Source organism: Sminthopsis crassicaudata, chromosome 4 (genome assembly GCF_048593235.1).
Source record: "Sminthopsis crassicaudata isolate SCR6 chromosome 4, ASM4859323v1, whole genome shotgun sequence".
Taxonomy (NCBI): Eukaryota; Metazoa; Chordata; class Mammalia; order Dasyuromorphia; family Dasyuridae; genus Sminthopsis; species Sminthopsis crassicaudata.
The window spans coordinates 296,866,223-296,936,542 of NC_133620.1; the positions used below are offsets into that span (position 1 = coordinate 296,866,223).

General features: G+C 41.1%; 3 protein-coding genes, 1 long non-coding RNA gene and 5 other non-coding genes across 19 annotated transcripts in view; 4 read left to right on the top strand and 5 right to left on the bottom strand.

The window, feature by feature from the left end:
* Positions 1-4,410: 4,410 nt before the first annotated feature.
* On the bottom strand, positions 4,411-27,507 carry ALOXE3 (arachidonate epidermal lipoxygenase 3). Its single transcript, XM_074311886.1, is given in 18 exon segments — positions 4,411-4,724; positions 4,726-4,740; positions 5,027-5,143; positions 5,146-5,193; positions 5,195-5,200; positions 5,798-5,898; positions 10,575-10,696; positions 11,142-11,311; positions 11,798-11,884; positions 11,988-12,191; positions 12,416-12,559; positions 15,394-15,566; positions 15,956-16,059; positions 22,719-22,844; positions 23,392-23,511; positions 24,008-24,089; positions 26,686-26,890; positions 27,217-27,507. Coding segments are annotated over 18 exon segments (2,136 nt in total). The 5' UTR covers positions 27,364-27,507; the 3' UTR covers positions 4,411-4,559.
* A 1,217-nt stretch (positions 27,508-28,724) lies between these two features.
* Positions 28,725-28,797, top strand: TRNAK-UUU (transfer RNA lysine (anticodon UUU)). The gene has a single exon. It is a non-coding gene; the product is annotated as a tRNA-Lys (tRNA).
* Positions 28,798-29,275: 478 nt separating this feature from the next.
* On the top strand, positions 29,276-29,347 carry TRNAQ-CUG (transfer RNA glutamine (anticodon CUG)). Its single transcript has one exon. It is a non-coding gene; the product is annotated as a tRNA-Gln (tRNA).
* Positions 29,348-33,552: 4,205 nt separating this feature from the next.
* On the bottom strand, positions 33,553-33,634 carry TRNAL-UAG (transfer RNA leucine (anticodon UAG)). The gene has a single exon. It is a non-coding gene; the product is annotated as a tRNA-Leu (tRNA).
* A 1,000-nt stretch (positions 33,635-34,634) lies between these two features.
* TRNAR-UCU (transfer RNA arginine (anticodon UCU)) lies at positions 34,635-34,721 on the top strand. Its single transcript is given in 2 exon segments — positions 34,635-34,671; positions 34,686-34,721. It is a non-coding gene; the product is annotated as a tRNA-Arg (tRNA).
* A 543-nt stretch (positions 34,722-35,264) lies between these two features.
* On the bottom strand, positions 35,265-38,594 carry HES7 (hes family bHLH transcription factor 7). Its single transcript, XM_074311873.1, is given in 4 exon segments — positions 35,265-35,815; positions 36,546-36,642; positions 37,279-37,388; positions 37,391-38,594. Coding segments are annotated over 4 exon segments (681 nt in total). The 5' UTR covers positions 37,410-38,594; the 3' UTR covers positions 35,265-35,360.
* Positions 38,595-46,937: 8,343 nt separating this feature from the next.
* Positions 46,938-47,019, bottom strand: TRNAS-CGA (transfer RNA serine (anticodon CGA)). Its single transcript has one exon. It is a non-coding gene; the product is annotated as a tRNA-Ser (tRNA).
* Positions 47,020-47,927: 908 nt separating this feature from the next.
* Positions 47,928-70,320, bottom strand: part of PER1 (period circadian regulator 1) — a 23,295-nt gene continuing 902 nt past the window's right edge. For 3 of the 11 annotated variants that reach the window (XM_074311876.1, XM_074311875.1, XM_074311877.1), the window contains 22 exons: positions 62,099-62,552; positions 61,759-61,857; positions 61,443-61,597; positions 61,011-61,132; positions 60,349-60,550; positions 60,094-60,145; positions 59,719-59,861; positions 59,113-59,191; positions 58,666-58,772; positions 58,293-58,446; positions 57,007-57,121; positions 56,752-56,883; positions 56,192-56,294; positions 55,920-56,085; positions 55,616-55,743; positions 54,962-55,138; positions 53,508-53,741; positions 51,207-51,820; positions 50,598-50,763; positions 50,240-50,441; positions 49,838-49,988; positions 48,776-49,703 (listed from right to left, as the gene is read on the bottom strand). In XM_074311876.1, the coding sequence (XP_074167977.1) occupies positions 49,506-49,703; positions 49,838-49,988; positions 50,240-50,441; positions 50,598-50,763; positions 51,207-51,820; positions 53,508-53,741; positions 54,962-55,138; positions 55,616-55,743; positions 55,920-56,085; positions 56,192-56,294; positions 56,752-56,883; positions 57,007-57,121; positions 58,293-58,446; positions 58,666-58,772; positions 59,113-59,191; positions 59,719-59,861; positions 60,094-60,145; positions 60,349-60,550; positions 61,011-61,132; positions 61,443-61,597; positions 61,759-61,857; positions 62,099-62,379 (3,780 nt within the window). In that variant the 5' untranslated portion in view covers positions 62,380-62,552 and the 3' untranslated portion in view covers positions 48,776-49,505. Of the gene's footprint in view, positions 48,568-48,775; positions 49,704-49,837; positions 49,989-50,239; positions 50,442-50,597; positions 50,764-51,206; positions 51,821-53,507; positions 53,742-54,961; positions 55,139-55,615; positions 55,744-55,919; positions 56,086-56,191; positions 56,295-56,751; positions 56,884-57,006; positions 57,122-58,292; positions 58,447-58,665; positions 58,773-59,112; positions 59,192-59,718; positions 59,862-60,093; positions 60,146-60,348; positions 60,551-61,010; positions 61,133-61,442; positions 61,598-61,758; positions 61,858-62,098; positions 62,553-63,311; positions 64,713-66,014; positions 70,249-70,320 lie in introns of those variants that run through there. The other 8 variants (XM_074311882.1, XM_074311879.1, XM_074311880.1 and 5 more) reach the window with 7 other exon arrangements.
* The window catches only part of LOC141566800 (uncharacterized), a 4,998-nt gene continuing 252 nt past the window's right edge, over positions 65,575-70,320 (top strand). The window contains exon 1 of the long non-coding RNA XR_012489387.1: positions 65,575-65,668. This is a non-coding gene — a long non-coding RNA (uncharacterized LOC141566800). The remainder of the gene's footprint in view (positions 65,669-70,320) is intronic.

Genomic DNA, 70,320 nt, shown 5'->3' on the forward strand with positions numbered 1-70,320 from the left:
CAAAAGCTTCGTGGAGACTTGGAGAACTGGGTAAATTCATGAGGAACTTTGCAAAGGTCTTCGTCAATATCTCTAGGCATAAAGTTCTATATCAATTTGTAAGAGAAGGGTTGAGACTATGGAATTAGGAGTCTCACCTTCATCATCATCTGGTAGGAGTTATCCAGGAATTTCCACATTCCAGCCTAGTTTGCCTTTCTCTCCATACCTACATGCCCTCATCTTTTGGCTGATCTGTCAGGACTTTTCTCCATGATTCATCTAAAATGTTGGCACCATAATTCCTGAAAAAGGCCTAATTGTACTCTGGAACAGGTTCTCATGTGTCATGGAAGTGGAGTTCAGAGAAAAGGGCAGGAAAAAAGTTTAAAGGGATCTAATTCAGCATGAAAGGATCTAAAAAATTTACTCTCAGGTCAATGGATTCCATTTGTGCCACCAGAAGGGGGTACCTACAATCATAAGGATCCTAATGATGAGATTAAATTCAGGGAACCAAAATGATGAGATTAGGGAATTAAATGATGAGGTTAGTGGCAGGTTTGGGGTTCAGGGAACCAAATGAAGAGGTTTTACTCCCCTAAACCCCTTCAGTATTGGTGCAAGGTAGGGAGTTATAGGAACCCCCATCTGGTGGTAAATTCCTTTGTAAAGGAATTTATGAACCCAAAAAGCTAGGCTGATAAAAAGAGGTTTATTATTGGTATTGGGAAGTCAGCCTTTGCTATGCATGAATAGAAGGCTGAATTCCTTAGTGGCAAGGTCCCGACAGGAAAGAAAAGTTTCTAGTAGGTATAAAATCTTGTTAGGGAAATAGGTGAAGATAAAGAGAGGGCAGCACTGAAAGAGAATATCATGCCAGCGGGCAGAGGTTTCCTTGGCATGGCATAGCATGGCATGGCATGGTATGGCATGTTAGGTCCTCTGCAAAGAGTGAGTTCAAAGTTGGCTCTTTTTATCTACAAGCTGGGGGCAGTTCTTGATGGGGCTGGGTACAGCTTGAGCTGAATTGAATAGAAAATCTTTCATTCAATAGGGTTGGAATTCTCCAGCTCAGGACTCAACCAGCTCCACCTAGATAACAGAATGAAGCTGTTTATTTTCTTTCCCTTGGGTGGGGTTCCACAGACCCAGGGTTCAAGGAGAATCTTTCCTTCAAGGAGTTTTAGAGAGTTTCCAGGGTCCCTTCATCACTTCCAACTGGAACAATCTAAAATCTATCATGAGAGAAAAAAATGATTCTCTGCTTCTCAGATCATCAGATCCCAACAACCATAGTTATAACTATTCCTTTATCAAATCCAGCTGATATTGAACACGATCATTAATGCTAAAAACTTGCACATTAACCATTACAGGCATTTTGTATAACGGTATGTTCACCTGTCAACTCCTTCTAAACAACAGCTTTGTGGCTAATGAGGGCTCAAAGTTGCTTTCCATTAGGCTGCATGAACTCAGTGGTGCAGACACAAAACTACTCAAAGCAGTTTCTTTGGGGTCCCTTGGTAGTCAGCTTTAGCAGTAGGGCCATACTGACTTCATGACTTTTCCCTAGCAGTCCCTCATACTTGGAGTGCTTCCCCTCCTCACTTCCACTTTATAATAATTTCCTTCAAGATTCAGTGCTAAACCCACCTTCTGCAAATGTCCTTAGCTGGTTCATCCTCTCCATTCACTGCCCCTCCTTCTACCCAGTGTCTTCCTTCTGAGATTAGGTCCTATTTGTACTCTGTATATTTTGCATTAAGAGCATTGCTCATTGCCTTTTCCATTAGAATGTTAACTCCCTGAGGGTAGTGACCCTGTTTTTACTTTCATTTGTTTCTTGAGCATTTAACACAATGCCTGCCCATTATAATAAATACTTCATCAGTGTTTATGGAATTACTGATTAGTTTGTGCTTTTAAAATTTCATTCCTCTTCTACTTTTTCCATATAAATATTTCTGAATTTAGAACACTATCAATGGTCAGAGAAGCTCAATGTTATAAGATAAAGATGTCTAAGATGCAGCTGATACAACATGACTAGTATGGAAATATGTTTAACACGATTGTATATGTATAACCTATATCAACTTGCTGTCTTGGGGAGAAGAGAAAGATGGGAGGGAAAAAATTTTAGAATTCAAAATCTTACAGAAATGAATATTGAAAACTATCTTTACAGGAGGCAGCTAGGTGGCGTAGTGGATAGAGCACCACCCTTGGATTCAGGAGAACCCAAGTTCAAATCTGGTCTCAGACACTTAACACTTCCTAGCTGTGTGACCCTGGGCAAATCACTTAACCCCAGTCTCGGGGGGTGTGGGGGGGGAATGTAATTGGGAAGCATTTAAGAAAGTAAATAAAAATACAATAGATCATAGATAATATTACATTTTTTAATTAAGTCAATATTAATTCCAAAATGTGAATAGCATTTTTCATTGTGAGCCCTTTGGAATTAATATTGACTTAGTTTATTATTAATATTGACTTAGTTCTCTCTTTGGAGAGAAATGATGAACTCATGGCGCAAACTGATACATACTTTTTTCACTTACTTTATTTTTCTTGTGTGTGTGTATGTTTGTGGTTTGTTTTTTTGTTTGTTTTTTGCAATATAGCTAATATGGAAATGTATTTTCCATGATTTCACATGTATAACTGAAATCATATTGCTTGTCTTCCCAATGAGTAGGGAAACTAACCAATGATAGAACAGACAAAAACAGAGATCTCACTCACACATACATGTGTGTATATATGTGCATATGTACTCTCCTTAAACATTTTGTGTGCTATAAAATAATTCCTAGTTTTCCTGAGAAAAAAATAATTCTAATGCAACCACAATTATTTTATAATTCAAATAAAAATTTGAGAGTGAAAGATAACCCCAATAAATAGAAAGAGCAAAAAGATCACAGAGAGACTCTAAGACAGGAAATATGGACTTAAGACAAAGGCATGAGAAAGAATTGGACATCAAGGAAGAGAGCAGAATGGAATTTGATCCAAGAAGGAAGAGTGATGGGTAGGCAATAAAGTATCAGAAGGCTATTAAAATAAAATGGAACTAAACATTATAATTATAATAATCAAGTTTGATCACAAAATTTTAATTAGAAAATGCATCTTCCCTCTTTCATTGAAAAGATAGGGGACTCTAGATATGGAATGTTGCAAGTGCTGTTAGGTATGACTGATGCATTGACCAGCTTTTTTTTTTTTATTGTCATTTTTTATTACTTTTTATAATTATAACATTTCTTTGACAGTACATATGCATAGGTAGCATTGACCAGTTTTGCTGAACTTTAAAAATCTTTGTTATAAAGGAAGACAAGCTGAGTAGGGCAGAAGGAAGGGAGGAGCATAACTAGAAATAGATATAAAAACAAAAGATATAAATAAATGAATTTTTTAAAAATCACTTTTATTTTTAAAATAAGGAAGTTAAGACTTGAATTTAACAACTGAAACTTGAACCCAAATAAAAAGTACCTCAATTTCCTTGAAGTCTATCTGGCTAAAGGAATTAATCTTTGGAGTGTAAAGCATATTCTGAAAAAAATGTGAAGCCAGATTCCTGAGTTCAGTTGTGTTATGCTGGATTCTGATTCTGAGTAGCATTCCTATATTTTCCTTACCAAGGAATTGCTTGTCCCCTGAAATCTTCACATTGTATTAAATTAGATTTAGCACTAAAGACAAAAACTAAGAAATTATAACACATACTTTCTGTCAAAGCAACATGTCAAACCTCAAAGTCCAAATGGAAGCTGATCACATTAGAATTTATTAAATCACTTTGGCTCAAAGGCTGATGGATGGGAAATTTGAGAGGATGTGGATAATGAAGAGACTCTGGCTGATGAGATCTCCAGAGTCCAAATATTGTGGCCTTCCAAGAACCCTAGAAACCAGACAAGTCAAGAAACTGTGATGATATGAGCCATCTAGTCCCTGATCTTCTCTAAATATCCAAGAATCAAAATGGACAACTTAATAAAATTCCATAGAAAGACAATCCCTTTTCTATCTCTTAGTGATAGTGATGTTGAATATTGTCAAGTACTGATCTGAGCTTCACTTGAGGAGGTCAGAACTATGAGTGGAGGACTATATAGGGAAAATATTGCAGGAAAAGGAGATAAAGTGGGGGAAGAGGCACAGAGAACTAAGTTGGGAGAGAGAACATTTCAGGGCCAGGAAAGAGGAAGAATCCAAGTTAGGAGATCCATTGTTCATATTTACTTCATAGGAGTGATGATGAGGCTTTCTGAGCAGTATAGAAATCTGTGTGTGTGTGTGTGTGGTGTGTGTGTGTGTGTGTGTGTGTGTGTGTGTGTGTGTGTGTGTGTGTAAGGGTGTTTGATGGGAAGAGACTTAGTACTGAATGGCTTAGAGGCAAAGGGCTAGACGAAATGACCTTTAGAGATTGGCTAGACCTGGGGTTGGGAGATAACTCTTGCAATACTCAAGTCTTTCTCTCAAGGACTAGAGAAGGATGGAGAGACCATCATTCAGAGATCCTGTTTGCTAATAGAAGCATAGAAAGGTAGGATCCTCTATATGGAAACACTGTTCTCAATGAGGGGAGGGTCTAAGTAACAGTAAGGTAGTGCCAGGGTCTTGTTCCGATTCTGGATGTCCCGGGAGATCTGGGTCAGGCGATTTTGGAAGGCAGCAATACTTTGTCTGGGGACCTCTTCTGTGAAATGTTCATCTGGATATGTGCCCAAAGGGCCTCTGGAAGAAAAAGAAACAGTTAGGAAAATAGACAAAGAGGGATACCAACAAGAATAGGAGACAAGAATAGGAGAGATGGGAACAGGGGAGGAAAAACCAGGAAATGTTAAGGCAAGAATCAGAAAGGAAGAACAAGGACAAGAATTGGTAAGGAAAAAATTAGGGGACAGAAGAAGAAAGGGGAGACAAGGGTAGAGTTGTTGATACAAAACATGGGAAACCCATGCCTCATCAAAACATACATTTCACAAAAACAGACCCACATAATCACAACCAAAGCATGTACCTGGTCCTTGGGTTCTTGGCTGACCAGCCAGAAGAGAAGGAGATTATTACAAGTTATGTTGACTTCTGGGATGGTGTCTAAAAAAGTCTTAAGAGTGGTTGTCCCCTTTGGTTTGGAGTGGAGGGTTTCCTCATAGATGATGGAGCATTGGGCATCCATGCTCCAAAAATCATGCTGTAGAGAAATGGATATTCCCTGGGTAAGATGAAATCAGCAAAAAAAAGGTGGAGGAGGATAAGTAGTAGGAGGAAGAGAAGAAGAGGAAGAGAAAGAAGAACAAGAACAAGAACAAGAAGAACAAGGAGAAGGAGAAGAAAAAGATTGTTCTCTAATCATATTGAAAGAGTAGGTCAAGAAAAAGGGTTAGGGAGGAGAAAGGATAGGTAAGTGGGAGTAGTGGGTCAGGGGGCCCAGTTTCATACCTCCCCACACTTCTTACCTAGCATCTACAGCTGAGTGAAGTGAGTCATTAAGGTAATGAGGAGTCATCCTGACAGGAGATGTTATTGGGAAAGGTCCCAGGAATGGTCTGTCATGCAGAGGAACCAGAAGCCCCACCCAAGGACTCTTGTCCCTCCCCTGATGCTTAGCAATAAATCTCTCAATGCAGCCTCAGCCCCAGGCATCGCCCAATTCTGACCCCCAGCCCCAAACCTAACCCCACCCAAATCACCACCCAGCCTCAATCTCCACCCCAGGCTTGACACCCCCAGAGTCTCATCTCTCCAAAACTCTGACCATAAACCCTTGATTTTTCTCCAAGTCTCTTACCTGTCCACTATTGACTGCTGCATGCTGAGCAGAGCAGTTGAAAATGATGGCAGTGAGGAATTTCACCAATTCTTCAGTGGTACTCAGGCAGCTTGGAAATCCTGGGGTTGGGATTGAAAAGGAAACAAATGAGAAAAGAACACTATATTGAAGTGGAAGGGGAAGGGATTTACTCATGGTCACACATTATAAATTAGAAATAGGATTAATCTCAGGATTTTCCAGCACTCCAGCCTCTTAAAAAAATCACCTGATCTGATTTTTACAAATATGAAGACTAAGTCCATGAGAGAATAAGTGACTTACATGACATCTTTCCACAATTAGGAAAAAGCAAAGACACAATTAGAGCCCGTCATCAGGCTCTATACTGGAATAATATTAATATAATAATATATGATTACATAAGGTCTCTAGTGTCATGAAGACTTCAGAGGACGCAGAGAGCATAATGGACTAGAGTAGTCAAGAGAAACTTCATGGAAAAGTCCTAAACTCTAAAGGGTAATTGGGCAGCAAGAAGAGAAAAGGAAGGGCACTTAGGTTTCAGGAAAGACAATGGGACTAGAAAAGAGTATGAGCCAAAAAAAAAAAAAAAAGTAAAGAAGGGAGAACAAACATGGTATGTCTCTGGAAGAGTGGGGGAAAAGTGAGTAGATAAGCCTAAATGGAATGAAAAGGTTGAGGGGTACAGCGAGGGATAAGGTTGGGGAGGAAAAGTAGACTCTGAGTATAGGGAACCTTAAATGTCTCGTTCCTAGGTTGATTCCATCAGGATTGGGACATGCTAGAAGAATAAAACTTAAGAGTGGGAGGGAATCTTAGAAATACTCCTTTTATTTTATCAAGGAGAAAATTAGTTCTGAAGCAACTAAGTGATTTGTCCAGGGTGTTACAGGTAATAAATATTATATTTCTGCTCAAATCATGTCTGACTTTTCCTAACCTCAATTAGGGTTTTCTTGACTAAGATACTAGGGTGGTTTGCCATTTCTTTCTTCAACTCATTTTACAGAAGAGGAAAGTATCCAGGGTCACACAGCTAATATGTATACGAGGCAAAGTTGAACCTCAGGTCAGTCTTTCAGTCACCAAATTTGGTGCTCTATCCACTGCACCATCCAGTGACCAGTAGTCCAGACTTGAGGCCAAATTCTCTAATTACACTTCAACATGCTGCCTGAAAAATGATAAGATAGGGAAATAATTTGGAATTTAGAACAACACTAAGATATCACTTCCTACCCATCTAATTGATAAAAGTGATAAAAGCTGTCAACAGACAATTCTAGAAAGGCTATGAAAAGATGGGCTGTTCTTGACAGACATAAGCTATAAACTGGAAAACAATTTGTAATTATGTGAGAAAAGTCAATAATCTTTTTATACTTGATCTAGCAATCCCATAATTGGGATTATATAACTTATATATTACATAACTTTGGGGATACCAAAGGAAGTCAATGAGAAAAAGAAAAGTTTTACATATACCAAAATATTCCCAATAGCAAAAGGTGCCCCCCCAGATTGAAATCAATGATATGCCCATTGATAAGGGAAAAACTAACAAATTATATGAAAATAATGGAATATTATTGTGCCATGAGGAATGACAATCATGAAGAATTTTTTTTAAAATCTGAGAAGGTTTATATGACCTGATACTATACAACAAAGCAAGTGGGGAGAAAGGGCAGTATATACAACAACCCCAGTAATATAAATAAAGACAACCCTAAAAGACAAACAAATTTGGATCAAATAAAGTAGTCAATATTGATTTCAAATGACTTAGGTCAAAATACACTTCTTTCATTTCTGTTAAGAAATTGAAAATGATGAAAACTGAGTTATGTGTGCTCTCATTACATATCTTTTCTTAACTTTTTTTAGAGGAAGATTTTATGAGGACTTGAGGGGAGAGGTTGCTAACTGAGAAGTAATTGCTATGTCAAAATAAAATGTATCTATTTGTTAAAAAGAGTATCTAGCTATGGTATGAAACCTCTTGCAACAACCTTAATTCCAAGATGATGTAATGAGGGCCTGGACTAACACGGTGACAGTGATAATAAAAAGGGAAGGGAAGGAGGGACATTTTAAAGGAAGAATTAATAGGGTTTGGTAACTAGTTGGAAATGATGCTCAAGGGAGAGGGAGAAAAATGAATCATAGATGACTTGAAATGTCAAACATCGCCTAAAAGAATAGTGGTGCCATTATGGTGACAAGGAAGTCTGGAAAAAGCTAGTTTGGCAGATTAGTTAGCTTGCTTTCAAACATGTTGAGTTGAAGATAATGGAATATGAAGTTTGGTAAATATCAAGTAAATATTTGGTAAATATAAAATTCCAAGGGCTAGACTTCAAGTGCTTTAAGTCCAGTGCTCTTTTTACTACACTTTCTGATACAGAACTGATTTTATGGTGGTTGAATGACAGTTGAGTGGATCAACTATAAAGATCAGAAGAGGAGAAAGCCATAGGCAAGTGTCTCAATTAACAACCACAACTTTGAGGAAGGAGGAGGAAAAAGAAGCAATGGAGACAATGGGAGAACAAGAAAAGTACTTGAAAAGTCAAGGAAGGAACATTTAAAAGGAGAGGGTAGTTGATATTAAGCTGAAAAGCATCTGAGAGATAGCCACTGGATTTTGGATTGAGAGGTCATTGGTGATTTTTGAAAAAGGTTCCACTGACCCCACCCAGATAAAAAGGATGACCCCACCCAGATAAAAAGGATGAAGCTGTTTGTCCTTGGGATGGGATCCCTCTCTCAGGCAGAATTGAAGGGGATTTTCTCCTTTAAGGATTTTCAGAATTTCGGGCTCCCCTTTTCATTAGTAGCTTTGGATCTTGTAATTTATTAACTATAAAACCATTACAGGATTTTTTTTTTAAATCTGATAAACAGATTTGCTCAATTCAGTTGAAATGTAGATTTTTTTTTTTCTACTAATGGAAGATATTTGGTTTTTTATGCTAACTGAAAACATTTTTATCTATTATTATACAGAAGAGGTTTTCCATCTGAATTGATACAAGTTTTTGGCCTCAGTGATACTATCCTTTTTCTCTAAGCAAGAAAACCTATAACTTGTATCCTCTTAGCCTATATTCCTCAAGGGTCCCTAGTTCCTGTATTCATCTTCAGCAGTGGGTAGTACTTAGGCCAGAGAGAGGCAGAGGGACTGGGAAAGAGAGAGGGAGGAGGGGACAGAAGGAGGGGGGGGAGGGAGAGAGGGTGTGGCGCATGTGCAAGTATACTCCATCTCCTGGGAGTTTGCAATATAATTGAAATGATATGCCCTCAAATTATTTGCATTTTGTATTGTTTGTATATAATTGTATAATGTTAAGTCCACTATTCTGAAATATAATTTAAATTTCACTTGGACATTCGTTTTATGCCCTTTTCCAATTATATTATAATTATGCATTATTTAATATTAAATATTTTCTCATTCAAATATAACTCACAAATTTCGAAATTTAAAAAAAAAAAAAAAAAAAAAAAAGAAAAAGGTTCCACTGAATATTATAGGTATAAATCAGCTTACAAGGGATTAAGAAGTAGATCAAAGGATTTTAGAGTTGAAAAGGATGAAAAGGATGTTAGAAATTGTCCATTTCAAACTCTTCATTTTATAGAGAAGGACACTAAGGCTCAGAGAAGTAAAATAATGCAAAAAGCTAAGATTTGATTCCATATCGTCTTATTCAAAATTTGGGACTCTTTCCATTATGCCATATTGCTAGTAAATAATGACAAAATATAGAGGCAATAAGTATAGACTTTTTATGTAAAAGGGTGTGGTCATAGAGGCAGTCAAGTATCCTAGAAAAAATATTGGACAAAGATTCAGGATTCAGGATTCAAAGATTCAGCAACTGCATTTCTGTTAGCTATGTGACAAAGGAGGGGATCTTGTTTTGTTTTGTTTTGTTTTGTTTTGTTTTAGGATAGAAAGATCTTGGAGCATTTGAAGGCAAGAAAAAAAACTGGCAATGGAAAAGATTGCAGATGAGAAAAAAGGGATAATCAATGGACCAAACTCTCTCCTGGAGAAAGGAAAGAATTGGGTTCAGGGAGAGAAGTATGGCTACATCATTCTCTTAAGAAGAGAAGAGACTAGATAGAAATATAGATTAAAATAGATTAAGAGTTCACACTGGCAAGTCTCAACCTTAATAATGTAAGTGACAAGATTTGCAGACTGGGAAAGGAACAATGAGATTCAGACTGGAGGAAAGAAGAGAAAACCTGAAACAAATATTCAGAGATGTATGCCAAGGAATCAAAAAAGGATGGAAAAAAGAACTGACAGGAGCAAAGTCAACTCTACCTTACATATTTTTTTCTTGTTTTGTATGGGGTTCCTTCTCTCTGCAATCAGGCTGTAAGTTCCCTAAAGGTAGAACCCTGTCTTATACTTCTGTTTCCCCTATATCCTATAACTGGTGAAATGAACTGAAATAAAGGAACAATGATACAATCAGTATTAGGGACATGAATAGGTCATAGATTAAGGACAAGAATAAGATATAGAGAGAGATATATAGAAAGAGTATATAAGTATAATAAGTATAAGGACAGGAAAAGGGTCAGAGTTAAAAATATTAATGAGTCAGGGATAAAAATAGACAGGAATAGGATCAAGTTTAGAGAGAAAAATAGGGTTAGGGATAGATATGTCACCAGGATCAAGTTTGGGATTATATTTAGGTGTTGCATAAAGCCTCTATAGATGTGAATGGAAATTATCCATTAGTAATACCTGAACTTTTTCTCTCCAGGAATGCTTGGGTAAAAATTTCGCCCACCCAGGCCTGGAGTTCTGAATCACGTTGTACAAAGATATCACTGGGATAATAGTAATTCACAATTTCATTGACAAAGCTAAGAGGGAAAATAATAATAAGATATAGTTAACAAATAGTAAATACTTAACAAATGTTATCTCATTTATCTTTACAACAATCCAGGGAGATAGGTGCTATATTTATGCCCATTTTACAAATGAGGAAACAAAGGCAGGCAAATGTAAATAGCTTGCCTATGGTGACCTATCTAATCAGTATTTGAGGCTCAGGTTTTCTGACTCAGCATTCTATCCACTGCAATGCCCACCTACCTAGAAGGCACAGTTGGATTCCCCATCTTTAGTTTTAAAATCCTTCCCTTTGAAACCTCTTCTTGTTGATTTTCCTACATTCAAGGATCATTCTCCTCCCCCAGGACAGAGGAACTATCTGACTCTTAGTTCATCTCAACACAAAAGAAAGACTTAAAAGATATTCCATCCTAATGGTCAAGACCTCTTGAGATCTGGCTGTTCCCTTACATCTCAATGGCTTCCCATATCTTCATGCCATCATCTCGGTAGTAGTAGTTGGGGATACACTGGACCCCCCGGGCCTTCAGGTTGTCTGGGAGGCAGAACATGGTGTAGGTAAAATGTGCTAGGCCTGTACTCATCAGGTATAGGAGGCCTCGCCTCCCAATGGATGTGACCTAAGAATAATCACAGGTTATTTTTCTGAAGTATCCAGTCCCTTCTAATTCTGAGGAAAAGCATCATCCTCAGACCCCCTGGATTTAGGAATAGGGTTAGGAAAAGATAAGTAAAAGCTTAAGATTAGAAATGTTAATAAAGAAAAATTAGGACTAAGGATAGGGATAAGGGAACGTGTAAAAAAAATTAACATTGAGTTTACAGTCAATATCACACAATAGATAAATGTTTGATATTTTACTGATCTTTAAAAGGTCAAAAATGGGATTATCTGGAGAATTACTGCCTGGAAAGGAGCTATGATTTAATAGAGGGATACTCTGGGCATTAGTGAATAAATATAGTTTCACATTTTGTTGTTAGTAACTAGATGAGTTTAGGATTCTGTGATAGAGCTCCTGTAATTGTGACAAGAGCATGTAATTGGTGAGTTCAACAGGACTATACAAGCGAGGTCCTAGTCCTCAGGAAACCCAAACCCATACCTTGTCCACCAGACCATCAGGATTCAGCAGGGTGGCCCTGGCAATGGTATTCACTTGGAGTGTGTATCTTGTGTGAGGGAGCAGGAGCTAGGCAGGGGCACAATTTTATAAGTGAGACAAGTAGGATTCAGATTCACCAATCCCCTAACCCAACCCTGATTCCAGTCAAGCTTGCCTCCCCCAGGCCCACCTTGTAAATGGGATGGCAGAGGGGAAGCTGGCGCAAAGTAGCCATGGCAAAAGCCTCACAGAGAAGATGAGTGCAGAGAAAATGAGTATTGTTCTCATGGATGAGGAACTCTGAGTTTCGCACCCAGGTCTTAGCCAACAACCAGTCCCATTCTGAGTCGCTGGGCAGGAATATGGGACTGTCTGGACCAGGAGTCTGGCTGAGCTGGGAAGAGGAATTGGAGGGAGGGTATTAAATATGAATCAGAAACAGAGATGAGGATACATCTCTTAACTTCTGTTTCCATTCTTCTCCCATACCTTTAGTTTCCTTTAAGCTTTCTTGCTTTTCCTTCACCCATTCTTTCATGTCCCCAATTTCTCCTTCCTTTTAGTCAGCCCCTCCAGGAACTAGACTCTCCCCATGGATCAAACCCAAAGAATATTCACCTGGATAGCCAAGGGCAAAAGAGCACCCTGAGGGTTGAGCCAAAGCAGGCAGAGTGGGGCAGCCACATATTGGGGCTTGCCATTCAGATGACCCACAGGAGCTTCTCTGAGGATCCAATAATCGGCCAGGAAAATTGATCCTTTCTGGTTAACACAATATATATAGAGAATTAGAGCAAGAGCTTTCCCTCATCTCCCATCACTTCCCCTTCTCCCCTCTCCAACTCACTTCCTCCAAACTCCTGCCTCTAAATGCCTCCAGTCTATAAACACTAATTCAATCTGGTCTACCTCTTTATTACCTTAGTCTTACCCATCCCATACCCATGCAAAACTTTCTTTTTCTATCAGTCTCCAATTTCTTTATGTCCCTGAAAGTCTCCTGAATACCTTCCCCTGCTTGGGACCTCAAAGATTAATCCCCTGCAAGAAAGGTTTACATTCTGATGATTTCATTCTTCTGCAATGCTAGGAATGTGACCTCATGGATTCCCAAATTCTATGATTAAACCACATAACTATCCCAAAGGCTCTTGGATGTGTCATGGCTTCCATACTTGCTTCCACACTGATCCACTTATCACTATCTTCTAATAAGGGACATGGCCCACTAACCTCCTTGCTACCTTATGGTGTCCTCCCTAGATCTTATCTCAAACTTTCCAGTAACTCTAACCCTAACTCTGACTTCATCTTTACCCCTTAACTAAATCTAACCTAAATCTATTCCTACCCCCTAAACTCAATACCAGTCCTTCCCTCACCCTAATTCCCTGTCTCTTATCAGATTCCAAAACCTACACTTTTCCCTTTATCACATCTTAATAATAGTAATAATAATAATAGCTAGTTTTTATATAGCATTTTAAAGTCTACAAAGTGATTTATATATGTTATCTCATTTAACCTCTTGGGAGGTAGGGGTTATTATAAACTCCATTTTAGAGGTTAACTTGCCCAGGGTCATAGAGTTAGTAAATGTCTGAGGTAAGATTTGAACTTCTTCACTCCAGCGCTCATCCATATAATTCTAAATCACATTTATATAGCCCCTTTAAGGTTTACTAAAACTTTTTCCTCAGAGTCAGCTTTTAATTTGGATAATATGATTATTATTTATCCTATTTTATAAATTAAGAATAGCTAATAAGACAGAGATTTAGGGCTAAGTGCCAACCCACATCTCCTCACTCTCTTATCCAGAAAGTTACAAACCATTTAGACTGAATCAACCTGTCTTGTCCAAAGACTATTTTAAAACAAAACAAAAAACCTTTCACATTGATATTTTAGGATTTACAAAGTACATTCTTTAAGGCAGATATTGCATATAATATCCTCATTTTAAAGGTGAGAAAACTGGAGGGTTGGAAGGTGATCTGTCAAAGCTCCCACAGTAGTTAAGTGTCAGAAGTGTCAAACTGAGGCTAGCTGGGCACATTGGGACAGGCTACAAATGCACCTTAAAATATAATTGGGGAATATTTTTTAAAATAAATAAGAATATAGTGGAACATGGATAATGTTAATACGTGTTTTTTCTAAGTCAATATGCAGCCAGGTATCCTTATGTAAGATGTAATAATTTCCTTCTATTTAAGTTTGATACTACTTCTCTATACCCCATTGCACTCCAAATGGCATGGTATGAAAGCTCAAGGGAATATAACATAGAATTTAACATACTGTCTTTAAAAAGAAAGGTGAAAGCCTCAAACATTCCCCAAATTTTCCTTTACAAATGAATGCATCCAGATCCTTCTGGAATCTATTAAAGTGAATGGTCTGTGCCATCTCTTGGAATAAAGAATTCTGTAATTATATGCTGGATAAAGGAAATCTTCCTTATTTCTAGCTTAAGTACTATCAACTGCAAGTGTCTTTTTAACATATATATATGTATATATAATCTGCATCCTCAAATATTTGTGTTTGCATCTCTCTGTCTCTCTGTCTCTCCTCTTTTTTTGTCTCTTCCCTTTCTCTTTAGATAGCTATCTCTAAGACTGAAGGAAAAAAGAATGGCAGAAGATGGGATAAAGAGTACCATGGAAACAATTAACCTAAACTTGGACAGACTTCAAGTGATAGTGAGAGGTAGAAGGGCCTGTTGCTCATGGGGTCACAAAGAAACAGACACAACAGCAACAATCTATTTCTCTATTTAAATCTCTCTTTTTCTAACTAGATAAAGAGATAAATTTATCTTGTGGGGATTGATGTCTTCTTTTCTGATGAAGTAGTATGCTATAGTGGATAAAACACTAGATTTGGAGTTAGAAAGACCTAAAGTTCAATTCCCACCTTAAATACTTACTAATTGTGCAATGCTGGACAAGTTACTTAACTTCTCGGCATATCAAGTTTCCAAGTCTATAAAATAACTGAGATGGACTTTAAAATCATTTCTAGTTTATAATCTATCATATTATGATTGAGGGAGGAGAGCTGATGAATAAAGCTACTTTCTTCCTATAGGTTTTGACCTTATTTACCTTCATTTCTCCCCCCCAAAACTAAATGAACCTTTAATTTTTTTTTTTCAGAGCTGTCCAAATTATTTTTTCTGGAGTTATAGAGCTCAGAACTATTTGAGCGAATTGGACTAGATGTCCTCTAAGATCTTTTTTCCATTGTAAAGGATTCTTGGTTATAGAAACAATTACATTCTTTCTTTGTTCCTAACTGCCAAATCCAAGCTTAATCCTTATTTTTTGTCCACACCAAACTCTATCCCTCTCCTAGATATCACTAATCCTAACGTCTCTCCTAGACTCTATTACTAATCTTCACCTTATTTCAATTTCTATTTCTTACCTTAATGTAGCACATTTCTCCTCTCTATCCCTCTTTCTTTAACCATCTCCTTAAGTCTTTCCTACTCTTTTCTCCATAATTCTAACTCTCCCTCACCCCATCTCCCCTTGGTAGTCCCAGCCCAGGCTCAGTCCTGGAGGATGGCCCTAGCCATCCCTTGCCTCCAGCTCAGCCTGTAGACAGGTGCTGGGACCTAGGGAATGAGCCACCATGGGGTCAGTGACAGGGAAGTTGCTGGGCAGGCTGGAGAGTCGATAGATCATGACGGGATTCACGCCATTCAGGTACTGGTAGCCAAAGAAGTGGTCCTCCTTCCAATGCTCTGTCACATACTCTGTAGTTTGAGAAAGGCAGGTAAATAATTTCTGATAATTCCCTGAATGCACAGGAAAGTTGACTCCTCTTGAACTAATTTTCCCAAGTTGCCTAGCTAGTGAGTGAGTGAGCTGGAACTTCATTCTATCCCACTTCTCCTGACTCCAGGGATAAGACCTTCTCCATTTCCATTGCTTTTCTCTGCTCCAATTATAATATGCATAAATTGAAAATGCTACTCTGTCTCCCAGACTTAGGCAAGAAAAGGGCAAAGGAAGCTGGTTTCTCAATGGCCTAGAGTTTATTATTCTTAATATAGAAAGTAGGATCTTAAAAAAGGAGACAAAAGCCAAAATACAGAAAGAGACGTAGGCAAAAATGGAGTTTTACCACCAGATTCTTCCTCACCTGAGGTAGGTGTCTTATGGCACCAAAAGATCTTTTTGATGTCATCCAGCTTTTTCCAAGAACCCTGTCTGTCTAAAAGACCACGGAGTTTCATGCCTAAGGACCTAAGGATAAGTAGATGTAAGAACAATGAAATGGTCTTGGGATGGGCAGAGAGATGAGGGGAGAAAGTGGCAGAAGAATAGACTAGAATGTGATACTGGTATGATCTAAAGGATATAGGAAAAGCATTCCCTAAATCATTGTGCCTCCCCCCCCTGCTACAATATCCAAAATCCCACCAGTTGTGTTATTGTGCAGATATGCTGTAGGACTAAGAAAGAGGCTGAAGGTTAGAGAAATGGAAGCAGAAATGGGAGCCTGAGGGCCAGAGAGAGAAAAACTGAAGGGTGGAATAGAGAATGAGAGAAAGAAATGAAATAAAGGGAAAGAAGGGAGGGAGATAATAGAAGACTGCAGGATAGAGAAAGGAGAGAGTGAAAAATAGAGATGGGGAGATAGATGAAAAGACTTGAGATACTGAAAGAAGAAGAGTGAAGAAGGCAGAGAAGAGGGATATTGAGAGACAGGGAGATGGGAACTAGGGACAGAGGAAAAAGTGAGTGACAAGGAAGGCTGAAAGATGGGGGGAGACAGAATTGTAGTGATAAACTGGTAGAAAGGAATATGATTTTAACTAACACCTCTAAATAATTGCCTCCACTGAAGGCACTATGTTATAGTGGGAAGAAAACTGATTCAGGAGTCAGAGGACAGAAGTTAAAATCCTCACTTCTGATGCTTACTACCTGATGTTACTACTTGGATCTCATTTTCCTCGTCTGTAAGAGGTAAGGGATTGACTTTCAAGTGCCCTTCAGATCTAGATTCTATGACTCGAATTTCCAACTATTATCTCTAGTGTTCTTCAGTTCTAAATTTCCAATTTCTTGCTGGACATCACCATTTAGAAATCTGACATTTGAAAATCAGTATGCTTACTTATCTACTCATTCTCCAAACCTGCTTCTTCCTCTGACTTTCCTATTTCTAGGAAAGTAATGGACTTTCTCCCTGTAACCCAGATTGAAAACTTGGAGATCAAAGTCTCCATTCTTTACTTCCTTTACCTTAAGCATTCAAATACTCACCAAGTCATATAAAATTCACCTTTCAAAATGTCTCTTGAACCCCACTGCACTTCCCTTTGCCATCATACTATTTATGGCCCTCATTACCTCTGACCTGGACATTGCAAATACCCTAACTATTCTTGTGGCCTCTGGCCTCTTCCTCCAATGAACCATGTACAATCCTATCAGAATAATCTTCTTCATCATCATTGTATCACTCCAATCTGATTCAATTTAAATGTTCAGAAACATGAAATGGTGCTCCAGGGGACTACAGTATGGGTCCACACTACTTAATCTGGCATTCTCCATCTTCCACAATTTTCCCCAACCTATTTTTTTGGCTTTATGTCTCACTTATTCCTTGTGGATAAAGTTGAATGGAATAATAGAAAAAGTGAAAAGATACTCTGAACTTGCAAGTCACTCATTTTTCTCATACTCAGTTTCTTCTGTAAAATGAGGATAAATGTAGCAACTCTCAGAGTTGTGATATTTATTGAAATAATATTTGTAATGTGTTTTTCAAAAATAAAGTGTTATAGAAATTCTAGTTCTTCTTGTTACATAAACCTTCTTCATTCAAACTAATTTCTTTCATTGACCCTTAAAAATATCTTGGTTTTCTGCCTACAATGTTACCCATGCCACTCCTTCCTTACTGCACTTATGATCTGTAATGCTTTCCTATTTCTGTGCTTCCTATAGCACTTTTTTGTGTCTGTCATCCATTTGGCCATGAACTATTTTCCCCTGTTCAAGTCTTTGCTATGGTTCTCTCTTATCCCCAGGATAAAACATAAATGCCTGGCATTTTAAAAGCTCTTTAGAGCTAAGCTCTAACCTAACTTTCCAGATTTAATCCACTTTACTCCTTAAACTCAGTTCCAAAATCCTGTTTCCATACCTTTGCACAGGCTGCCATCACCCTCCCAAAGTCTGGAATGTTCCATTTCTTCCAGTGGCATTCTTCCAAACCTTAACTCCATCTCAAGTTCAGCTGAGGTGCCTCCTCCTAAGAGAAGTTTTGCCAGCTCTGCTCCCTTTCCACACCACCACCTCCAGGATGTAATCTTGTTCCCTCCTTAAATTACTTTGTACTTTATTATCTGTATACATGTCACGCCCTCCAAGGATAAGTCCTTGAGAGAAGGGACTTTTCAGTTGTGTTATTTTTCCATTGTCTGGCATAGAACTTTGCTTTGTTTAGGGTATAGTTATTTTGTCTTCTTTTGTTTTGGTTCTCTCTCCCTCCTTCCTTCTCTCCTTCCCTTCCTCCATCTCTTTGTTTCTGTCTCTAAGTGTACATGTCTCTCTGTGTCTCGCCCCTCCCTCCCTTCCCTCTTACCAAACCTTTAATTTCATATGTATAAGGAACTCCCAATGAGAAACTCACACTCCCAATGCAGATCTGTACCTTCTTTGCAATTCAGTCTTAGAAAGCTACTTGGGACATTAAAAGGCTCAGTGAGAGACCTGTCCAAGTTATATATGTCACAGACTTAAACCTAAGTGTTCCTGACTCTGAGGCTACTATCCCACACTACTTTGTTCCTTTCACCTAAGCTTAATCCATCTATGATAAAAATGAATGGAATTAGGCTTAGTCTCTCTGGCTTGTGCTATTGTCTAAGCCTTGTGCTAAAAGCTTGTGCTTTTCATGTGTATGGGCAACTCCCAACTAGATTATGAACTCGAGAGCAGGTTTTCAATATTATATTTCTGTCACCCACAAATCACCTAGTATATTGCTTTGCACTTGACACATATTCAGTAATTATCAATCAATTTGATTTTGTATTGGTCAGGGAGACTAAAGACCTGGATTCTAATTTCTCTTCACATATTCATTAGCAAGTTAGAAGTTAAGCTCTGTTCATCTGTGAAATATCATGGTTGTACTCGGTGGCTTCTGAGGTTCCTTTCAACTCTAAATAAGGAAAAATAAAGAAAAGTAATACTGGGGAGAGAAAAAGAGAGAGAGAAGACAAAGAGAGAGAGAGACACACACACACATAGAAAGAGACAGAGAGAGAGAAAGGAGAGGGAGGGAGGAAAAGAAGGAAAAAAGAGGGAGGGAGGGAAGGAGACAGAAACAGAGAGAGAGGAGAGATAGAGACAGAGAAAGAGAGAGAAGAAAGGGGAGAGAGGAGAGAGAAAAAGAGAGAAAGAGAGAGGAAAGGGAGAGAGAGAGAGAGAGAGAGAGAGAGAGAGAGAGAGAGAGAGAGAGAGAGAGAGAGAGAAAGAGAGAGAGAGAGAGAGAGAGAGAGAGAGAGAGAGAGAGAAAGAGAGAGAGAGAGAGAGAGAGAGAGAGAGAGAGAGAGAGAGAGAGAGAGAGAGAGAGAGAGAGAGAGAGAGAGAGAGAGAGATGTCCTATAGCTTGCCAGGCTGATGGGGAGATTGATGAAGAAGAAGAGTGAAGAAGGCAGAGAAGAGGGATATTGAGAGACAGGGAGATGGCAACTAGAGACAGAGGAAAAAGTCTGAGCAACAAGGAGGGCTGAGAGATGGGGGGGACAGGATTGTAGTGATAAACTGATAGAAAGGAATATGATTTTAACACCTCTAAATAATTGCCTCCACTGAAGGTACTATGTTATAGTGGGAAGAATACTGATTCAGGAGTCAGAGGACAGAAGTTAAAATCCTCACTTCTGATGCTTACTACCTGATGTTACTACTTGGATCTCATTTTCCTCGTCTGTAAGAGGTAAGGGATTGACTTTCAAGTGCCCTTCAGATCTAGAGTCTATGATTCAAATTTCCAACTATTATCTTTAGTGTTCTAGTGTTGGCAGGGTAGAAATAAATAATCCAATCAACTCCCTGCAGCTACTCTAGAAAGGACTCTAGAAAGATATAGAAAACATCAAATTGAGTCCTAATCTTGAAATGGTAAAAAGAAAAAAGAAAAAAAAAAAAAAAAGATCCATCACATCCATCTTCAAAAAAAAGGATGATGAATGCAAGTTCACAGAAATGAAAGACAATTTGGAAGAACGGAAGCAAAACACTACCATTAAAAGAAAACATGCTGTCCATGTATAGTTAGTAGGTTAAAGTAGTACAGTGTCTTAGGGTGGTGATCCTAGACTGTATACTGAGCTGATGAAGAATGAAACATGAGGCAGAGTGAGAAGCATGAGTGAAGCAACTGTGACTAACCCAAGGAATAGAGCTAAGTCTCCGATCTAGCTACCAGACCAATCTGAAACCTGAAGTGGGATGATCAGAGCAGGAATCTCAAACCAAAAGAGAGTCTATTGTACTGTCACTATGAACCTGCAAAGTATCCAACTGGCTGATGATGGTTACAGTCAGTGTCAAGTCCATAGATAGTTGTGTTGCTCAGACCCAAAACTAGGTAAAACATTTGCAGAGTTCAGATCAGGGGGCTCTGGATCAGATCATTATGGCCCCAGTGAACACTTGTTCTCCAGCCTGAGCTGTCTCTGAGATTCTGGAATAACAAACATTTAATAATGCCCTAAGAAAGTCATGGAAGGATCAAAGAGGACACAAAAACAAGACTAAGCGTGGACCTAGCCATTTTCCTCCAGAAGTCCACATTACATGGGACATGTTCTAAAACATATTCTAAATGTCCATGGACATGTTTAGAACATGGGACATGTTCTAAAGTCCAAAGACAGGAAATAAAATGTAAAGAACAAGCAAACCAAAAATCCCACTGTAAAGAGCTATTATGATAACAGGGATCCTCAAGACACAAACTCAGAAGAAAATGATTTCTTTACAACTACAAAGGCTCAAATAGAAACATAACTTGAATATAAGTTCAATTAGAATTCCTAGTATCAAGAGGGCTTTTTTTTTTAAGAGCTAAAATTGATTTTATAAATGAGAGAGCTGGGGGAAACAACTGGAAAAGAAATTTGAGTTATTAGAAGAAAAAAATGTAAAAGAAAGCAGCCAAGTCAGGATCTCACAAAATTTAGCAGCTATCACTAGAAAAAAGCAGAGTTTGGAATATGATATTCCAGAAGGCAACAATATAAGAACTCATGAGTAAGAATAACTTACCCAACAAAACTGAATATAATCCTAAAGAGGGGAAAATGGATTTTTAAGAAGATAGAGGACTTCCAAGCATTCCTGATGAAAATAATGGAGCTGAATAGAAATTTTGAAACATATAGAAGTCAACATAGAAGAATAACTATGAGTGAGCAATCATAAAGGACTAAACAAGACTTCAGTATCTGATATAGATGCCTCCTCTATCATTATCAAAGGTCACAGAAGAAGTCTAATAAGACTCTAACAGAATCTAAAAGGGTTTCTTTGGTTGTTGTTGTGTTTGTTTGTTTTTTTGTTTTTGTTTTTTTTAATATTTTGATGATCTTAGAAGAAGGAAAGGAATATATGGAGAAAGGAAATAGAAGGTGGGGAAAGGAATTATCTTACATAATTTGAATGGGCAAGTAAAAGACAATACAAACAAGAAGGAAAGAGCTGAGATGACATTTATACAAAAGGATGAAGAAATACATTTCACTTAATAGAGAAACAAGAAGGAAAGGGAAGGAAAGGGAAGAAAAAAGAGGAAGAATAAGAGAGATTAATTCTAATTCTAAAAACAAAGAAAAACCATAGCCAAGGAGTGTGACCAAGAAGAGGGGTTTTAAATTTTTAATACGAGCCCATGATTGGGCTTTAGATCAGGGGAGCAGAAACAAAATCCAGAGCATTTTGCTGAGCCCACTTCTTTTTAACTACCTTCTTCCTTATAAACAGTGAGGAAAAAACTCTGATCAATGTCATTTCCAACTTTTTGTGAACCTTTTTTGGGATTTTCACTCCAGTAAAGATACTTGAAATTTTTTTGGGGAGGAGGGGCATTCTCTTCTCTTAAGATAAGGAAACTGAGGCATACAAGGTTAAGTGACTTGCCCAGATAATAAGTATCTGAGGCCAGATTTGAATTTAGGAAGAAGAGTCTGACTCCAGGCTTTATCAGCTATAGTATCTGGCTGCCTCTGATCTAGGATTCCAGAGGACTCAAGATGAAATATGTTACATATCTCCTAACAGAAGTATATATAATATATATATATATATATATATATATATATATATATACATGCATATTTATTTCAAATATTATATATGATGAGATATATATGAACATAAATATGCATGTAGATAAATATGTCTCTAAATATACAAGCCAATCCAGGAATTTGTCTTGCTTTACCATTGTATTTTTAACAGAGTTTTTCTATTTCCATTTTTTTCTTTTTCAGTGGAGGGGGAGGCAAAAAAAAAAAAAAAAAACAGGGAGGGAAAGAAAGGAGATTTTCATTAATTGAACAAAATAAAATCAAGTTTTAAAAAAAAGGGAGGTAACTAAGAAAATAGGAAGGAGGGAAGCTTCAAGATTAAAAAAAAAAATTGAGGGATAATGAGAAGAAACACCAAAACAGAAACAAGTGAAATGAAAAGAGGAGAAATTAAGGAAACAGAAAGAGGAAAGATGGAAGAACAGAGAGAAAAACTGAGGGACATAAAGAAATTTAATGTATTATTTAAGTGAAGGGAAATTGAAGAAAGACTGGAAAAAGGGGTAGTGAGAAAAGGACAGGGATGGTATTGACTGAAGAATGGTGATAGAGGTACTAAAATCTCACGCAGGTATAGCATTGGAGAGTAGAGATGCCGTCTTGGTGAATGAGTATCGAATATTTGGATCCATGTGTAACAGGGACGGGATGTCTATCTTCGAGGGGAAGCCTGGAAGGTAACGATTCCCACTTCTGTGAATATCCCAAAGTGAGAAGAAGAGGAAGAGAAATGATGGAGTCAGAAGGGTCATTATCCCCAAATCCCTTCTATTTCCCCCCTTTCCCATTACTTCTATAATATCTTGTTCTCCTTTCACTTTACTTAGGGTATTTCCCCTAACCCTGTATTGCCCTATTTGGAGGCCAGTGGCACATCTCCACCTGAAATGTTCTTCCCCTAATCTCAAATCAATGCCATTCCTCCCTTCCTCCCCAATTTGGCTCATCTACAAATCCCTCCTTAGCTGGCCCTGCCCTGATTTCATCACTGCTTTGCTCTGAGCCCCTCAGTGCTCATACTCCATCATCATCCCACTATAATTAACTCTGTGACTCTATCTGAAACCTAGATATGACTACTAGCTTCCACATTACAGGAATTTACTAAGAAAGAAATCAGGTCTCCTCCTTCCTCTGAACTTTGGAGAGATTTAGTTCAGGATTCAATCCACCTCTAACTACTAATATATTCTTCTTTTCTGTTAGCATCTTCCACCAGCCCACCCACTGGTCCTTTCACCTGGAACCCTGGTCTGCAGAGGGTGTCATCTTTGTCAGAGCAAATTTCCTATCTGATTCCATCTCCTCAAAGCTGTTGACATCCACTATTCTGGGAAATCCAGGGGCATAAATTTTCCAGCTGTCCAGAAAAGAAAGATGGGTAAGAGGTGAAAGGTCAAAGTTAAAGTAAAGAGGAGACATAGCATTTTAAGATGATCCCATCCCCAAGACATCAATACCTATGTTTTATGTAATTTTGTTCTTGGCTCCAGGGTCATCAAGAGAATGTGAACAAAACTCATAGAATGAAGACCCCTTTTTCCTTCCCCTGATTAAATTATCTCCATGAAAGTACTGGGTATTTAGAACAGAGTAATTACTGGAGTTCACCTCCTGATTTTAACTTCCAAGTGAGAGTCAGGATTATAATAGGGCTTGATCACGTTTGGAGTAAGGGTCAGACTTGAAGCTAAAGTTTCAGTCAAGATCTGTTGTTAGGATCAAGATAAGCAAAAGTCAGAGGTTCAGGATTAGGGACTGAAAGTTGAAATCAATAAAACTCAGACCAAGATTATGGTTCAGAAATGGAAATAAAAATTCAGGGTCATGTTATGTTAATGGAAACCTGCTCTCACCGATAACATTCTTGTCTGGCGTTTAGTTCCTTTTCCCGATGATCCAAGAGCAAAGGGAGGGAATCATGGCAGATGATTTTTCCTGAAAAGGATAGATATCAAATACCAAGAGTTTCAAATCAGTGAAATCAACTCTAGTGCCTGAAGTTGACTTTTCTTGAATGTCTTGAAACCATAGCACTCTCTTACACAGTTTCCTCTCTAACTTTAAATTGACCAATCTTCAATCTTATCTCTAACCTTACCTTCACCCACCATTGCAGCTGCAGAGCCGAAATGGCCAAACCAGGAATCATAACCCTTACAGGGGCTCACACAGAACTAGGTGTCAGGCAGCTGGGATCTTAGCAATCATGTAGTCCAAGCCATTTTTTTTTCCAGGTCTATATTTTCAGCATAAGCATTTACTCCTCACAATTTTTTTTTTCTGCAAATCAGGGATTAATTTAATGTTGTGTTGATTGGATATCTAAATTTAAGAAAGTATTAATAAAGCAGATGAATTTTACATTATTCTCCCCCCTCCTTGTAGAGAGGTTGGCTATCTACCTATCTTTTCATTAGTAAGAAATTTAAAATGCCCTTTCTAAAGATGTTTCCTCTGAGATCCAGAGTTTCTGTTATACCTTTAATCCATAATGATTTTATTAACTTTGTTCCTGAACTTAATCCTATCACTAATCTAATACCTCAACCAATCAACCAGTCACTTATTAAAGGCCCATTATAAGCTGTTCCTAGTGCCAGGAGATATCAACACAAAGATGAATATGTCCCTGCTTTCAAAATTCAGTTGAGAGACACCATATATACAAACACACAAACACATATAATTGATTGTATGATATGGGAGACACTGGCACAGGACTGCTTAGCATGGCGTGCTCTCATCAGAGAAGGTGCTGTGTTCTACGAGCAGAGCAGAATTGAATTAGCTCAGAAGAAATGCTAGATGCACAAAAAGTTAGAGAGTCCACCCAATTGTCCACTATTTGAACCCAAACTGTGATAAAGCTCTGAGTTCAAATTGGTCTTATCACCCAATCAGACACACTGTAACTGGACTCTAACATAGTGATATCATTTTAGTCTTCTCTAAGAACGAAGCACAACAACCAACATATGTATGTATTCATATGCATATGTATATATGTATAAGTATGTATACTTATAGCAAACAAATTTAAAATAAAACCCTTAGAGGAAGAAGGGCACTAGTAATCGGGGGAATCAGAAAATATGTTATCTCTGTTATGTGGAAGGCAATGCTTGAGTTAAGCCTTGAAAAAGAGAATGTTTTCTAATAAATTGTGATGAAGAAGGAGCCAGTCAAGAAAAGTATAAGAAAGGTAGGTTGGGAGCACTTTAGTTGCCAAATCCAATAACCTTTTCTTAAATTCTCCTTTATAAAAATGCAGCTTTCGACACTGTTGATCATCCTCTCCTCCTATCTTCCCTCTAGTTCTCCTATTTCTTATTTGACTAATTCTTCTCTGTTGGATTCTTCATGCAACAGACCCTCGTGGGGTATCATAGGTATCACAGGGTTATGGCTTAGGCTCTCTACTTTTAAAGAGGGAGCTCTTATGTTATTTAATCAGTTTTCATGCCTTTAATTACTATCTCTACTGTGATTTTCAGTTTCTCTGCTAACCTCCAATGTCCTATATCTCAACTTGGATATTCAGTGAACATCTTAAACTCAACATGCCCCAAACTAAATTTATCTTTTCCTCTAAAACCTCCTGCACCCATCTTGCTTATTGTTGTAGAAGGTAACACCATGTTCCTCACAATCCAGAAGTTATCCTGCAGGCTTCACTTTCTCTTATTTCCTCCCCCATCTCCAATCTGTTGCCAAGGCCTATTGATTTCACCTTTGCAATATCTCTGGGACCTATTCTCCTCTGACACTGACACAACTTGGATTCAGATCCTCATCACCTCCCTCCTGAACTATCATAATAGCTACTGGTGGGCAGCTTGTCTTTTCTCTTTTCTCACCAAAATGATTTTCCTAAAGCTTGGGTCTGACCATGTCACCTCTGTACTCCGGTGGTTTCTTAAAACCTCCAGGGCTAAACATAAAATTCTCTATTTAGCACACACGGCTCTTTGCCCCCTCCTATCTTTCCATTCTTATTGCACCCTACTCTCTGACTGATATTCTTCCATCCAATGACCCTGGTCTCTCTTTTTTCAAAAACAAGACATTCTATCTCTCAGCTCCCTGAAATTTTTCTGGCTGTCACCCATGTCTGGAATGTTTTTCCTCTTTCCCTCTAAGACTTCTAGTTTCCATAAAGTCCCAGATAGAATCCTTCCTTTTAGAAGAAGCCTTTCCTAATCCCTTTAATTATTTCCAATTTATCCTATACATAATTCATAAATACATATTTGCTTGTTATCTTGTAACCTACTTGAGGGCAAAGACAGCTTTTTGCCTTTTTGCAACTTCAGCACATAGTAGGTACTTAATAAATGTTTAGTGATCGATTACAATTACGATTGCAATTGATTACAAGTAAAAGCCATCCAGAGAAGGTTACATTTTATCCTGGGAACAAGAGAGCCACCGCAGATGTACTGATTTTCAGCGGAGTGATATGAAGATCTCTGAACTCAAGAAAAATCTCTAAGAACCCTGGTTCTAGTTCCTCCTCCTTCTCTGTGCTTACCTGTGCCTGGCCGTAACTCCACTGTGCAGTAACCCTCAATCCACTGGTAGCAGGGAAAGCAGGTGACCGCTCCACTGGGGTCAGTGACTGTGATGTAACTGCAGTACCAAGAGTCTTTGGGGAAGAAGGAGAATCGCTCTTTGTGTAGCCGAACCAGAAGGAGTTCCCCTAGCTCACAGGAGCTGTTTACCTTATATTTCTGAACCTGAGGGGAGTTGGGAGAAAAATCAGGGTCACAACTGGGTTCAGGATAAAACCAGACACAGACAAGAGCAGGGTGAGCATGGCATAGGCAGGATTCAGGAACGGTTTCAGTGTTATGGGTAAGGTAAGCATGTAACTCAACCAAATATATGGTAAAGTTCCAAGCTAGGAGTAAGATTAAAACTAGGAAGCAGGGTTAGGAATAGCTGGCAAAGACTGGGAGTAAACTTTATAATCAAGGATGGCTTGGGAACTCTTTGCATAGAAAAGCTCCCCTTTCTTCACAACACTACACCAAATCCAACCTCCTCAGCCCTCGGTACTTACAGCCCCTGGGGTGAAGTCCCTGCCAATATGATCCAACAGCTGCTTGGGGCTCTCAGCATCTGTGCCAATCAGGGTGACAGAGATGGAATCCAGGGTCCCAGCCAGAAAGTAGGGGCCCGTGGCCACCCGCACTCGATATACCACCATGATTCAAGGAGAGCTCGGAGGCGGAAAGCAGGATAGATCACGGCCGGGGAAGACTAGGGCTAGGCTAGGGCTGATGTTAATAGTTTGCTTTGAAGTAAAGATTAAGGCTGGAATCTGAATTAGACTTTGGAGCGCTCCAGAAAGCAGTACAGTTGGGTTTTGAAGTCTGTCTCCCTTCTTGAGCACTCTCTAGATGACTCACGCGTACAATTTTCTGACACCCCGTTTTGCTCTCTGCCTCCCAGAGGGAGTGTCCGTCCCAACGGGGGCCGGATGATGGTTATCAGCGAAATGACAGAGCCAAGGAGGCTGTGACTTGGTATGGGACCTACCTGGCCATACTTGGTATGAGATGGGAGGGAAGTGTGAAAATGAGAGAGACAGACAGAAAGAGAAACACAGGCAGAAAGGAGAGGAGAAAAGAGAAAGGAGAAGGAAGAGGTAGAAACAAAGAGAAGAATGAAGAACAGAAGAAAGCAGAGGGAAGGGAGAGGAGGGGAAAGAAGAAAGGAGAGAGAAAAACAAATGAAACTCAAATTAGGACACAGGCTAGGATCTGCGTAGCAGAACATTGTCATAGAACTATATAGAGTTGGAATGGAGTTCATCTGGTTCAACCCCTTCATTTGAAGAAAACTGGATCTCCTGGTAACCTTCGTGATGCCCCAGGAGATCCTGTCCTCAAACTACTTCCTTCTGTCACCTCCACCATCTTCTGGGCTCCTCCACTTCTCTCTCCCAGTCCTCTGGTGGGGGACCCCCAAATGTCACAGAAGTCTCAGGATGGAAGAGACCCTGAAAATCTAGTTCAAGCCTCTCCTTTTTCCTGAACTCTAGGGAGACTAGTAATTGACAGAATTTGCATTAGGTCTTGGGCTCTAATCCTAACCTCGGATTTTTCCCTTTGCACCCCGCCCCAATCTTCTGTGTTGTCAATCTTAGTTTCCCCGGATTCTGACGCCAGGAGGATAAATACAAGAGATCTGTAGGGATCAGCAAAAGGGAGTACTAATCGGTTTGCAGCGTCCTCTTGTGGCCGTGCTAGGCGCTGCAGTATCTCCCTCAAGGGCTTTAGGCCTTCGCTTTGGAGCTCTCAGAGCTCCAGAGGATTCGGCCTTAGCCAGGGGTGCACAGCGCCTGCGCTAGACTGAGCTGAGTGCTAGAGATCTTCCGATAAGCGAGATCCACTTTTCTTGCAGAAAGTGGCGCAGGGGAAACAAGAACGCAGATTTATGTCACAAGGCCTTGTGCTTTGCGCAGGCGTATTCTTCATTTGCCCCCCTCCCTTTCCCTATTGCCTTGAACAGGCAGGTCGACGCAAGCATAGCCTCTAGTATGCTTCAGGGAAAGCTCCATGCAGGGCCCGGATAGCTCAGTCGGTAGAGCATCAGACTTTTAATCTGAGGGTCCAGGGTTCAAGTCCCTGTTCGGGCGCTTCCTTTTTTTTTTTTTTTTTTTTTTTCAACAGTACTTATTTCAAATTTAATTTAAATTGGCCTATGTTTTTCTTTTTTTTATGGCTTCAGATAGAAAATGATAAAAAAATTAAAATCCCAAGGCTAATAATTTTTTAAATGTATATGTGCTTTCTTTTTTCCAATCATCAATAAGCATTCGTTTTCTCTTTTCCCCTCCTGTCCCTCAGGAAAAACATAGGAAATCAAAACTTCTGTATGGATTAAGAGCATAGTCGAGCAAACCATATTTTGTGGACATATTTTCAAAGCAAAATTTTTCTTTTTAGGAAAGAGAGAAAGTGCTTTTCTGTAGTTTTGTCGTTTAAAGGAAATTCTGAAATAGATGAAAAAATAGGGAATGGGGAATGAAGGGACACAACAAAGAAGGAAGAAACGGAGAGGACAAAAGACAAAGTAAGTATAAAAGGAGTCTAGGAAATTATGTCCCAAAAGGTGGTTCCATGGTGTAATGGTTAGCACTCTGGACTCTGAATCCAGCGATCCGAGTTCAAATCTCGGTGGAACCTAATTATTTTTTTCGTTTGCACTACAGTTACAGCTCGGTTTCAATATCAGAGAAAAATTCATATTAAAAAAAAATTTTTCCCCCACATCCAAATTTTCTAAAAAAAGTTAATCATTTAACTAAAGTCTTTCAATTCAATTGAACTTAAATAAAAATGCCTAGAAGGAACTTGTAGTATTTTGAAATTTGATAATTGAATAATTGGAAGGAATATGAAGCCTAAAATTCAGGTTGGGAACTCTTTTTAATTTGAGAAATTTGGAATCCATTATCTTTGCATGCAGTAATTTTTTACAAACAAGTAATATATACACACCCTATAGATATAGATGGATGGACAAATAGATATAGGTAGATACTATACATACCATAGATATATAGATATATATTCTATATGCAGGACCCTAAGGATATAAATACAATGAAATAATGCCTACTTTCAGTGAGTTTACATTCTAATCCTGAGACAAGTACATATATAAGTACTTATAGAATAAATAAAGTAGTTAATTTTAAGGAGGAATTTTTCAGGAAATGTAATAGGAGAGGATTGAGCCAAATCTTAAAGGAAGATAGTGATTTGATGAGGCAGTAGAAAGTGAGCCCACTTCCGGAATGGAGAAAACCAACACACAAAGCGATTCTTGGGCCTGTCATAGAATACACAAGAACATTGGGAAAATAGGCTGAGAACATATTGGGATGCAAAATGGAAGAGTTTACATTTGATCTTGCTTGTAGAGGCAAGAGAAAGCTTTTGAAGGTTATTGATTGAATAAGGAAGTAATGTGATCAGATTTTCACATAGTACCTGATCTGGGCTCACTTTTCCAACTTCTACTACAATTCCTAATCTGAGTTTCCCAAAGAGTAGCTGCCACCTCTAGTCCTAGAAGTAGCTATGTGGTGTTCTGTAATTTTTTAAGCCACCATCAGTGTGTTCCTCTAATACTTTTTTGTAGGATAAATTAGTTTTTAATAAGAAGATGATATGCAACTTTCCTCCCAAAGCCTAGGCAACACATGTAGCAATGCTTTTGGTAGTCTTTTCTCCTTTCATAGAGTCTTTTTAAAAATTCCCCTTAGATTTTAGCTCTCTGCAGTGTGGAGAGGAAATACGATCTTTTGAATTCTGAAAGGTCCAAAGAACCATGGGAGGCCTATTGATGAAAATCTGTAACAGAGTTTACAGCTGCAGAAGAGTAAACCCTGGTGAAAGTGATGTTTCCTTTGCTTGTAACTTCTGAGTCAATTCTTCACTAGGATGGCTCATGAAAAATACTTCTTGAGGATAGAAAGTATCCTTACTTATAATTTTTTTTTTTAAGCTGCTACTACTCTACTGTGGATTTCAGTTAAGATCATGGTGTGTTCATCCTATTTTAGTTACTTATTCACTTAATAATACAACAGGATAAAAGAAAAAGAAATATCAATTTCCCCTGATCGGATAAATAAACCAGCTGGTGACCATGACCACTACCTCTCTTTAAACCCAGTGCCTTTATAGCATTTCTTTTTCCACACTCAAAAGTGAGCAGGGAGAGGGATTTCATCTTTTAGTGACTTTTGAATACATCTAGTTTCAGTATCAATTAAAAGACTATGCGATAAACTGACAAAAAAAAAAAAAAAGTCAAAAAATACCTTCTCCAAATAAAAGCATTCTTACAGTTTCTTTTAAAACCAGTTCAAATGCCAGCTCATCTAGGAAACTCTTCCCCTTCACACTTCAGAGAGCATTTTCTTTTGTAACTCTCTGATACATATTTGTAGCATTCCCTCTGTAATCACCTCCTCATCCACACTTGCATTGGCAGTTGAATCCCTATGAGGAATTTTTTCGTGATCTTGTATAAATGAATGAGTATTTTGCAATGGGAGTGCCTAGGTCATTAGGAGATCCATCAAAGCCATACAAAGTCGTTAAGGACTGGAATCTAAGAGAGAAAAAAAAATCTCCTCAGGTTTCTTAGGGGTATCTTTGAGGTATTATGGCTTCCAATACAATTGTCAGCAAGCCCCTATGCCACGTGATCCCCTCACCAATCAATCACATCATATCAATTAGCTTTTACAAAGGGATACTTACTAAGAAGGTATAACAAAAACCAGAAGTTACAAAAGCAAAACATCTCTCCAAATCAGGCTCCTTACCTTATCTCAAGATCACGGAAGAGAGTGTCTTAGTCTTAGAGTAGTTGGAATAGAAGATTTGCCCCAAGAAGGATATGCTTATCATTCCTTTCTAACACTGCACATTGTCTTTGTGAGAAGGTAAGAAAGATCATTATATTGGTGATTATATGCATATATATATTTATATAATGCTTGAAGGAGAAAAGTATCTCTAATTTCCTGGCCCTACAACATCATTTCTCTTCTAAGAGTCCTCATCAAGTATCAAGTTAGCTTTCAGCGAATGAAATCTTCATGGGAATCCTTTGCTCAGCTTGGGCTGACTCCTTTTGGAATTTGATGTCTAGGCTGGGGGGAGGGGGGCCAGTCTTCTCCTATTCTGTGAAGAGCAGATCTCTGGTCTGCTTCTATGGGCCTTTATCAGTTGTGGTTGTTGGCACTTTGTATGGTCTTGGTGGAACTCTCAGTCTCTCAGTCACCCAGGTATTCCCATTTCAGAATATTCATTCATATAATGTCAGAAAAAAAAATAACAAAAATAGAGGAGTCATGTAAAGTGATTGGGAAAGACTTCCTATAGAAAGCAAGATTTTAGCTGGGAATTGGATGAAGTTACAGAAAGTAGTAGTAGATAGAAGTTAAGAGCATTCCAAATTTAGGTTACAGTTTTGTTCAATGAAATCAACTGCAGTCAATAAGCATCTAGAAACCTTTTAGTGTCTTCAGTCTAGTGCCTTTATTATGTTAATTATCTCCTATGTATCTTGTATACTTTGTCTACTTTTGTTTGCTTATATTAAGTGCCTGCTCCTCACCAACATACGACAAAGAGGGATAACATATCAAGCTGATAAGTTTGATTCATAGCAGGACTTCATGACCAAAAACAATTCTGGGATTTTTCTGTGGCTGAGATCATCGAGATGTTGATCCCAAAACATTGGTTTTATGCTAACTTCAGGACACAGCTAGAAAAAGTTTCTCCTAATATCTTGACAGTACATATGGCATCCCTGTAAAATCCAAATTTGATACAAAGCTTAGATAAATAAAATTTACTTTGGATAAGAAGAGTTGGGATTCCCCAATACTTGTTGAGGACAAACATCAACAAATTAAATTTAAGAAAAATGGATATCAAAAGTCTTACAACTGGCCTTAAAACATTTTTTTTTAAAGTGGAGAATATGGGGTTGGACTTCAGGTAGTCTGAAAAATAGTAGGGGTTTTAATGGATAACTAGGTAATCATCCGTAGAATATAACAACCCAAAAAAATATGACATTAAGAGTAAAAAGAGATATAGTCTCTTTCAGGAATAATGAATCTGAAATCCCCGTTTTACCCTGCCCTTAATGTGAAAGCCATATTTTGTCCTGAGCTTGCGTTTACAGCAATAATGTGGAATACATATAGAGGAGGAAGACTATATGAGAACTGATTGAAAGAATTGGAAATATCTAGCCAGTAGGAGGCATATTAATATGTGAGAACTGTCTTCAAGTATTTGAAGAAAACCCTTGTGTAAAAGGGATTAGATTTACTCTACTGGGCCCTGATGGGCACACAGAGGTCAGAAGTTAAAATGAAGCAGATTTAGAGATTGCTGTTTAAAAAAACATTTCCCACACTGAGGACATATTTCTTTTTCCCTAAATTTTGTATAAAATGTTTCCTGTATTGTCATACCATCCTCATTCGAAACCTCCAAGCCTTTACATTCCAAGCTTCATTGCAAGATCCCTTGATAAAGACGGGGGGGGGGGGGGGGGGGCGGGGGGGGGGAGGAGGGCTCTCATGGTAGCCATTTTAATAAATATTAATAATAAATGAATAATAAATAACAGGTGTGTAATTTGTGGAAAATCTTGTAGAAATCTTGGGTCTATTAAAATCATGTGCCTCAAGCAGAGTGATCCTGGAATGCAGTACCTGGAGTATGAAGTTCTAAAAGTATGAACTCCCAATAGTTCTCCACTTCAAAGTAAAGGTGGAAGGAAGAATAGGAAACTAAATTCTGGAACAATGTAAGCAAAATGCTTCAAACAGTAAAAAATGCACTAGCTCTGGCAGCGGTGGGATTCGAACCCACGCCTCCGAGGAGACTGGAGCCTAAATCCAGCGCCTTAGACCGCTCGGCCACGCTACCTTCGCGCCCCTAGTTCCTTCTTGCTGACTTCCTAGAGATATGTCAGCAGCGTTATACCAGTAAGAACGCAGTTAGATTGTCTTTTTTTCCTTGATGTTCTGTAAGTAATCCGAGATACAGATGTGATTTTAAAAAACAGAGGGAATAAATTGGATCGGAAGTAAAAAAGGAAAAAAAAAAGACAGATACTTTCAAGAAATTTCATATTAAATCAATTTATTGGGGGGAGGGGAGAGACGGGACGCAAATCAATAAAATGGGAGAAGAGGTTGTATCGCATACAGTGCTGAGCTAGAGTGGAGGGAGAAGACAGAGGCAGGCATCGCCCTAGCATGCCTATTGCGGCGAGGATAGGACTGAGGAACTGGGAGAATCTCGAAAACACGTAGCGAGATAATTTCCCGCGCCAACGTCTTCGTCGGTATCCACGACCGACCAACCGACAGACCACGGGGATTCGAAATACACGCAGACTCGCTCACAGACACACGCACAAACAGACGTGCGCAGACAAACGCATACACAACACTGCGCGCGGACATGCGCAGACACGCATACACCTCACGCACAGCCACACGTAGACACATGCACATAGGCGCATACACCACACACACCTACACGGAGACACACAGCCTACGTCTACAGCGAGACACACACCATATACATAGTGGGACAGACCCACTACCTACACCGACACAGACACGCACTGATAGAAACACCATAAACACCTTACATGCCACCCACCCACCCAATCTATTATACAGACCCCTCCTACAGACACATCTTCACACAAAAGGTACCACACACATACACACACTCCCATCTCTCAGATTGTCGCTCCCTTCTCTCACTACAGTCGGACTTTGCCCCGCCCTAACCTTTCTCCCTCCTTTGTTCAAATTCCTTTTTTCCGAAGTCTTTTCTTTCCCCTTCTTGCTCAGTATCACCTAGGCGGCGATGGTAGCGGCTGTAGGGCGAGAGCTGGCAGAGCCCAGCAGGTGGCTCTGTGGCGCAATGGATAGCGCATTGGACTTCTAGTGACTTGAGAGTAATTCAAAGGTTGTGGGTTCGAATCCCACCAGAGTCGCTTTGTTTTTTCCCTTGGCCTAAGCTGACTAGGCGAGTGAGGAACCCGAAGGCCTGTTAAAATATTCTCTCACTCCCTCCTGCCTTCTACGCTCTCCTCCCACCTGTCCTCTCCATCTCCGAGTTTGTCGGTGCAGCTCCATCTCTCTGCTTACTTACCTGCTTTCAACGCCCGGGAGTGGAGTACGGGGGAAAGAGGGGGGAAAGGACGCCGAGAGAAAGGGATTCGATCACCGTTTTATTCCATGAACTAGGGATACCCGGGACGCAGGGGCCGAGCTGGCGGAGAAGGGACGGGAAAGACTCAACCTTGGGGACTTGGAAGGGCTGATGGGGAGAAGAAGGACGGGAAGGAGAGGAACGAAGGAAAAATATATATTTATATAGATACTATATATAAACAAGAATCTCAACACGACCAAAAACCCCATTATCCCTACCTCTCCCCACCCTGCGCCCTCTCCCCAGACTGCTCGTCTTTCCCGCTCCCGGACGCCTGGGTCCAGAACCCCTCCCCCGCCCTTCAAAACGGAGTCTTTTCTCTCCCTCTCTCGTCCCACCCTCCCTACCACCTTTCCGAGCCCCTCTACTTCCAGCTCCCCTCTTTGGTCCCCATTAACCTTCCCCCTCCCCAAAAAGCTCAGGGCCAAGGTCTCCAAAAGGCGGGCGGGGCAGGCGGGGACTTGCCCCCCGGCGGCGCCCCCTCTTGTCTCTGAGGAGGCCGCAGTCCTGTGTGGGGCGCCCGTGCGCCCAGGTTCCTTGGCCAGGTTGTGCTGAGTGTCGGGGACCAGGCGGAGCGAGGGCTGCTGGGGTGCAGGAGAGGGTGGTGGTGGGTAGGGGTAGGCATCGAGCCTGACGGCAGGGCGGCGGGGTCCAGCGTGGGGCGAGGGGGCGGGCAGCGGGGCTCCCCGGAGCCGGGCTCGGGCCGGCTCTGCTTGGGTCGGAGGTAGCTGTGGAGGGTGGAGAGGAGCTGGGCTCGGGCTGCCGGGCTGGCTTCGTGGACGTATGCTGCCAGGCGGAGGAGACACTCGCGGAAACCGGACAGGTAGCAGCTGGTCAGCGCCTCTGAGTCCTGGGTGGGGGATCGGGGGGCACCTGGAGCCAGGGACGGAGGGAGCAAGGGAGAAGGGGAATCAGGGCAGGGAGGTAGCGCAAGCATAGGGGGAAAGACAAGGTTGGAAGACGTGTAGTGACGTGAGAATGGGAGGCAAAAGGGGAGCAAAGAGATATGGGATTGGGGAAAACGAGGCCGACGCCAGTACAGGACGCAGTGGTAGATGATGGAGGGCGCATAGAGACAAATGGGAGGAAGGAGGGGGAGCATGCGGACGGAGGAGCACGAAACAGGAGGATGGAAACAGATGGAAGTGCATGTGAACAGAGAGGTGCCCGGAAACCAGACAATAAGAGAACCCGGGCACAGAGGCAGGCAGGAGGGGTGGGTAAGATGAGGTTGGAGAGATCGACATAAATGAGTATGGGACAAGGAAACGAGACATAGAGCGGTAGGGAAGAGGAGACAGAGAGGAGGCGTAGGATCAAAGAGAAGAAGAAACCAGATGAACAGAGGAGGGCACCAGGAGACCAGCAGATCGATGGTAGAGGGCGAGATCCAGAGACAGACACACACACTTATGTTATCTTCACGAAATGCACCTTAAGCGGGATATACCACCTTCCCACCCTTTGGTCCTTACTTTCCCCTCTATATATCCTCTCCTGCCTCCACCCCCTCTCAGCTCCCATCCCCGGTTTGCTTTCCTCTTTTCTGCATCTTCCCTCTTTGCCCTCTCCACCCGCTTAACCCCGGCCCTTCGTGTTGTACCCGTTGTACCCGGGGGCTCGGCCCGGCTCCGGTCCCTCAAGTAGCCCACAGCGAACTCCAGGATCTCAGCCTTTTCCACCTTCGGGTTCCGGAGGTTCTAGAGGCAGTATGGAGCAAGGGGAGAGAGACAAGGAGGGGAAAGAGAGGGGGGAAAGTGGGAGGGGGAAGGAAAAAACGGGGCCCAGGAACGGGGATTCATTCCACCCGGGCGATCTTCACTGCAGAAGCAGAGCGGGGCGGGAGGAGCAGGCAGGGAGAGGGAGGGAAGGAACGCGCAAAAGGGGCGGGGGACCGGGAGAGGTTCGGAGACTGGGATTCCGAAACTGGACGGGGATCTCAAGGTCCTTGAAGACGGATTTTTCAGGGGCAGGGCTGGAGGAATGGGTTAAGTGGGTTCCCTGAAGGAAGGAAGGAAGAGAAAAGAGTAATACCGGGACTGTAGGGCCTGGTAACAGGACTACAGAGCAAACTGGGAAGTGGGGGGACACAAGTGGGGTTTCCTTGAGGGACTGAGAGAATGGACTCCTGGGTTCCTAGATCATCTTGAAAGCTGGGGGACCAGACCTTTAGGTCTTTTGAAGTCTCCAGTGTTAAGACTAAAGATCGGACACATGAGTCCCTAAAGGTCCTCGAGGCCAGGACTAGGAAGGTCCCTGAGAATCTTGGTTTGGGGGGCGGATGCCTGGGTCCCTAAGGAATTAGGAGCTGAGGACGAGAAGGCGACTTCACTAACCTGGTCCCGGGTCCTCTCCAGCAACAGTAGCCTAAGCTCCTCTAGGCTCCGATTGATACGATCCCGGCGCCGCTTTTCCACTAGTGGCTTTAGCATCTGTGGGAGGGAAGGGGGAGGCCGGACCGAGCCATACCCGGGACTCAATCACAGACCTGCTGCCCCAACTGCCCGCTCCGAAACTCCTCCAGGCCCAGCTGCCCTCCCACTTTTCAAAATAACTAGTCCCAGTATTGTACCCCTACACTGTTTATGCCCTGTCTCCCAAAGTCTCTCCCATTATGAGTTTAGCATTCCCCCACCTCATTCTACTTCCTCCACTTTTCCTTCTCTCTCTTCCCCACCCTTCTCTGTCTACCTTATTTCTATAATATTATTTCTATATTTTCATCTTCATGCTTTAAGCTTCCTCCTTTCTCTTCCCTTTTCTTTCCTCTTTTCCTTTTTCTTTCTTTCTGAGTCTTCCTTCCATCTGTTTTTGATTGTTTTTTAAGGTTTTTCCCCCTCCATCTCTTTCTTTTTCAATGAGTCTTTCTCCGTCTCCCTGTTCCTCTGTCTTTCCTTAAAATGGTGCTATTTTTCTTCCTCTTTCTCTCACCTTTTCTTTTACTCTGTATATGTTTATCAGGCGCAATCACTCTTTCTGTGCACATTTTTTCTCCCTCTATTTTCCTCCTAATTTATTGCCTTTAGCAGGACTCTCCTACCTCTTCTCTAGTCTTTTCACCTCTCCTAGGTCTCCTGACTCTTTGATCTTTAATACTTATTCCTAGTTTCCCTTCTTTTATCCAAAGCCCTCTTCTCATATAGGCTTTCTACCACCATCTCTCTCCCTAGCCATCATCCTTTTCTGTCCTTCCTATCTATTCTTTGGCTTTGATCCTTTTCCTCATTTTCCCCACATCCCAGTTCTATGGCCTTCCCTTGTATTCCCCACATCTTATCTTGTGTTGCCTTTTCTATTTCCCTCTGCTTCTTCTTTCCTCTCTTTGTTCTCTGCATCCTTCTTCTTCTTTTCTACCTCCATTACTGGACTACAGTATCTATGACCACGACCACTTTGCCTTCTCTTTTGGGCCCTTCTGACCTCTCCCCCCAAAAGTTTTCCCAAAGTAGGAAACTTTTCCTCGTCTTTCCTTCATTTGTTTTTCTCGAGGTTTGGGTATCTCTTCTTCTTCCTCCTCTCTCTTACCTTGGGATTATCCCTGTTCTCTGCTCGATCCCTAGTCACCATCTCGCATCTGCACCTTGGAATGGAGTTGGTCAGTACCCACCCAGTCCTTTATATAAAGACTGAGGGTCCCTGGAAACCGCCTCCCTCCAGCACCGCCTCCAAAACCCATCCTTCTTCTCCCTCCTCCCCACCCCTTCCACAGCCACCAGGCCAGTTGTGAACAACCAGCACAAAAACCCCCAGACTAAGGACACGAGACTACCGGAAACAGGAGGTGTGAAGGAGAGGCAAACAGGAGCTGAAAAAGGAAAGGCAGCTAGTTGGAGAATGGTGTTTCTCCAAGATCATTTGTGAGAGTAGAGTAGGGTTGGAATTAGAATTAGAAGAATCTTGATTTCACATATAGGTATCAGAGTGGAGTTATGATTGCAGTGAAGAAATGATAATAGCAAGTGCCATTATTATCTCATTCTTGGTTGGAGTTCAGAGAGAAAACATATCTCAGTCCTGCTATTACTCTTTTCTGTTTAATCTTAGTGGTGCTCAAGGGAAAGGCAGCTTACTGTAGTGGCTAGAGACTGCCTTCAAATCCCCTCTTCCATGTAGTCCCACCATTTGCCATCCTCAAAGGTCAAACATTATGGAGAAAATTCTCCTGGTAAAACTACCCTTGAAGTCAGAAAGTCCTGCCCATACCTGACTCTGTGATCCTAAATGGAACAACTGGATTTTGCTCTAATTTGATATGGGAAAATTCTTAACTGGAACTTCTCAATATTCATATGTATGTATATTAATATAATTCACAATATTATTACACTTCACATTTTTATAGCAATAGAATTCTAATAATCCTCTGAAGTAGGTAATTCAAGTATTCTTAAATTCATTTGCAGATGAGATGATGGCATGTATAAGCAGTAGGTGCCACTTTCCCATGGTCTTCTACAAGTGCCCAGGAATACAAGTAACCACACTGATCCTGAAACACAAAATGAAACCTTCCTTTTCCTATGTTCTTCTCCTAGTTCCTGTTCCCTGATTTTGGAAAAAGTTTACCCTTTCTCAACTTCCCTTTCTTTAATATTTTTCTCTAAATCTTTTGCTTAAAAAACTCATTTAATATAGTGTTTTATAGTTTACAGATTAGATGCCTCCGCATTATATAGCTTCCCAATCCCATTCCTCAAAAATACTAGTCCCTACTCTTCCCACTAGCAAGCCAATCTCCTTACTTATATAAAGATTTTCATAGGACAGATATATGTTCTCCGACTCAGCTGGGTGGATGGAGACCACTTTGGGCATAGGGTTGGAGAAACAATCCTTATATCTGTATTTTCTGATAGTATATAGTATCCATAGTATTGCATAGTTCCATGAGAGCAGAAACTTATCTAAAACTGAACCTGTCTTACCTCCTCTTATGCTTAATAAATGTAGACTGAATTGTATTCCAAACCTTTAAGTTATCAGGAGGGGAATGCCTTGCTCTGTCCCCTTTCAATACACACATACCACAAAAGGTAAGGAAAGGAATAATAGCTACTAAAGTTGCTATATACCAGACCCTTTATTAAGGACTTTACAATTATTATTTTTCATTCAATCCTCACAACAATCCTGAGAGATAGGTGTTATTGTTGTTCCCACATTGCAGATGAGGAAACTGAGGTAAACAGAGGTTAAGTGAATTGCCCTAGCATCACATAGCTAACAAGTGTCTGAGGCCTTGAACTCTGTCTTTCCTGGCTCTGTAGCTGGGACTTCATCCACTGTACCAGATAGAAAGACAAGACAATACATACAAAATGTCAGAATTATGGAAGATCTGAGTTTATCTCATCCAGTCTGATAATTTTATACACAAAGAACTGGGGCTCCCCTAAAGAGGCAGTGACTTGGCCAAAGTCACATAATTTGTAAGTGGCAAAACCAGAAAGTCAAACCTAAGTCTTTTGAATGCCAGTTTAGTGACCTTTCTGACCTTTATCCAAAAATGATAAAATTTTATTCTCTAATGGAAAGATAAAAAGAGAACCAGAGACAAAGATAGACATAGAGAAATGTAAAGAGAAAGCTAGATTTTCCCAGATCCATCCTAGTGCTTTGGTAGACTCCATAGTCTTGTAAATTATACAAAAAGCATAAATTTGGTCTCTTGAAAACATCCCAGTTAGTATAATAAGAGTGAGGTGCCCTTAGGACTACAGGATCAGACTCCCCAGTGAGGCCAAATGGAACTGCACAGATGTTGAAAGGGAACATGGCTGGAGCCTAAGGCCCTCTCCACACCCCCCCTGGGAATTTGAGTCAGGTTTGTGGTTTCCTTTTCACCAGGGCCTAGTAGAAGAGAAAAAGGCTGTTCACAACCAGGTGTGGGCCCAACCCCTGGCCATATGGGGTGGCTTTAATGATCCAAAGCAGCCTGGGTTGGGAGCAGGGGGCCAGGAAAGGGATCCTCCCCTCTCTCCCACCACACTTCATCATCACTTCATTCCCAGAATGACGCCTCTCTCTCTGCAGGCTAGGTTCCACTTCTGACCTAGCTACTGGGATCAGGTTCCTCCCAAAAGGGATGGAGTCAAAACTTGCCAGCACCTATCTTCACTTCAGTTCTACCCCTAACTTTGACATATTAATAACCCCAAAACTGTATATCCAGTGAATAGCTTACTTTGTATACATTTGTTTGCATGTTGTTTCTCCCACTAGATTATAAACTCCTCAAGTGCAGGATTGTCTTTTGCTTCTTTTTATGCCCCCAGCACTTAGCACTGTGCCTAACTTGTAGTAGGCACTTGATAAGTGTTTATTGAATGAATGAATATTCAATGAATGAAACACCTCTCAAACCTTTACTCCTGCTGTCTCCTGGGAAACCTATATCCTGGACACAGGCCTAGCATTTGGATCCCCTCCAGCCTCGGTGTCACTAGAGCAACTTTGGAATCATTTATTTATGTAAAGAGCAGATAGACACTCAGTTCATTGGTAGACAACTGGCTTCTACCCTAAAAGAGAGCTAGCTCTGGTTCCTGTCCAGTATATCATTTTTATTTATTTTTTTTAAATTATAAGTGTTTAAAAAACATCTTATTTTTCAATGAAAGCCAGACTTCTCTCAAGTCTCCTGAAAAGGGAAAAAAGAATACAAGTTGCTGTAATGCATAGAACAACAAACCTGGAATCTGGAAGTTCTGGTTAAAATCCCACCTCAAGCACTTGAGAGCTATATTTAGGAAAATGATTAGGAAAATTATTATACTCATTGAATCTTAAGAATCCCCATTTGTTAGATGGGGATGATAGTACAGGGTTGTTGTAAGATAATAAAGCCCTAAAATAAATATATTTTTTACAAAATCAACTATTATCATTAACCTCTTCCTCAAGTTTTGTCCTTGGCTCTTTTTTTTCTTTCATCTCTTTATTTTCCTTCCTTTTCCTATGCGAATCTCAGTTCTCCACTTTTCCCACCTTCATCCCATGCCTTCCTCAGGTCTAAGAAAATTCCTTCTCCTCTGATACCCAGCAAGAGAGCAACTAGGTAGAGATGGGGAATGGTGAAGCAAGGAGGAAGAGTGGGCAGCTTGTTGACTGGGGCAGTCAGAGAGGAGCTTTGCTTAGAAAGCTGCAGGCTTTTCATTCTTGCTTTTTTAAAAGTATTTTTCTCCTTAACCTCTTATTTTTTCTCCTCTCTATCTCTTATCTCAACTATCTCTGCATTTTTGCCTCAGTCCCCATTCCTTCTCTCTGTTCTGGGTATTTCTCTGTCTCCCCTCTTTCTCCTTTCTCAGTTTTCTCTCCAGGTATCTATCTCCCAGCCTCTCTCTCTCCCAGGCTCTCAGCCTTTAGCTTTCCTGGGAAGGCTGTTAACATAGAGAAGTTATTGACACCTTCCCTACCCCTGCTTTCCAGGCCTCTTTGATCTTGCACGCGCCTGGGCCTCAGGCCCACGGGCCAGATGTAGCAGCCACTTGTGAGAACACAGCATGCATGCCTGTAGGGAAGAAGGAAAAGTTAGGAGCATCTGCAAGCAGAAACCCCCTCCCTCCCTCCCCCCGGCCAAAGAGGGTTTCTCTTTGTGTCTCCCTCAGCTTGTTTCTTTTTGTCTCTGTGACTGTGTCTCTTTTTATTTCCTATGTGCTTCTCTTTCACATAGACTGCCTTCTATGCCACTGCTGTTCTCCAAACTCCTCTCTTTCCATGCCATGAGAACAGTTTATTTGGGTAATAAGGTGTGAAACAGGAGGTCCTTGACTGAAGGGTGATGGGGAGAGAGTGGAGAGGGAGGTCACCAAATGGGGGACAAACAAATGGGACAAACTAGTTGGAGAGAAAGGAGAGATAGAATGAGAGAAAGGGAAGGAAACCAATAGAACAAAAATAGAAACAGAAAAATGAAAACTGGGTTAGGCAAGAGGAGCCATAAGGCTTTGTTGAGGTTTTCTGGAAAGGAACTCATAGATCGAGGTCACAGAGAACCAAACAAGAGCTGGACCTGGATCCTGACTCCAGAGGAGGTCTGACTCAGTAGCTCCAGGCTCCTGGCTTTGGATTCTGAATACTGGGACTGCTTTTGGTATCCGTTTCCCTTTGGTCTCCTTGCAAGGCTAAAATCACAAAAGGTCACTGCCTTGGGGTTGTGGTAGGTAGGGATTGACTAATGGGATCTCACACCTTGAGAATGCCCATTTACAGTTGGGAATTTCTGTTTCAAAAGGCTTGCATGCAAATCACTCTGGGCATATTCCCAGGTTCTCTGGTTCCTAGACACCTGGTAAGTGTCTTTGACTACTGGGGGGGGAGGGGGAAATAGCAGGGGAGGGTTGTACTCGTGTCCTCCACGCGTAGGACTCTGTGGGTCGGAAACAGAGCACAGCTGTCAGGTGTCATTGATTTCCCTCCTCCATAGCTGTGCAGTAACTTTAATTCCCAGGCCTAGGTGCTCCTCCTGCTTCGGCTCTTCAAAGAGAAATAAAAGGTTGGGAGGACCTATTTTTCTCTGTCCCTGGAGCCCTGGTTTCTCTTGAAAGTCTTGGGAGCCAGAAGAGTGGAAGTGAGAAGTAGTAGGAGATGGGAACCTATAGATTTAGTGCCACATCATTAAATACTAGAAAATGCTGAATAAGTCCTCCCTGTCACCTGGGAATGATCTCCCTATACCTCTTTCTCTATGGTTTTCCATCTTCTCTCTCTACAATCTCACCTCTAAACTTTCTGTAGTAGCCCTTTCTCATGGGATATCATAGGACTGAGAAGTCCAAAACAGGACAGGGCAAGGAGTTGAAAGAAAAGGTCTTATCCACTGGGGCCAGTGGACTGAACTGTGAATAATTCACATCTGTCTAGAGTAATCTCATTATCTCTCACACCACATTAAATGAATGGAGATTCTTAAGGGACATAAAGGTGACTTATCTTGTAGTCAGTCTAGCGACATCAGCTGACGCGTGGCTCTACGAAGATATTTGGGCAGTTCTTCCTCCTCCCCGTTAATTTTCCTCCCCTAACTGCAATCTTATATAATGCTCTAGTGTGGTCATAGTTTTGGACCTGCCTTCTTTGGTTCTCCATCCGATATCAGGCTAAGGACCTGAAAGTTTAGAGCTAGAGGATGGGAGTTTAGTGTTTTGGTGCCTTAGATTTAAGAACTTGCAGGGAACAGGGAGGAGCTGGGAGAGGAGGGCAAACTCCCTGGAACCCAAGGAAGTTCTGAAAATGGGGGAGGGGAAGCAGTGCTTAATAGCCATATCCCTTTGAAGAAGGGTTTCCCACTTGTCTGAATGAGATCAAAGTCAAGGAGATAGTAACACTGCTGTGGTATAGGTGGTAGGAAATCAGAATCTGGAAGAATGTAAGTAATGATCTGGAATTAGGACAAGGGATTCTTTGGAGACTTTATACTCAAGATGTTAGTAAGACAAAAATGTAGGCCCTTTAAAAGGACCATTAGACTGAGAGTTAACATCATGATTAATTTCAAAGTTTGCATAAGCATTTACAAATATCTTATTTTACCCTCACCAGAATCCTGCATTGTAAAGTACTGTTATTTTCTCTACCTTATAAATGAGGAAACTGGGTCAGACTGTCTGCCTCTGTTTCCTCATCTTTGAGGACTGGTTAAATTCAAACTCAGGTCTTCCTAACCAAAACCAAACCAATAACTTATCAACTTCTCCATCTAAGTGCTTATGATAAAGGTAAATTTTCCAAATTTTCAAAAGAGGATGTTATTTGGAAACTAAAAGTTCTAAAAGTTTGGTGTTGAATTCTGGCAAAATTTTGCAATGTTGTTAAAGTTTACAAACACATAGAAACAGAAGCAGTGATAACTAAAAGTTAGCTTCATTGAAGGACAATGTTAGATTAGTTTGCTTTCTTCTCCCCCTCTAGGTTTAATGAAGTGGTAGATCAGGGTTTATCTTTTAAAATTATCTATTAATGTTAGCAGCTTGGCAAAAAGCTCAATATTTGAAAATCTCATTTCTTCTGATTCATGAGCGAAAAATCTTTCTCAACCCTGCAACTCAAAAGACAAAGCCAGAAATCTTTTTGAAGAATACTACTCCAATTTTGCACTTATCTGGCATAGATGTGATTATAATCAAAACATTATGAAGAACATGCCAAGAGGTTGGTACAATTAATGGGAAATTATAGACAAATCTTGTTATTGGGTTTTTGTTTTTGTTTTTTCAATTGCTCCACTTTACTCCCTGGTTATTTTCTCACTAGATTATCTTGCTGCTCAGTAAATCCCTTCAATCCTACATATACATACAGGAGCCATGGAAAAGATTGGGGTGGAAGACTGTGAAAATCTGAGTCAATATTGTGCTGTAACAGACAAAAAAGCCAATGCAATTTTATATAGCATCAAGGTATGTCTTCTAGAGCCAAGAAATAATCCTACTTCACACTGCCTTGGTCAGGCCATATCTGAATTGTTGTGTTCAATTCTAGGGGCCACTTTTTAGGAATGAGAGAAATCAGTATGGCAATATAAGATTTGATTGAAAATATAATTTTGGGGGAAATGATAGCTGTCTTTAAAAATCTGAAGGGCCTTCATGTGGTAGAAGGCTTAGATTTGGTCGGTTTAACCAGGAAGGATTATCCATAAATTAGGTAGGTAAAGTTCCTAAAAACTACAGCTGTGATTACAGAATGAAAAGGGCTTTCTTAATCCTTCAAAATATTTCCACTGAAAAACTTCAAGTTGAGGCTAGATAACTACTTTTAAACTTTGTAGAAGGGATTCCTGTTCTCTTCCAGATTAAAGTAGATAGATTTCAAATTCTTCCCAACTCTGATATTCTAAAATTCTGCAAATATGGGTTGAGGAATTAGGAAAACAGTTTTCTCCCCTGTAAAATTAATAAGCTGTATGAAAATAATTATAGGACTTCTATTATTTGGTGGGGGGGGAATGGAAAAAGGGAATAAATAAGGGAGTGTTCATCAACTAGGGAATGGCCCAACAAATTATAATATAAATATAAAGGAATATGTATTATTTTGACTTTTTTTTTTTAATGAGAAGGGATGGTTTCAGGTAAACCTAGGAAGAAATAGATGCAGATGATGTGGGCAGAAACAAATCATTACCTGCAATTAAAAAAATTGTAAAGACAGACAACTTTGAAAGACTTAAGAACCCTGATCAATGTAACCTTCAACCATGATTCCTAAAGACTGAGGCTGAAACATGTATCTATTTCTTGTGGGAGAGATGATGAACTTAGGGTTCGGAACGAGATAGATGTATTTTTGGTCAAGGCCGATTCAGGAATTTGCTTTACTATGCATATTTGTTACAAGGTCCCCCTCCCCCATTTTTTTTCCTTTGTCCAAGAGCACAGAGTTTGGAGAGAGGGAAAACAAAGTTTTGTCAGTTGAAAAAAAAATAATTAAAAACAAAAACAAAAAACCACACTGGATTTGGATTCAGAAGACCGGGGTTCAAGTCTCTGTTACTTATTACCTGTGTAACTTGGGCAAATCACTGAACCTCGTTCCTCACTTCTTTCTCTGTGCCAGACTAGATGATTCTGGTATCCTTTCCAGCTCTAAATGAATGATCCTTCTGGCAGAGAGGTAAGGGACTATGGAAGCAAAATAGTGCATTTATTTAGTGATTCCATAGGTTGGTTTTAATAACTTTCTTTTTCTTGTTACAAGGGAAGGTTTAAAATGCTGGGAGGGATAACTAAGAGCTATCTGGAAATGACTGTGATGTAAAAAAAAAAAAAAAAGCACCAATAAAACCATTACTTTTAAAAAGTTGGACTCAATATTCCTTGAGGAAGGTCGAAAAGAAGAAACAGAGACAGAAAGACAGTCTTTTACAGAGGTACATATAGGGATGAAGGAATTGGTGGCCAAAAGGTAAGAGTTCTAAAGATCGTTTTCAGGTGTTTTTATAAGGAAGCTTGACACATCAGATAAGAGTGCCCATTATTTCGAAAACATCCAAGCACGCTGTGAGCAGGATTCGAACCTGCGCGGGGAAACCCCATTGGATTTCGAGTCCAACGCCTTAACCACTCGGCCATCACAGCTTAATGAGCACTTCCTTTTTCCATCCATACCAACCCATGAATACAATCTCCTGTCCCCGTTCCCCCCTAATTACCCCCATTTCCTCCAGCCTACCTTTTTCTTTTAATCTTATTCCTTTAGTTCTTGGGCGGGGGAATCTTTGCGCAGGCGCCCCAGATTTCCATCACCTACTGAACTTCCCGTACGTGCGGTCCTCGTCCCAACTCATCTTAAATACTTTACAGATGTCGGTGCTTACCCACTGCATCTGTACCCTCCCGCGTCAGGGGCCCATAGAGGACGGACACACACACACACACACACACACACACACACACACACACACACGAGAGACAACGTGACAACGCAGAGATCTGCCTCTGACCCTTCACTTCCCCCACTTCTCATTCAGCCTAGGAGTACGATTCCCATAGATTTAGTTCCCGATATGAGAAGGGCAGGGTTGGCACAAATGAACTGAACTCACCGATCCGAGCAGGGAGCCCTACCCATCTCAAATTGAGCCGGAGTGTGCGCAATCACTGCGGCAGCAATAAACCAGAGATGCCTTTTACCAAGATGCAGCGCGGCTGGGATCCGAACCCAGAGAACTCCTTTCTTAGGTGGTGTCTTACTTAGGTGCATTAGCAGCAACGTAGTTACAGAAGGAAAAAATCATTTTGCAAATTGGATGTTTAGGGTTCCTAGAACTTAAAAGTGTCCTGCACATTCACTAGTGTTTTTCGACCGCAACGAGGATAAGCTCCTGTCACACACACACACACTCTCTCCTCTCTCTCTCTCTCTCTCTCTCTCTCTCTCTCTCTCTCTCTCTCTCCCTCTCCCTCTCCCTCTCTCCCTCTCCCTCTCTCCTTAGGGCAGGATCCAATAATCCTCCCAAGCCTATCTTTGGTCGTTTATTCCCAACACACACACACAAACACGCACGCACACATTTTTTGGGGCAGAATCCAATAATCCTTCCAAAGCCTACCCCATTCCTCTCCATAATTGGCAGGCTTGGTCAGTTCTGAGGATGTGGATGATGATGGTGGTGTCAAGCAAGGGTAATTAGTGGTTTTCATGTTCTTGTGTTCAGAGAAAAAAGGTGAAACAGCGTTGAAGTGATTAATAAACCTATAAATCTGGGAGCCTTCCCCACCTCACAATGGGGAGCTGCACCCTGGCTTCTGGGGTCTGAGGAAAGTGTGAAGGATGTTAAACCTGAGAGTCCAGATTCTGTTAGAAAAAGAGGGTAGGAGGCTCCTTGAGAACAGGCCTCCTCACCAGCCTCTTGTTGCTTGCAATTATGCTGTGGTTAGTCTCCCATTTACTTATTCTACCAGAAGCAGAGCAAGTAGACCAGCTCCTAGATGCCTGAGTGTTTGTGCTTAGTGTAACCGGGTGTCAGTGAAGTGAGGACACTGGATTAAGATGGAGGATGTAGTTTCATTTCTGCCCCTTATTAGCTGTACAGTCTTGAGCAAATCATTCTCTCTCGTTTCTTCCATTAAAAAAAGGGGAGGGAAAAATCAGAAGAATCTCAGGACCTCTCCAATTTCAGCAATCTGTGAATGTTAGGATTTAGAGTTCAGTCTGTTTACATATTGTGCTCCTCCTCTCAGCTAATTAATTTTGTCTCTATGCAAATGTAAACTCCACAACTCCTAGCTAACCTAGGATTGGTGTAACCCTGCACATATCCCTCCCCCAATTCAATTATTTTGAATTATATGCCTGGTAGATTATTGTCAAATTGAATTGAGGACAACAAAGTGATAACAGCCCTATTTCCAACAGACTTCATGCCACAATGTCTAGTTACAGATTTTCTGTTTTATATCAAAAGAGACAGACATGACTATCAAAAACACAAAAATATCAATAAGGGGAGCTGAAGAAACGTGGGTCCCACCCTAAGGGGCGGCAGCACCAGGGACCCATAGTCTTCTCTCCCCAACCCAAAAGAGCTAATGATCCGGCTACCTGGGTCCTGCCAGGGCCTCAGATATTCGTTCCCTGACACTCAACCTCTCCCCTTCCATGCCAAGAGTGGGGGGATGGGGTAGAGAAAGAATCAGGCCTTTGAGGAAAAGACAAAGGGAGAGTTCCCTAATAAGTATTGTCAGAGTTCTCACACCTGAAGCAACACTCTGTGTTCCTGCTCAGTGGGAATTTAAAAAGATATTCTACTCTTTGAATAGAATATATTCTTTTGTTGGTGGAATTGTCAATAGGATGAAGAGGGAGTCTTCTACTTCTGGCTGGTCCCTAAGAAGTCCCACCTGCTTACCCTCAGTTGTCCCTAAGGAAGAGACAGAATTGTGATTGTTCAATTAGAAAGGGTTGACATTCAGGGGTACCTCTCCCTGGCTGCCTGAAAGGCAGAAGCAAATCTCAAAGTTGGAATTGGTTGATGTCTTGAGCATGATGCTTTTCATTTGTTCTTTCCCCTATTTCAATGACAGAATAAGACCAGGAATCTCTGTGATCCCAAGATGACACTTTAGCTGGTAGTTGTTGGAGCAGGTAATTCCAAAGTAGATAGCTCCCCACCTTGTTCCTCTTCATCCATGGCTGTGTCTGGGGAGGCCCCACCCCCATCCTCCTCCATTGGCTCTAGCCCCAATCCATCCAGCTCAGGGAAAAGTGTGTCATCTGGATACTGGGGACCTGGGGTGCTGCTACCACAATCTACACAAGCCTGAGGAGGAAAGAAGACAGGGTCAGGATGTCCCCTACCCTCTCCCACTAGTCTCCTTCACTTCCCACTTCCAGAGGTGTTACTCCATTTCCCTGAGACCTTCTTGTGCTTTTGCTGTAATCCCTCTTTCTCACCATCACATCCAGGGCTTGGGGCAGCTGACCCTTCCGTACCCAGGCATGCACAGCACCCAGTTCCCTACGCTGCTCTTCTGAAAACCGAGGTTGTTGCTTTTGCATGGCGCGGAGCCTCTCTCGATCCTGTTGCAGCACTGAAGCTGTGTCCCTGCAAAGATGAGAAAGGACAGAGTAAGGTTGCACGTGTAGGTCTAGAAGTCAGATTTGTTCACATCTTCCAGTATTTAGGATGTCTCCTCCCCTTAAGACCAAATCAACTTTTTTTAACACAAAACTCCACATGACTGCCCTCCACACTCTCTAACTTTTCCCTCTTCTTATTTTATAATCAGTCTCCTCAACTCCTCCTTCTGAAACTGACTCTTCCCTTCCTCCTTTCGCCCTAATCAGGTTTCTTACCTGGAGGGCACTTGATAAGTCATCATGACCCTATGGTCAGCATTAGCCATGAGTAACCAGATGGGATCTTGCAGAACATACTTAATGACCTGCTCCCCAGGTCCTGTCCCTGGGTCCACCCCAACCTGAGCTGTTGATGCTTCAGCTTCAGAGGAGTCGATACTCCCAAAGTACTTGCTGGTGTGGCTACTCTGGCTGCTTCCTAAGGAAAAGGGGGAGAAAAAAAGAGAAGTCATATCTTCCAGTTTTGAGAGAAAGAAAAAAGAACTTCAGGGAAGTAAAAGGATGTGGGTGGGGAGCCAGAATCAGCCCCCCACCCACAAAATGGTTCTTAGGAAAAGAAGGCCCCAGCACTCACGGGTGATGCTGGCTGAGGTGCTTCCACCACGGGAGCCAGAGCCAGAAGCCAGGGAGCCGGATGCAGCTGAGCCAGTACCAGATCTGGAGTCCTCCTGGAGCAGTAGCTCCAACAGGTCACTGGAGCCTGACAGTGCATCCTGATTAGAGGATTCATTCATCTCCACCTAGGCAGGTATGGGGAGAGGACCAGGAATTAGAGGCCCAAACTTAGTGAGGAAACAAGTCAACTTCAAATTCAAGAAGTATGTATTAAGCAACACTGTGGCATTGGGGATATATGGACAAAAAGATCAACAATCCAAACTGAGGAATTGATATTCTAAAGTCTGCTTCCTCCAGATTCTCAGGCTAAGCAGAAAAGTTGAAGGAATAAAAAAAAACAGAAATAGGAGAGAAAAGAAAAGAGAGAGGCAGGGTGTGAGAAGCAGGATGTGCTGTGTGTGTGTGTGTGTGTGTGTGTGTGTGTGTGTGTGAAGACAAGATTAGAAAAGGAATATTAACTGAAAGATAATGGTAACATATAGATACAAAGACCCAGCAGGGAGATGAAAACATTAGAAGGCTATATGGCAAAGAGAAAAGTCTGGGGGGAACTGAAGAAACTTACCAGTCCAGTCTCTGGCTGTGCAGCCTCCTCTCCTGGAGGGGGTGGCCTGGAATTGTTCCCAGGCTCACAAATTGTTGTTCCCCTTTCCCCCCGAGTAGTCTCTTCAAGCTGCAGCAAATTCAACTGGAGTGGGGAACTGCACTGTGAGTTGAACAGGGGTGAATCAGGGCATTGGGGAGAGCTGGTTGGCATAGGAGGTAAAGTGGGGGAAGGTGAACAGGGTACAGGAGTGAGAGGCCTATCTGATAGAGCCTGAGGAACCCCAGATGAGTAACTAGTTGGGGTAGAAGGGAACAAATAGTTAGGTAGGACCAAGGCTACCATAGGAGTTACTAAGGGGGAAGAAAAGGGCGAAAGAGATGGGGTAGAAGCTGATGGTTGGGGGCAACCTCTGGTTGAAAAAATGGGAAGAGGGTAGGTTTGCACTACTGTTGGGAAAGCAGCAGATGTGGGTAGGGCAGGTTGAGAGGGCCATGGAGTGGTCAGAGGTGTTGGGGTAGGATGAGAGGTATAGTCAGAGGCTTCAGTCAGAGGAAGCTGGTGGTGCCTTGAACGTTTGGCTTTTGATTTGCCATGGTGGCGGCGACCAGGAGGAGTGGAACCATGGCAGCAGCCTGTGAAAAGGCAAGAGAGAGTGTGGTTAGTGGACTTGATGCTTCTTCTGGTAAATGCCCCCTATACCATGACTACCATCACAATGACAATTCATTCATGCAACATTTGATGGCTTACAACAAACTTTCTTCATAATAGTTCTGTGGAGTTGGAACTTCAAAGCTTTACAGATGAAAAAACTGAGGCTAAAAGGGATTAAATGTTCTTCCCTAGGTTTCACAACTAATTAATATTGGGATCAATATGTGAATACTGGTCTCCTGGCTTAAAGTTCAGTGTTTTTTCTTCTATAACTCACTGTCACTGGTCTGACATTGTGGAGTCACAAAAAAGCAATTGAGACACAAGCTGGGAAAGACTGAAAGAAGCATCACTTTCTAAGTAAGATGGATGAAGGGAACAGTTCTAGGAAAATGAGGGGCTGAATTAGAAGAAGGCTTCAGGAGAAAAGTGACAGAAGGCAGGGAAGAGAGGTATAAAAAGGGATTCATTAAAAATAATTGTGGGGAGTAAAATAGATATTTTTTTTATTTTTAAAAATTTTATTTAGAATTTTATTTTTCCCCAGTTACATATAAAAGCAATTTTAACATTCATTTTTAAAACTCTCAGTTCCAAATTCTCTCCCTCCCTTCCTCCCCACTCTCCTTACTGAGAAGACAAGCAATTCAGTATAGGTTACACATGTGTAGTCATACAAAATATTTCCATTTTATCCATATTGTAAAAGAAAACAGCAAAAAAAAAAAAAAAACCCTCAAGAAAAATAAAATATGCTTCAGTCTGTATTCAAACACTATTGATTCTCTATCGGGGTATGGGTAGCATTTTTCATCATTAAGTCCTGCAGAGTTCTTTTGGATCACTCCATTGATGAGAATAGCTAAGTCATTTAGAGCTGATCATCTTACAAAATTGCTGTTACTTTGTACATGGTACATTTCACTTTGCATCAGCTCATGAAAGTCTTTCCAGGTATTTTTGAAAGCATATCATTTCTTATAGCATAGTAGTATTCCATCACAATCACATAGCAAAATTTGTTCAGCCATTTTAAATGGATAATTTTGATTACATCAAATTGAAAAGTTTTTATACAAATAAAATCAATATATCCAAAACTAAAAGGAAAGCACATAATGTAGGAAAGATTTTGTAGTTTCCCAGACAAAGGTCTCATATTTCAAATATACAGAGAAGTTTGTCAAATTTATAATAATATGAATCATTTCCAAGTTGATAAACAGTCAAGGCAATTTTTTGATGAAGAAATCCAAATTGTGCCAAAAGAAATGATGAAGTGATTGATTTTAGAAAAACATGGAAAGACAAAACCAAGAGAACACTGATACTTTTTTAGATTTTCCTCTACTAATAAAAATTCTTCCATCATCTTCTATTGCAGCCTTGCTCTCTAAGTGGAAAAAGCAGGAGAGGGACAGGGAGTGGGATTGCTCTCTTTCCTCAAACCTCTCTCTCAAGTTAGGGTTCTGTCTTCTCCTCCTACTTTCTTCTTATTCTGGGCTTACTCTGTCTCATTTTTTAATTCATAAACACGAAGTTATATTAGACCTAATGTTTCTTAGGACTGAAGACTCTACAAATAACATGACCATGTTAGATATCTCCTTTTTCTGGGAAAAATTCAAGAGCTGGTAGTAGGGAGAGGCCTAGGGATGAAATTACCTCGATTGATAGAGGGTGATGGTCCTACAGAAGGGGTATCAAACACACGGAGTCTGCTGAGATCCCGAAATCGGGTGAGGAAAGCCTGCTCCTCCTTCTGTGTATGAAGTGACAGTACTGCTTTGGTCAGTCCCACAGGGCGGTAGGCATCAGGAATGGGGTCAGGAATAGCCATTGTTGGACTGGGAGCTGGACCAGAGGTCAAGCCAGGCAATTCTTCCATCATGATAATATCTGTAAAAGGTCAAAAAGAAGTAGAGGAGAAGAATTAGAACAAAATTTATGCCCCACACATTAATTTATCATTCTGATTTTACCCTTTCATTTCTTAAATGTCCTCACTTCTGCCCATCCTCCTTATTCCTTTCCAAGTTATTATCCTAGCTCCTTTTTTACCCAAAATTTTTAGTCTGAGTGTTTTTAGTGATTATATGTGAGCCAATGAATCTGTATAGTATTTTTCCCCCTGCAGAGATCTCTAGAAAAAAATACTATTCTAGTTCATTCTGGTAGTTTTTATCCTATTGAGAATGTCTCCTTAGGTATCACTTCTTCCATCTCATTATCAGGTTATATATATATATATATATATAATATGCATATATATATATATATATATATATGTATATTCCCCCCCCCCAGAGTCAACAATGGAGGGGTCCAGTTCTAGCCACCATTATTTCTCTAATCTTTGATGTCCCTGATAGAAATCTATCCCCATAGTTTGAATGAATAATAAATTCATGAAAAAAGAGAACAGTAAACAAAATGGGCAGAGATTAGACCACAGATAAGAAGCTGTAGTAAATACAGGGTTAAGTTCTGGGACTGAGAAGAGGAAAGAGAAACCCTTTAAATTGACTGGAAGAAAGTAAGAAATGAGGATCAAGAAGTAAGCCATCTGTACCCAAAGAGAGGAACGGTGAGAACTGAATGTGGACCATAACATAATATTTTTACTCTTTTTGCTATTGTTTGCTTGTATTTAGTTTTATTTCTCATTTTTTCCCTTTTTGATCTGATTTTTCTTGTGCAGCATATTTGTGGAAATATGTATAGAGGAATTGCACATGTTTAACATATATTGGATCACTTGCCAAATGGGGGAGGGGGTAAGGAGAAAGGAAGGAAAAAATTATAACATAGGGTTTTGTAGGAGTGAATGTCAAAAATTATTCTTCTATTTTGAAAATAAAAGGTATAATTTTTTAAAAAAAGAACGAGAATCAACTGGGAGGTTCAAAAAAGGCAGGTAGTTTGGGGGAAATGCCAATCAAACCCTAAAAAATCTCCATCTCAATAAATCAATCCAGAATTATATTACAGATTATCAGAACACACGAGGGTGAAAGAGGAAAAACAGAAGGGCCATTCCAAAAGCATCAAAACCTAGAACTTGCCCAGCCAATCCATGGCTCTAGCCCACCCCCTTCAATACCCCACACCCCCCATACCCGACTCCGGGGGCTTCTTGTCTCCTACATGGACGATAGTAGAGCTGAAGCTACACTGACTTGTGATGGATACCACACTCTCCGCCTTATTGGCAAGGGTAAGCGGGGTCAGTGGGCCTCCCACCACTGGCTCCTTCTGGAGGGGGGCCCCCTCCCGAGACAGCTCTTCTGGTGGATCTGTACAGAAAGACAAGCACCAGTTAGGAGGTGCAGTGGAATGAAAGTAGATATAGGAAAGGAAAATACATTAATAGAAAAGGACAATAAGGAACTAGAGAGCTGATCCCCAAAAGGAAATATAGAGAAACTACCAAAAGGTTTGGAGGCGTTAATATATGGGAAAGGGAAGAAAAGCAGACCACACAGAAAGAAAACAGTATCAAAGAGCAGAAAGGGAAGCCAGGAGAAGGAGCAAGGAAAAGAATTGGGGGGGAAGGCCACAGATCAGAGAATGTGCTTCTAGGAAAAGGGGAAGAAAATGGGCATGGAGTCAAGAACTAAACAGGATGGGTGGGTAGGGTTAGGGGAAAATGGAAAAAGAAAATACAGAGAACTAAGTAGAGAGGAGGATCCCAAGAAAGGAGTGGCTGGGGGAAGAAAAAGAATGATTAGGGAACTGGAGAAAGACAAAGCTGAGGTATATGGCTTCTTTACCTTTTTTGGGCACTCCAGAACCCTGCCCAGCCTTCTGTCGGTCATCATCAGAGGTGGAGGATGCTGTGTAGGAGGAAGAGGCACATTTCCTTTTCACTGTGTTGGGAACATTACAGCTCTCCAGGTAACTAAGGAGATAGAAGAGAAAATGAAGCTTAAATTGTGTGATGGGAGGGTGAGGGAGGAAATATGGTACATCAACAATTCAATAGAACGATATAAAGATGAGAAGAGTGAGAGATGAGGACAGGAAAAGATAAATTATCCTAGGGAGTTAGAAGTACTAAGAGATGTAATATCATACCGGATGATGCTGTCCAGGCAATTAATTTGCTGGTAGGAACAACTGGATGGCTCTTTTCTCTCTGAATCCTCAGGGACAGTATTGACCTGAGACCGAACCTGGCTCAGTGCAGGGGCTGGTTCCAAGGGTTTGCAGAGGAAGTCCTTGTTCTTGAAAGTATCTAGGGCTGGGAAGAGCAAAAGTAGAAAATTATGGTAGGTGTGACTGTTTCCTGGATACTGTCCTTCTTTGGTTTCTGTGCCCCATTCTATCAGGCCTAGCCATTTTCTCACCTGAGCATGGAGGCCAGTTGGGTTGGGACCGAGAATCAATGAAAAGTTGCTGCCCTTGGTGCTTCACAAGATGCACATCTTTACAGATCTGTTGGAATGTCACCTGGAGGGGAGAGCCATAGAACTGGGATTATTTGGGGTAGATCAAGAAAAAATATATTGTTGAGAGAAGACTGGCACAGGACAGGTAGCCAAAGAAAGGTAGTTGGTGAAAAAAGAGTAAGACCAGAGTCCAGAAAGGAGTGTCCTAAGAAAAATGGTAATACCGATTACTTTATTACTATCATCATTACCATCATCATAGAGACTGATAAGTCTCTACATTAGTCAACACATTATATTTATTTTTTTCTTTTTTTTGTTTTTTTCTCATGCTTTTTTTCATTTTATTCTGATTTTTCTCTCCCAAAATGATTCATAAAGAAATGTATATATTTTTTAAAATTAATGTAATTTAAATTTAAAAATTAACCAGAAAAAAAAGAAAACAATTTTTTAAAATGGAAAAAAATAATCATCACCATCATCATCACTGAGGTAGGAACAAAGAGGGCACTCACTGGAACAGGGGGCCCAGGATGATCAATATCTCCACCATTGCTGTCACTAGATGAGCCAGGGCTTAAAAAGGCACCTGGAGAGGTTGGAGGGCCTAATCCACACATTCCTGTGGAACTCACACTGTGGACAGGCTGGGAAAGGAAAAAAAAAAAAAAGGAAAGAAATGAGCAAGCTTAAAATTTCCAAAGCCAGGGCAGGGAGGTGTCTAAGCTTGTTGTAACCTTTCCATTATAATTCTATCAATTTCCTCTCACCTGTAGCAATAGTCGGTGGATCTGTTCTGAGAGCTCCTGGATATCTGGATCCATAGCTCTGGTGGAGATTGGGACAGGAGCTGGGGGAGTGAATACATCCTCATTTAGGGGAGCCCTGGGGAAGAATAAGCAGAAAATCAATCTACTGGGGGAAGCACAAGTTTGCAGATAAATACACACACATGCACAACCACCATACACCCATACTCACACACAATGACAAGCAAATATGAGGAATGATTAGATTCCAGATAAGAGGGATAGTCTGAACACGGAGCTAGGAGATGGAATGTTATGTCTACAGAACAAGTATTTTGGCCAATATACAGAGAATGTGAAGGGAATGTGCAGTTATTGTGGGGGAAAAAAGCAATACAGTATGTAAAAGACCTTATGGTATTTGGAAACATGGAAATCAATTAGGAAGGTCTGAAATAGGGTGGTTGTAATATAAGTCAAGAAAAGGTGATGGATACAAGAAATACTGTACAAGTAGAATCAAAAACACTTAGTAAATGATTAGATGTGAAGTAAAAGGAAGTAAGAAAACAAAATTAAAGATGACTCCTAGACTAAGAATGATCTTTGACAGAATATGGAAATTAGGAGGAAGGATAGATTAAGGGAAAGATAAGGGAAAGATAAAAAGTGTTATTTTTGACATGTTAAGTTGTAAATGCCTTGGAGGAGTTTCAGGTAGAGATGTACAATATGTATATTAATAAAGCAAGTTTGAGGTTCAGAAAAGAGATATGGGCTGGATACAAAGAACTAAGTCATGACACATATTATATCAAATTAAAGTTGAATTCAGTTGAGCTGCTGAGATTAATGAAACAGCATAGAAATAAGAAGGAAGGACCAAATGCAGAAAGTTCAGGTGAGAAGAATTATTCAGGATTGGCAAACAGAAAGGAATATAGGGTAACAGAACAACAAGACATTCAAGAAAAGTCATTATAAAGTTGAATTGGTAAACTAAAGGCCCAGCTTTTGAAGGGGAGAAAGTGAGGCTAGAGCACAGAAAACAGCCTGAGGAAGCAGTGAGGAATACTAACTAGTTGTGAAGATGGAGAGTAGATTTAGAAAGTATGAAGGACAAAGAGGAGTAAAGAGATTGTGAAGCTAGAAGGTGGAGAAGAGCTCAAGTCCATTTCTCACCACTTGTTTCCCAAATTCTCCAAGTATGCTTAAATTTTTGGATTATCCTAGATTATCCCCTTCAGCTCTCTTCCCTCTCTCTCCCTACTTCATCAATTTTTTACCCTAATAGGATAGATACTCACGTTCGAACTTTGTGTCTACCCAAAACAAAGGCCACTTTTCGGCTCCAGGGATGGACAAAGCCAGCCCAACTGGTGTCCATGGTGACATATTCTCCATTTCGGGCACAGAAGCGGATAGGGGAGTGGTCAAAAGGTTGACCTGATAGCTGCAAAACTGTAGGATGATGAAGAGGGAAATTAGGTTGGTGGAAATGATAAAGGAAGCAGAGTTAACTGAGGGCTATATATAGTACAGGGGGAAAAGGCATGTCAGAGGCAGAGATGTGGAGGGAAAAGAACTGCTGGAAGAGAGAAAAGAAGAAAAAGTAGAGAGGTACACATCAAAGGGCAAAGACTAAATAAAAGAAAAGGACAGCCCATTTTGGGGACTTACTTTTTTTGTGGATTGCCAACATGAGAGGTCGGTCTTCAGGATGCAAGAAAAGGAGCACTGGTGCCCCCAAAAGGTCCTGAGGCAAGTATCCCAGCAATGGGGCAGCCCTAGAAGGTGAGGTAACAATGAAAGGGATCTCAGTCCCCAAGGCTTTTGCTCTGAATCCCCTGATTTTCCATATATCCAGGTATCCCATGGTTCAGTCCTATTTAGCCTCAGGATGTTTCATTATCATTCTAATCTCATATATTTTACAAAATCTTGGCACTATATCAAATTGCTCGCCATCCTGAGGAGATGGCAAAGAAGGGAGGGAGATGGGAGAAAAAATTGGAATTAAAAATCTTATAAAAAATGATGAAAACTATTTTACATATAATTGGGAAAAATAAAACATCATTAAAAAAAAAAAAAAAAAAAAAAAGAATCTTCCCCCTTGGACTTTACCTTTCATCTACATCTTGGAAAAGACAGCTGGGTGTGTGACGTGTAGTGAAGATCCTCTTGTCTGGGGGAATTCTGGGAGCTGGAAAAGACAGGAGTGATCATCATCTGGAGTCTTTTCTGGCAATTACTCCACCACCAACCTTTCTTACCGAACAACTCTAGCCTTTCTACTCCCATCATTTCCTCTAGCCCCAGCTCTCTCCTAGAATCACATTTTAGAACTAGAAAATAATTCAAGGGATTATCTAGTCCAATTCTGTACCGAAGCTAGAAAGGCCTTATTATCTTTCTTTGCAGGGATGAGGTCATCAGGACACAAGAGGATATGTATGAGATCTTCCCAAGGTCACTGAGTTAAATGAGTGAGGGAGGAAAGATTAGAGAAACCTCATTTCTAATGCAGAATTTGAATGATTCTTAAGGAAAAAAAAACTAATGGGAGTCAAATTCCCTGCCTTTCAAAGATTCCTTTTAAGTTAGAAGTCTGAGGCATTTTCTTTTGTTATCCATAAGTGAATCTCTTAGACCTCATTCTTTCTAGATTTCTCTGTTCTCTCTGACCCTTTCTCTTCCGGGTTCACCCCCTCAGAATTCCTTTCTACTTACCCTCATAGCCAGAATGAATTCGTTCAGCAATTAGGAGACAGCATGGTTGCACTGGGGCTCCATCTGAGAGCTGGATCTTAGTTACATAGGGGGTCAGTCGAAATGGCTGGTAGCGGGGACTTGGTTCCTGATCTGGGCCACCCCTGGTTTGGGGGAAGTATGAAACAAGAAGGGTCACAGGAGGAACAGGGAAAATGAATGGATACCTTCTTTCCCTTATCCACCCAATCACTTCAGACCACAAGCTCATGACCCTTGAAACCAAGAGACAGAAATGAAGAGGATATCTAAGGCAAAGACAAAAAATTACTGAATAAATAGCCCTTCTGCTGTCTTTCTGATCTGCACATTGTGCTGTTCTTTTCTTCAACTTACCTGATCCTGCAGAAGACTGATTTCTCCTGTGTGAAATCCATGGGGCCTGAACCTGGGGAGAGACAGTGAAGTAGAGTCAGTGTAACCATGCCTACAACTCCCAGGCCACTTCCCTTAACTAGGAGATCTCCAAAGACACAGAAACTGAAATCTCAAAGTCTATTCACTCTCATTCCTTCTATGGTTTCTTGCCTTTGCTCTATTTTATTTCATATCTCACACTGGCCCCACCTCCAAGATTTCCCCAGTCCTCACCAGCAGAGGCCCGGGAACCCCACGTGGGTAGGCGAGATGGGGCAGTGGAGCCATAGAAGACACCTACATCCTGGGGGGCCAACAGCTCTGAGAACCGCGCACCCCGGAAGACTTCTCTCTTACAGTGCAAAAGAACAGCTGCCTGATCCGAAATGTAGACAATCCGGCCAGTGAGAAAAGAGACAGCTACAGAGAAAGTATCCTGAGGAGAAAAGAGTAAAAACAAAAAAGGCTGAGGTCAGAAGCTGGCCAGTTCAGTCATCAATAGAATATTGCCAGGGGAAGAAAATGTTAGGGAAGGAAGAATAAGGAGCTAAAGAGAAAAGAAAAAGAGATCTGAGAGGGTGGAGAGAAGGAAATGGAAGAGGGAGGAAACAAGCTATTTTGTACCAGATACCATGCTAAGCACTGTACCAATATCATCTCTTTTGATTTTCATAACAACCCTGGGAAATAGGTACTGTTATCATCCCCACTTTATAGCAAGACACTGGAGAGGTAGGTACCAAAAATGTGTGAGGAAGGGAAAATCAAGACAAAGAAGGTAGAAAGGTGAAGGGAAGAAGAAGAAACTAAAGTCAGAGCTAGGGGAGGGAGAAACAGACTGTAAGAAAAAAGAAGAAGAAGGAAAGGGAAGAAAGAAAAAAGACTAGATAGCTGACCTGATTTCGGAGAGTATACTCAGATGTGATGTGTTCTAACTCCTCCAATGTATAGCTGGACATGTCCATGGAACAAGATTGCCCTTCTTCTAACTTCCACTGCTGGTAGTAATCTTGATTGGCTGCAGAGGGGGTAGGGTCCAGTTCAGGAGTGCTTCCTTTCCATTAGAATCATCATAGTAACAACTAACATTTATATAGTATTTACTATGTGTCAGGCACTGTTCCTTTGAATCCTGCTGGCCTCTACACCTAGCTTAGCTGTTGATTCCCTTGTCCCCTGCATCCAACCTCTTTCTACTCCTCAGTCCCTCTTAAGTTCATTCTCCCTCTTCCCTTTATGTCTCCTAATTCCTTCCAAGGCCCTGGTCTCTTTGCCAATTCATTTGCTTCTCTACAATCTAACCTCATTAGTTCTAAATTGTAGCTTACCCTGTACTTGTTTAACACAGGCAAGTGCATATTGCAGGGTGGCCAAAGTTCCTGATCGACCCTTTCCTCGGCGTTCTGGTGGAAGTCTACGTTTTAGTTCTCGGAGGGCGGTCATCAGCTCCTTCTGTGTTCGTGCCCGGGCTGACTGCTCACTGCTACAGGGGAAAAAATGGTAGAGGGAACAAAACATATCAATTACCAGGAATTAGACACCCTGCACCTCCAGAAGGTATAATACACAACCCCAGCCATATCACACCCCACACACAAACAGCTCTTCCTCCCGGCAAATGTTCAACTCCTATCCCATTGTTACCTGCAGCCACTGGTTGATGGGTTATCCTGCTCAGAGCTGGCACTTAAAAGGCTGTAAGCAATGGAACTGCTCGGAGGAGATGGGCTCTGAGAGTTGGTGCTACGGAAAAATAGAGACCATAAAAATAAAAGTGTTTAGCACCTCATCATCACACAGTAAGTGGGTTTGGAACCTATTAACACAAAGACCAGGTTCCTCATCCCAAACCATCTGATTCCCATTTTCCTAAGTTTCCTTGATTCTTTCAAGCCCCTAGATAGACCCTTATACAATTTCCATATCTATTATTCACATCTCTCCTTATTCTTAGGTTCCATCACCCCATTATCCTTTTTCTTACCTCTTGCTGCTCTCTGTTGTCTCCAGCAGGGCAGAGTCCTTCCCATGGTCAGAAGAGGAGCTGTGAGAACTATGCTGGGAGGTACCCTGGGATTCTGGTCCATTGGATTCATTGCCACTTGAACCATTGCTGTTTGCATCTGTATCATCTGCTAGGCCAGGACCAGGGCAGGGTCTGTGTTCGGGGGGCCCAGGGGATTGGGATCCCCTTGAATCAAACCCTTCACCAAGCCCAGGGCCTGGACCCCCTGCCCCACTGCCTCCCTCAATAGCGCCATTCATGGTGGTACCATGGGGAGAACAGGGGGAGAAAATCAGTGAAGGGGGAGAGGCCACTTTGAGGGAATACAATAAGGCCCTTAAGGCCAGGAGTTGCCTTGGTCAGTAAGAAGGGAGGGAAGAAGTGGCAAAAGGTGAAGTCAGTGAGGACTGTGGGGAGGGATCACTGCTGGAACCTGGAGGATGGAGAAAGAAGGGGAAAAGAAGAAGAGAAAGAAGGATTCTCATCCTCTAGCACTTGTTTTTTTTTTCTGCTCCACCTCTACTCTGGTGGCTGATTACTCTTCCCACATAAACCTAGGCAAACTTCCAACTTGGGGTAGCTGCCCTCAGGCCACACAAGTACCCAAAAGTCTCAAAGTGTTTATTCCCCTCAATGAACCTGGGCCAAAGCTCTTAACTCTTCCCTCTCTGATGTTATTTTCTTAAATGGTATATTCAACAGATCCTGCTCTGGACTCCAGGAAAAATTCTTCTCTAAACATGAATATATTCATCATAGATCATAGACTTTAGAGCTAAGAAGAAATCTTAGACTGCTAATTCAATATCCTATTTTTATAGATAAGGAAATGGAAGAGTCTAGACAATTTGCTGAAAATTACACAGACAGTAAACAGAGCTGATATTTGAACCCAAGTAACTCCAAATCTAGTACAATCTAGTATAATACAACTATTATATATATATATATGCATATAAAATTCCAAAAAAGATTATACTATCTATAATTAATTATGTGAACCTTAAAGTACTATACAAATGTGACATTCATTCCCACCTGATTTCCATTAATGTTTGAAAAACTTTATTCTAGAACAGACTGAAACTATAGGAAGATAAGGAAGGGAAGCTGAAAACCGGTAGGTTAAAGGAGTCAATATGCACAGCAGAAAATGGCTTTGGAGTTATAAGAATTGGGTTCAGATCCTCACCTCTGACACTTGTGACCTCTTAACTGCCTTAATGAATAACACATCTTCCTTCTTCACCTTTCTGCTTCTATTTTCAATGATGATGCCCTTTTCTCCTCCAGGTTTTCCTGATATGGTTTTCCCTTGGTTCTTCTCCAACCTCTCCAACCTCTCCAACCACTCCTCCTCAGTCTCCTCTGCTAAAGATTGATCTAGGTCACTCCTGCTAATCACAGATGTCCTCCCAAGATAGTATACATACTATCTGCTAGGGATCTCATCAATTCCCAAAGGTTCAGTTATCCTCTCTATGTGGATGATTCCCAGATCCACATATCCAGAATGAGTCTCTTTCCTAAACTCCAGCCATCTACTGTCTTTTGGACATCCTGAACTAGATGCTTCCCAGGCATCTCAAATTTAACATGTCCAAACATAGATGACTTCTATTTATCCCCAAATTCTTCTTCTTTCCAACTTCCACTTTACAAGGAAAAAACCACAATCCTCACAATCATTCTGGATTTATCCAATCTGTTACTAAATCATGTTTTAATTTTTACAATCTCTCTCATGGGTTTTCCCTTCTCATGACTGCTCCTCTGGACTATTCAATTGTCTTGAGTCTCCCCACTTCAATCCACCTTCCATTCAGCCTCCAAAGTGATTCTTTTAAAACATAGGTCTGACCCTATCATCCTGCCACACTCCCAAGCCCCAGAAACTCCCCCCAAAATATAAAATTATCTGTTCAACATGTAAAACTCTACAAAGTTTCCTTCCTGCCTTCTTTGTTACCCGTCCTGATGATCCAGTCACATTGACCTGATAAGTGCACTAGGCTTTGCACTTGTTGTCCCTCCTTCTTTTTCAACACTTAAGTTTCTCTCACCTACTCCAAGTCTCAGCTCAAATCCCACTTTCAGAGGGAGGCCTATCCCTCTCACCTCCTGCCTTCCATCTACTCTGCCTATATCTTGTATCTATCTTGTCTGCCACATTAAACAGATAGCAGCCACAGTACTTGCTTAAGACAAGTTATTTAACCTCCTTAGGTCTCAGTTTTCTCATTTATCAAATGAGGAAGTTGGATTAATCTATTACTGAAGTCCCTTCCAGTTCTAGATCTGTGATCCTTCTCCAGAGTTTTCTGAGACAGCAAGTCTGGCACAGATGAGGGAATTGAATGTGAACATCTCCCCTCTATTGTCATTAAGGTACTGACTTTGTAAGTAGAGAAGAATACACCTTTATTTCAAAGGGAGTGACACTGGGAGAATAGCTCCTATATTTAGGATTCATGGGCTAATTTTATCTAGGGAGAGGAAAAGAGATTGGGGGTGGGGCTGGAGGAGGGCCCACCTCCACTGCACATGCGCTTACTATACCAGCCACATATTTCAGCTAAAAGCGCTCCTGTAGCTCTTACGTCAGTGACTGAGCTCAGTGGTTGCTGGAGAAACCCAGAAGCCCAGAAGAAGGCATGGAAGAGGGAAGGGAGGAGGAAGAATAGGATGATTGCTTTTTCTTCTTTTCTTCCCTTTGGTGAGGTAGAAGGGGAATCACACTTCAATCCATGTGCCTGCTGCAAACATGTGTAGGAATAGAAATATGAGTGGGAGATGTGATCCAAATCCAGCCTAGGGACCCTAGGGAACAGGAATGGACCTTGCACACAATCTTTCCCTCCCATATCACCTCAGTTTAACACCATTTCAAATGAGGAGTAGGAACTGATATGCCTGAGTTGCTAAAAAGCAGAAATAATGGAGGGGAGAGAGGAGTGGAGAAGAGTGAAAGGGACAGGATAGAGGCTTCAGTTGCTACCTGATACCCTATCCCCTCCTCCACAAGATTCACAACCCCAAATAACCATATAGTTGGTGGCTATTTTCTTCTCCCCATTTCCTAGGAATTCAGCTTCTATGTCTTTAGCCCCTACAGATTTCCCTTTTCCTTTTCTTTGCTCTTCTAAAAGCAAGACACTAACATCTAAGTCTGGAGTAGGGAGCAACATAGCAAATGTCCATTTGTCTGTCTAGACTCCCTCCCTCCGTCCCTTTTTGTCTCCTAAACATGTTTCTTTCTCAACCAAGTATTTTCTAAACCAGAGCCAGGAGAAGGAAGAAGGCTGCAGCCAACAGCAAGAACTAGGTCTGGGAACGGGATGTTCTAACCTCAGCCTCAGCTGACATCACAACAGGCACTGGGCCAGGGATGGGGGAAAAACTGCCAAAGGGAGTTCCTGCTGTGGTAATAAAGCCAGGGAGCAGAAAGGAAAGAATACAGTGAAGGAATACTACTTCTGAGGATCCTAAGAAAAGTTGGACCTCTCATAAAGACAGCTGTGAGCCTGGGATAAAATGGAGTTCCTACAGGTAACACGGGTCATTGAGAAAATGATGGAAGTGGGGAGTGGGGTGGGAGGCATCAAGAAGATAAGATTAAGAGACTAGATTTCTGAAGAAAGCAGTTGTAACTGTTAAAAACTAGTGCTAGAGAGCAATCAATATGATCTTAAGTGTCTAGCAAGAACACTTAGGGGACTGTCAGAATCAGAAGGGTAGCAGAGTGTTGGAGGGAGTAGCTGAGGGCAACTTGATACAGTTCAGTCATGCATTAAGTTCTGGTGGGGGGAAAAGGAAGCTGAAAGGAAGCTTGCCAGAGATGGGGGAGGGGAGAGAATATCTAGTGGTTCAGAAAAGAGAAAAAAACAAGACTTACTTGTAAAGTTGAAACCCTGGATTCTCAGAGGATCAAGGAAGCAGCCTGGGAATAGAGGCTCTGAGGCAGGATACAAGAGTGCTGTTGGGTGGATCTAATCTCTAGTGCCCCTATTTGCCAAGTCCTTTCCGCTGCCTCGGAAAGGAGAACTTCTCTAAAAGCAGAGAGGCGGGTTGCATAATGACAGGCACTGGCCGTCATTGGCTTCCAGCCTGCTGATGCACAAGCCCTACCTCTGATTGGCTGAGGATCCCGGCAAGTGCCTGGTTGGTCAGCCACCCCCACTGAGGTCAGGGCTGTTACACACACGGGGCTGCACGTGGACTTGGGTGCTGGCACTTGGGCGAAAGGGCCCAGTCAGTACATTAGGATAATATATGTTTTTATAAAGCAAGGCCAAGAAGAATGGTGAGTATGTGTAAATGATCATAGCTTTGCAAGATTAGCTAGACAATCTGATTCTTTAAAAAGATCAAAAGGAAGAGGAGTAGAGATTCAGAATCAGAAAGGATAAGATACTGATTCAGGATAGTATAGGGGAGAATACATCCCTTGTCTTGTTAATGATTCCATACCCTATCAGAAATGTGAACTTCAAGCCCTTCAGATGCCTGGGGATAGTGAACTGGGACAGGCCTGGGGCAATGAGGTAATCCTGGCTAAGACCCCTGAATCATCTCCACTCAGGTGTGCTTGCTGTGAGCAGAGAAGATATAATGTAAGGGGCATCTGGAGACAATCAGGAATAGAAAAGGGCAACTAGAACCAATCAGGATTTGATGTATGTGGGGGAAGGAGGAAAGGTGAACAATGAGGGTAGCACCTAAAACCCATTAGAATTTAGTGGCAAAAGATGCTCTCCACCTCCATTAAGAAAGGCAAAGTGTCCCAATGACCAATCAGAAAAAAAGGTCTCTCCAGCTGCCTATTCAGTGACTTCTCTTTTCTGATTCTCTTGGATACCACAGGAAGGCTGAGAAGACTGGGAGGTTAAGAACAAGACTTGAGATATGCCAAAAGGGACCCTGGAGGGGGGAGAAGTGAATGGGATCTGGAAATAACCAGGGAGGGGAAAAAGCACTCATAGCCATCTTTACAGATTTGTTTTAAAATGTATTGGTTTGCTTATTTGTCTTTTTTTTCTTTCCTTCCTTTTATTAAAAATATTCTTTGCCATATGGAATGGCTCTCTGGGAGGGGGAAAAGGGAAACAAAACACATTGGAAACAAAAAGATATCAATAAAATTTAATTAAAAAAAAAGTGAGAAAGCCAGTGGCAATATACTTTTAGGTTCCTAAAGCAACAAAAAAGAAGAAACTAAAACCCAATGAAAAGAATTAATCAGAAATCTGGATGCTAGAAACAGAAAATATGTTTTTAAAAATATCTAGGTACTAAGAATATGCAGGATTTGGAAGGTTATGAGAAATGGAGGTTAAGAGATGGGAAGGGAAGTATGAGCACAAGTTTGAGGAAAGTTGTTTTTAAGGACTGAAAGCTCCGCCACCCCCTTCCCGGAAACATAGCCATATGTGGAGAAGACTCTAGAACTGCTGAAATAACTAGGCATGGGGTGCATCAATCCCTCCCTGTCACATGTGCTGAGCTTTCCTTAATAATAGTCTCCTTTTTATAATGGGGTGGGGAGAGGAAGAATGAGGGAGGCTTGAGATCTTTTAAGTTATGAAATAACCTTGTGAATCAGAAGGGAACAAAGGGAACTCAGATTTCTTTTTAAATTATTAAAAAAAAAAATTCCCTGTAGCCCAAAACATACACTTCCCCTATTGTTCTTCTTTATTAAGTCCTCTTCTCTTAAGTCGCAGGTATTTCTCTCCCAATCAGGATCTTTAGCCCTCTCCATCTTAGCTCTTTTCTGGAACCTTGCTTTTAGGAATACTACTCCTTCCAGACTGGGTGGAATCATTCCACCCTCATCCAGCACATAGTAGGCATTATATAAATGCCTATTCCTTTCCCCTTCTCTACCTCTCTCTTTATCCTCCACACTCCCTCCCCACTGACCAGTTTACTTCTATTCAGTCGCACTGTTCCCACAGTAACAGAGTCCTGCTGCCGTCAATGGAAGGAGAAGGAGCAGGTAAAGGAGTGACGTCAAAGCAGAGGAAGAAGGCAGGCTAAAGGCGGGGCAAAGTAGCTTGGAGAATGTGGGGCAGGGAGCCTGGAAGCCTGGTGAAGCAGTGGTTTGGGAGGCAGCCAGTAGGAGGGCGGTGGCCAGAGCAATGAGAACATCTTGTTCTTTTGGCAGGCAGCCTAGGACATGCAACCGTCCAGTCCTGGCTCAGTCTTCACCCCCTTCCTACCCCCACCCTCTTCCTGTCCCAAAGCCAGATGTTCCTAGAGACACAGAATTGAGGGGGAATGGATGGTCAGCTACAAGACCCAATCATCAATTCTTTTCCTCCCACAATTAACCATATTAGCTCCAGACTTTCAAGTTCTACCATCACAGTCTCTTAATTGTACCCCAAATTTGCTCACATAGCCATAAAAAGCAAAGGTGTGGAAATCTGAGTCCTATAAGGCTAACAAATATTTTTAATTCCTTATCTTCTAATTTCTCCCCCCTCCCCCTTGCAATACAGTACAAAGGTATAGGTACAAAATAAGAAAACCACAGCACAGGGCAGACAGTAACTAAAGAAATCTACGAGAAGGTTCAAAGGATCATATAATATTCTCACTAGAAGTGAGCTGGGCCCCTATGGAGGAGAGATTTGACAGCAGGCAGCATTAGGTAAGAACTGATAGTAATTAAGTACTTGAAAGAACACAATAGTTGGGAATGTGGCTGGGTTAAGGGGGGGGGGGAGGAGTGAGAAGGGTTTCCAGGAAGAGGGGAAAATTAGGACATTTGGGGCTTAGATACCACCTTGATCAAAGTCCCTCAAAGTTTCTTTATTATATTTATATAAAGGTAGCAACAATAAGAATTTCATTCCTAGGGTACATCCAAAAAGGAGTTCCCTACTCTGCTTTTAGTCCTGTTCCATATCTAACACTCTTTGACAAAGATTCTCAACTCTAGTGCCCGTGAGAGATGTCACTCACTAATATGTAATTCTAGTATATTCCTAATTTTTGGCCTCATTCCTGGAACCCAGGTATCCAGTACCTCCCAGCCTGTTGTTCTATCCTTCCCCAAACTCAGTAATCTGGCCCTTTAGCATCCAGTTCTTTTACCAGCCTCTGAAAAAACCCAAGAAATTGCCTGCTCCCTTCTATCAGACTCCACTCTATTCAGGAGCTAAACTATTCAATCTCTTCTTCACATCTATAAGCATTATCTTCCTTTATCTGGAATCCAACACTATTATAATTTTCTATATACTGATATGAGTGTTACCCTCCTCAATGGATGCTCAAACAGGTCCTGGGATCTTCAGAGCATCATTTCTTCCAAAAGCAAAGTAGCTTACTGGCTTAGGAGTCAAAACTCAGCTTTTTTAGCCATAGTTCTGCCAAAAATTAGCTATGTGACTTACTTTCGATAGGCCTATTTTCTGATCTGTAAAATGGGGAAAACAGGGCTGAAATATTTTAATTTCTACTTATAGGCAGAATATTGATTTTATGATTACCTTTCCCCCCCAAATTCTCCTAATCCCATAACAAAGGAATTGAGGTTAAAAAATAGTTATTTAATCTGAAAAAGAATTTCCTTTGTGTTTTCCAATCATGTCTCTCATATATCTCTATTTTTCTCATTTGGCTCAACGATCCTGAGATTAACCCAAACAGCTCCAAATCTAAGACAGATATTTCCTCAAGAAGCCGATTTTATTCCAGTCCCTATAAGCTTGGATATTAGAATCCATCAATATTGGGTTTATGCATTTCATGAGTTCATCTCCAATTGTCCCAAATTTAGTAGTAAAATAGCATGCTTTTCCATTTTTCAGTTTCCATGTTTCAACTTGCTCCACTGCATACTAAATGTACACACACACTTAGTACTAGACTTAGGAGTCAGAAGATACCTTGGCTTGAATTCTGTCATATAGGAAAATCATAATGTCTCAACTTCAGATTCATCGTCTATAAAATGAGAATGATATTTTCTATAACATCTATTCCCAAAAGGTCCTTGTGATAATAATAGCTAGCATTTATACAGTGATCTGCAAAGACTACAAAGTGCCTTACAAAGATCTCATTTTATCAGCTGAGATAATTTACATTTATAAACCTCAAAGGCTACATAAATCAACTATATGATTATCACAAACTCTGTCCTGATGCTGAAGAAACTAGCCTGCTCAGACGATACAAGACACTTCTGT